The sequence below is a fragment of the Triticum aestivum genome, chromosome 2D (assembly GCF_018294505.1).
Source record: "Triticum aestivum cultivar Chinese Spring chromosome 2D, IWGSC CS RefSeq v2.1, whole genome shotgun sequence".
In the NCBI taxonomy this organism is placed as follows: Eukaryota; Viridiplantae; Streptophyta; class Magnoliopsida; order Poales; family Poaceae; genus Triticum; species Triticum aestivum.
Window position 1 is genome coordinate 376,035,599 of NC_057799.1, and position 72,089 is coordinate 376,107,687.

Genomic DNA, 72,089 nt, shown 5'->3' on the forward strand with positions numbered 1-72,089 from the left:
GCCTCTTTGGTGTGACAATGAAAGTGCCATCAAGATTTCTCTCAACCCGGTGCAACACTTCAAGACGAAGCATATTGAGATTCAGTATCACTTCATCCGGGATCATATTAGGCGAGGGGAGATCGAGCTCAACTATGTCAACACTCATGATAACCTTGCAGATATTTTCACGAAGCCGTTGGATGAAGCAATATTTCGCGAGTTAAGGCATGAGCTAAATATCATTGATTCGAGCAATGTTGCTTGAACACTTGCACTCCCCACCATACTCAACTTGTTATCTTGTTTAGGTGTAGGCATGGACATAGGGGGAGTGTTGTTCACTCAATGAACTCTCCCTCCCCTTATTATGCATAAATTGATCAACTCTTTCACATTAGCCATTCTTGATGGTACTTGTGATTCAAAGATGAGTTTTGGTCATGGGCCCAAGGATAATTCTTCGCGGTGCCATACCAATTGACTCAAACATAGGTGGCTCCGGCCACCGCCCTCTCCTTGGAGAGGTTGTGTCTTGTGGTTGGTTCTCATTTATCTCTTTTCCTTCTCTTTGCCTTGTCTTAGTCTCCTTCTCTTGCCGTTTGTTTTTCGATTCCTTTTTGAGCCAAGCCTCCTTGTCTAGTAGTTGCATCTCGCTGGGCGGTACTACCGCTGGTGGTGCGCGGTACTACCGCTTATGTTGACAAGTGGTACTACCGCCCACCCGAGCGGTACTACCGCTGGGGGGCGGGACCAGGGGGTTATGTCGGGGCAGGGGGAGGTTTCTTCTCCCCCATACCCATTCGCACCACCCCCTCGTTCCTCTTCTTCTCTCCAGCGTCGCCTCGCCGCGGGAAGGCTCCAGCGGGCCGCCGTCTCCAGGCCATCCCTCTCCATTCCCTTTGGTGGAGTCGATCCCCACCTTGTCCTCTTGCCATGGATGCCGGTATTGCCCTCGTTCCTCCTCTCTTTTTGTCTAGTTCTCAGATCTAGCGTCTTTGGGGCAATAGTGGTTGCATCTCTCGATTTTTGGCTAAATCTTGGCTTGAGTAGTTTGGAGAAGGCGTCTAGACTGTGTGGATTAAGTTTTGGTAGGAGTATTTTTGAATTTGGCAGTCCAGTAGTGCCAGATCTGACCACGGCACTAGGAACCGCCGTTTCCCAGTCTTGAGCGGTACTACCACTCCCGCTGGAACGGTACTACCGCTTGCGGGGTACTGCCGCCTATGGCCAGCGGTACTACCGCTGCCTGCCAGATTCCATCATTTTCCTACCACTGTTTGATCCATGTTGTTTTGTTTGGAAGCTTACGCTCTTTCTTTCGTGTTGGTTCTTCTGTTCGTGTGTTTGGTTCCAGGTGATGAACATCCTGAGCAGCAAGTCCGCCGTGTCAACCCCGGACGTGCAACTTCAAAGCGCTACCGCACCTCTGATTCAGCAGGTGCTTCCTCAAGTGCGGCACCTCCGCCTCAACTCCAGAAGAAACCTGCCAACAGGCCGAAGCCAAGGGGAAAGACTGTGACTGAGTTGTCTGCCAAGGAGTTCTGGGAAAGGCATCGCCGCAACCCCTATGCGGAAGACCAAGAACCCAATTTGGTCAATCGCCCGTTCTGGAACCGCTTTCAGTTTGCCATCTACTTTGATGTGATCAAGGCCAAGAAGAATCTCTATGTTGATGTTCGCTCCATCGACACGGATGCCATGGAAAAGGATCCTGAGTACTTTGGTGAAGCTCTTCAGAGGTGTGCTCAACTAAACATTCTCAGAATCATGCAGTTCAACAAGGACTTTGATGCAGATTTGGTGGCTCAATTCTATGCTACTGTCCATCTTGGAACTGATGGGAAGGACTCTGACCTGGATGACAAATGGCAAGTTACTGTCTGTCAAGTGGAAGGCCTTCATGGAGTTACTTGAGGTGGAAGATCGCGGGCTTGAGACTCCTGTCGGCTTTCGCCCTCACCGCAATGTCAACTCCACTCACAAGAAAGCCCTCTGGCCCTACTGCACTGTGAAGGTTCACCCTATGACTAAGAAGGAAACCTATGAGCTGTCTACCTTCCTGGACATCCTTCATCGTGTCTTTCGAGAGACCCTCTTCCCTCACATCGGGAATCTGGATATGGTCCACTCCTATCTCGTGGATATGCTTCTCTTCTGTCAGCATGAGAAGGAAGCAAATACTGGCGAGTCTCTGGACATTTCTCATGTTATGTGGTCTGAACTTCTTATTGCCATTTCTGAGTGCAAGTGCCCGATCTATGGTCCGTTCATCATGCTGCTTATTGAGAAGGCATGGGCACGTGTCTATCCCCAGGTGATGCTGGAAACTGGAGAATTGGTTTCTCATGAGATCAAGCGTCTGAGGAAGAAGGACAATTGGGGCACCCCAGCCCCTAAATCCGGGGTCCATCTACTGCTGCTGACATGGAGATCGAGGACGGGGCTGAGGCCGATGATGACGATGAGGATTATGAGCCTTCTGGGACAGAGCCCTCTTGGGCAAAGAAGCTCAAGCGCAAGATGAAGAAGCTCTTATGCATGGAGTCTCATGGTCAGTACATGACTCATGTGGCTGAGAAGAAGGCCAGGGGGCGTCACAAGGAGCTCATGCGTCAGCTGGGTGCGACCGTTGTCAGTGGGTCTGAGGGCCAGATCACTGAGGAAGAAGAGTGGATTCAGCAGCACTGTCCGTGGACCGATTCCGACACCGAGCAGTTTCCGACTGAGGATGGCAGTGCAGATGACCCTGCCAGGATGTGATGAGAGTGCTCCTCAGTTTGCTTTCACCTGGAGCCGTAGCGTCGCTCTTTGCCCTTTTGGTGTCTCGATGCCAAAGGGGGAGAGAGCTTAGGGATTTGTGCTTTATGGTGTCGTCGTTTCGTCGTTTTCTTTGTAGTGTCGTTGTGTTTTCTCGCCATTTGCTTTGTTTGGTTTTGTGCTAGTGAGACCTAAGTTCCAGACATATGGTGTAAGACATATGCTACCTTATCGTTATCTATGTCTTTCTAGTACTTTGGTATCTTATGAGTGGCTTGTCTATCCTGTCATATTACCTGCTCTCATGTATCCTGTGCTTAGGTTGTTGGACTATAAAATATAGGGGGAGCGTTGATCCTAATGTGTGTGTCTTACATTCCATAGGCACTACTAACTAGGTGCACACATTCAGGGGGAGCCCGTCTATATTTTGTAGTTCTAAGTATCTTTACTTTCATGATATATCCTTGTGCAAATCCCTGGTTGTCATCAATCCACGAAAAAGGGGGTGATTGTTAAGGCATATCTCTCTAGATGTAGTTTTGGTGATTGATGACAACATGTTTGCGGACTAATCGTGTGCTTTGAGCATTTCAGGATTCATCCTTTGGCACGAGACGATTTCTTTCCCCTCGGAGTGTCATTCAAGACGGTGTAGCTCTTTCGCTTCTTTTCTGGTGGACTAGTTTCGTAGGAGTCACCGTACTATCAAGAGGGGGTCCACTTCGGTAAGGCTAGGGTGGAATCAACACGTACACATCCTTTTCACACCCTCTGAGCCCTTCCGCTTCAATGGAGATCTCTTTCCCCTTTCCTTGGGCTTTGTCTGGTCCCAGCGGTAGTACCGCGGTACCCAGCGGTAGTACCGCTTAGGGGTCACAGGCGGCAGTACCGCTCCGCAGCGGTAGTACCGCCGGTGGGTCCTCAGCCGTAGTACCGCTGTGGTACCAGGCTCCTACCGCGTCGACTCGAGTGGTCATTTCTCGTGTCGGATTGTGCGGTACTTTGCAGCGGTAGTAGAGCGGCAGTGCCGCTCATGAGCGGTAGTACTGCCCTACCACCGTGGCAGTACCGCTCGGGTCCGTCTCTCCCCTGGCCTCCAAACTTCTCGGTAGTACCGCCCGGGGGAGCGGTAGTACCGCTGTGCTCAGCGGTAGTGCCGCTGCCACCTGCGGTAGTACCGCCCTCTGCGGGGCTGTTTTGGGGGGTAACGGTTGGATTGTTCCCCCCACTATATTAGGAGGTCTTCTTCCCCAAAGTTGAGCTACCTCTTCCCCCAAAATCTCCATTGTTGCTCCAAGCTCCATTTTCGCCCGATCTCTCTCCCTAGCCAATCAAACTTGTTGATTTGCTCGGGATTGGTTGAGAAGGCCCCGATCTACACTTCCACCAAGAGAAATTTGATTCCCCCTGCTTATCCCTAGCGGATCTTGTTACTCTTGGGTGTTTGAGCACCCTAGACGGTTGAGGTCACCGCGGAGCCATAGTCCATTATGGTGAAGCTTTGTGGTGTCGTTGGGAGCCTCCAATTAAGTTGTGGAGATTGCCCCAACCTTGTTTGTAAAGGTCCGGTCGCCGCCTTCAAGGGCACCAATAGTGGAATCACGGCATCTCGCATTGTGTGAGGGCGTGAGGAGAATACGGTGTCCCTAGTGGCTTCTTGGGGAGCATTGTGCCTCCACACCGCTCCAACGGAGACGTACTTCCCCTCAAAAGGAAGGAACTTCGGTAACACATCCTCGTCTTCACCGGCTCCACTCTTGGTTATCTCGTCCCTTTACTTTCGCAAGCTTACTTGTGTTAAATCCCTTGCTTGCTTGTGTGCTTGTTGTCATTGCATCATATAGGTTGCTCACTTAGTTGGATATCTAGACAACCTACTTTGATGCAAAATTTAAATTGGTAAAGAAAAGCTAAAAATTGTTAGTTGCCTATTCACCCCCCCCCCCCTCTAGTCAATTATATCGATCCTTTCAACATGGAATAGGAAAAAGGGAAGGGAAAAGGAGAAGGAAGGAAGGGGGCGCCCCCCTCCCTAGTCCAATTCAGACCAGGCCATGGGGAGGTGTGCGGCCACCTTTTGAGGCCTTTCTCTCTTTTCCCGTATGGCCCATTAAGGCCCAATACGAATTCCCGTAACTCTCCGGTACTCCGAAAAATACCCGAATCACTCGAAATCTTTCTGATGTCCGAATATAGTCGTCCAATATATTGATCTTTACGTCTCGACCATTTTGAGACTCCTCGTCATGTCCCCGAGCTCATCCGGGACTCCGAACTACCTTCGGTACATCAAATCACATAACTCATAATACAAATCGTCACCGAACGTTAAGCGTGCGGACCCTACGGGTTCGAGAATTATGTAGACATGACCGAGACACATCTCCGGTCAATAACCAATAGCGGAACCTGGATGCTCATATTGGCTCCTACATATTCTACGAAGATCTTTATCGGTCAAACTGCATAACAACATACGTTGTTCCCTTTGTCATCGGTATGTTACTTGCCCGAGATTTGATCGTCGGTATCTCAATACCTAGTTCAATCTCGTTACCGGCAAGTCTCTTTACTCGTTCCGTAATGCATCATCCCGCAACTAACTCATTAGTCACATTGCTTGCAAGGCTTATAGTGATGTGCATTACCGAGAGGGCCCAGAGATACCTCTCTGACAATCGGAGTGACAAATCCTAATCTCGAAATACGCCAACTCAACAAGTACCTTCGGAGACACCTGTAGAGCACCTTTATAATCACCCAGTTACGTTGTGACGTTTGGTAGCACACAAAGTGTTCCTCCGGTAAACGGGAGTTGCATAATCTCATAGTCATAGGAACATGTATAAATCATGAAGAAAGCAATAGCAACATACTAAACGATCAAGTGCTAAGCTAACGGAATGGGTCAAGTCAATCACATCATTCTCCTAATGATGTGATCCCATTAATCAAATGACAACTCATGTCTATGGCTAGGAAACTCAACCATCTTTGATCAACGAGCTAGTCAAGTAGAGGCATACTAGTGACACTATGTTTGTCTATGTATTCACACATGTATCAAGTTTCCGGTTAATACAATTCTAGCATGAATAATAAACATTTATCATGAAATAAGGAAATAAATAATAACTTCATTATTGCCTCTAGGGCATATTTCCTTCAAATGGTAGTCGGCATTGCACTCCACCGCTCCCGGGAGGACAGCGCCCGACCGGCGGACGGATCTGTCTGTCGCGACTCCATAGCGTCGGCTCAACGGGCACTCGGGTCATCTGGGGCTGGCTCCTCGCGGTCCTGGCAGCCGGAACCGCTCTCCTTCCCCATCACCTGTCGGGCAGACTATGAGTCTGACCGGGAACTGGCGGCCCGCCATGAGAAGGAGAGGATAAGGGTCGCTGAGGCCAATTATCGCGGCAGAAATGGTGGCGGCAAGGGCGGCCGCAGAGGAGGAAGCCATCCGTGCCCGCATTATAAAGAAATGGCAGCGTATGAAATGCACGCCCTTGCCCGAGAGCAGAATCAGGTGATCTGTACCATGGCCGGACTGCCACTGAGGGAGGAGAAGGCGGACAATGACGGCGAGGACAGCTCCGGCTCGATTTGTACTACGTCTTCGTCTGGTACTTCCGTGAGAAGGACGGCAAGGGCGCCGAGAAGGGTAAGGGCCGACCGTGGATGAACTCCACCATAGCCAAACATGCAAAATTTTGATAGTTCGATGACATGTTTAGTTAGTAGTGATGGAGTAGCCGGACGATGTGTGTGGATCGACGTAGTTGCATGAGTTTGTATGAATTTGAGATATGATAATCAAGGTGTCCGGATGTGGATTACACTATTTAAGGGTACCCACCAGTGCCCGTGAACACGCCCGTTTGAGGGGCCAGCTTTGCCAAATCCGGCTATAAATGCTCTAAGGAATCGCGATCCATGTCCGAACTTTGAGTGAATAGCAAAAAACTACCACAATCCACATTAGGGTTCTAAAAAACTACCACAAATTTGTTTATGACTGATAACTACCAGAATCAACGTCGGTTGTCTCAAAAAACCCAAATCACCGAGTGCTTTGCAATTGATTGCGATTATGACAGGTCGGGCCCGCACCTAAACAAATCGTCTATTTGACCGTTTACTTTGACCATTACCTTACGTGTGGGCCCCACACGTCAGTGTCTCTTCCTCCTGTTCTTCTCTCCTTTCTGACTTCCTTCTCCTCCCTCCTGCTCTGCCCACGCGGCCGCTCCTTCATGCGGCCATGGCCGCCGGCCATGCTACTGCCCATGCCCCGCCGCCATGTGGCACGTCTGGCCGCCTCCTTCGCACGGCCATGGCCTCCGGCCCTCGCTGCTGCCCACGCCGCCCCCTTCTACGCGACCATAGCCACCGGCCACGCTGCTTCCCATGCTGCCGCCCTATGGCACGCCCGGCCGCCTCCTTCGCGCGGCCATGGCCGCCGGCCCTCACCGCTGCCCACGTCGCCCCCTTCTTGGCAGCCATCTCCGCGCCGAGGCCGGCCACACCACCACCACCTCGAGTCAGCGCCGCCATGGACCGACGCGTCGAGCTGCTCCACCGACGGCCACGCTGCCTCCCGCGACCTACAGCCGGCGAGCCGCCGGCGCGTCGAGCTGCTCCACCGCCTGCCACGCTGCTGTAGCGACCTGGACACTGCAGAGTTGCCGGCGCCATTTGTCATGGCGGATGGGGCTTCTCCTAGGGACCCGGTTGCTTTTTTCAAAAACTTTTAGGGACCCTATTACTTTTGAAAAAAATAAAGGGTTTATTCTGTAAAAAATGAGGCCATATACTTTGAGATTTTTTTTATTAGTGTGTAAGAGACACTGACGTGTGGGGCCCACACGTCAGGTAACGTTCAAAGTAAACGGTCAAACAGATGGTTTGTTTATGTGCGGCCTGGCCTGTCATAATCATGATCAATTGCAAAGCACTCGGTGATTTGACTTTTTTGAGACAGCGGACGCCGATTCTGATAGTTATCCGTCATAAACAAATTTGTGGTAGTTTTGTGGAACCTTAACGCGAATTGTGATAGCTTTATGTTATTCACTCCCGAACTTTCGGGTGTGGCTCAACGAAATACTGTATCTGACACATGTAACATGAAAATCATATACTTGATTGTTCAATCATTATATTTGAAAATACATCGAGGAAAAAAAGTAGCCTGGCACACTGAGCAACGCCTGGATTTCCAACGTTGCCCTACACGAGATCGATTGGCTGACACAAAGACACGACATGACCAGCAGCTGATTTATTCGGAAAGCAAATGCGGAGCCACTACCAATAACGTAGCATAGCAGCAGCGAGCACGTAGACGTGTATGGGCACACTTACGAGGGTAATGAAGCAAAATCAGCTCGCGATACCACTTCACTTCTTGCAGACCAGCCCGGCGCTGCCCTTGCCGCTGCCGCACATGGTGTCGGCCGGCTCGTCGATCATGTCGACCGCCCCGACGCGGACGACGTCCTCTCCGGCGAAGCGCGCCACCTCGCAGTCCGTCCCGAAGATGTCCGACACCTGGTACTTTCCGGCACCCCCCATCACCGGGATCTTGGCGCCCATGTCAACCCCGGCGCTGACGTAGTCCGGGCGGTAGGTCTGGCCGAGCACGCCGTGCACGTCGGCGCTGATGGAGTTGAACTTGAACGCGACGTTGAGGTGCGCGAGGCTGTCGTCGGCGGTGAGGCCGTAGTCGTGGACCCTCGAGTCCTCCTCGGTCACCGGCACCGCGTTGGCGACGATGCGGAACTGGCCGTCGAGGCGCACCACCACGCCGTTGGCCGCGCCGATGCGGAAGACGGACAGCGCAGGCGCGGAGGCCGGGCTCCAGCTGGCGGCCGGCGCCCCGGCCAGCTCGACGGGCACACCATCTAAGGTGATGACGAGGCGGTCGACGGCGTTATCCCAGGTGACCGTCCTCTTGACGCCGAGGTAGAGGCGGTGGCCGCCGAAGCGGATGCCGAGCGCCTGCACCCATGTGAAGTCCCGCGCCGCCTTCACGTTGCGCTTGCCGATGAAGTGCGCGTTGATGTGCAGGTTGGTGTCGGAGAGCAGGCAGAAGTCGGCGTCCCTGCGGCCGTGGAAGAGGAACTTGTTGCCGTCGCCGCCCACGAAGCGCGGGTCGTAGCACTCCGTGCCGGCCAGTTCACACACTGTTGGGTTCCAATGATGCATCAAGCACACGGTCGATCAGTAACTTCAGCTGCGAAATGAATGTAAAAAACATGGACGTGTATGTGTGTGGTGTTCTTACTGCAGACGAGCTTGCAGCTGGGGCAGTGCACGTAGCAGAGGTCGCGGCAGCCGGCGGGGCACCGGCGCACCGGGATCATGCACTGCGGGGCCTGCGACGGGCTGCTCTGGTTGTAGCAGCTCACCACGGTGGGCTGCGCGCCGGGGCTCATGTAGATGGGGACCACGTTGGGGTCGGACAAAATGGGGTTGTCCATCGGCTGGGCACCGACCGTCACGAGGAATGCGGCGGCGCAGGCGAGCAGAGCCACCGCGCACGGGCGCCGGAAAGACGCCATCGATCACTGCTAGTCGGTCTCCGGGTGATCTTTACTGCTAGTTGAGTGAAGCTGTTGCGAGTGCTCGTGATGGTGTGATGGTGCAAGGCGTGGAACGCATTCTTTTATAGCCCGGGATGATCTGACTAAACTTGTGTCGTCGGAACCACGCATGGCTTTTAGTCCCGGCAAGTCAACTGCCGCTCGATAGATGGCTCGGCTAGCTCCCCCGCGCGCCACATGAAACGATTCCACGCTTGCCGTCCCAGCGAACGGTTGATTCAAATCCGGGGCGCTTGGTCTCGATCGTGGTGTCAAGTGTCATCTGCTCTACGTTATGGCTAAGCAGAATCTACGTGTCCAGCCAGGACAAAAATTTATCCTCTTCAGAAAGAAACCAAGATTCAGATATAGCCTGGCCACCAAAAATTGCACAATATATAGAGAAAATCTTCAGTTGAAGAATACTCCTCCATGAGTAGGGTGCATACAATCTTCAGGGTAAAGGCGTAAGGCACGGCCTTAGAGGAACATGGTTAGTGTTCATTTTAAGAGAGCACAAGGTGTCAAGTTGTTATGTTGCTTCAGAAAGTTGCTCCAAGCTACGCTCTAGTTCGCTCTGTCATCGAAGACCACGAGGAGAAGGAGAGTGCAACATTTTTAACGGCCCAGAATGTGCAGACATCTGAGACAGTATGCAAAGACCTAACACAAAAAGTACGCCGTGAAGATGCATACAACCTCTAGATTCCTTGGGAACTAAATTGTGATGCGATGGTCGGTAGAGTTTAAATCCTGGTGCTTACATTTATCCTGAATTTATTTTAGGATTTCCGGTGATAACCGTTCAGTGGGAGAAGACGTTCCCGTCAACTACGAGGCGCCTACGACGACTTCGTAAAATCTCAAGATGACATGCCGGCTCAGTCTCTCAGAGATGCTCATAGGGATAACCGGGTAAGGTGTGCGTGTGTGCGTTCATAGGGTGAGTGTATGCGCGTGTGTATGAGCGTATGCATTTGTATTGTGTTAAAAAAAGTCTATTTCGTTCACAATACTAAGGCCATCTCCGTCGCGGACCCTCAAAACGCCCGCATATGGCCAGACGTGTTGTGCCATCCAACGCGGACTTGTATCGATTCACAGAACGGTCCGTACGCACTTTCTCCCGCAAACCGGAGACAAACGTGGGGGGCTTGCGGGCGTCCGGACCGCTCCCAAGCCCACGTTTGACCGCCCTGGCCCACCCAAACCCCCTCCCTCGTCAGCGCCGCTCCAGAGCGTCAGTGCCGCATTCATGCCCGGCGAGAGCGAACGCGACCTCTCAATGGTGTCGGCATTGAAGCCTCGCGCCGCTTTCCGGTGTAGGCGACTGCTCTGCGTTCAAACGACACGACGGTCGTCCGTCCGTCCGTCTGCCGCCCACATTAATGACACGCAGTTGCCAAGGCTTCTACTCCGACGCCACTCGTCCGTCTCTCTGCTGCCCACCGTTGCTATATAAACTGCCGCCCCAGCCTAGCCTCAGTCATCCGCCTCCGATCCCTTTCTCCTCTCCGCACCACTCCCACCATGGCTTCCTCAATGTCGTGTGTACGACGATCTATTGGTCCGGGAAAGATCCCTTTGCAGTTCGGCCGTGGGAATCGACGAGCACAAAGAGCAAAATTAGCAGTTCACACAAGCAATTTACCCAGATTCGGGCCACCGTGAGGTGTAAAACCCTACCCCTGCTTTGTTGTATTGGATGTGTATGAGCTCAGGTTACAAGGAGCGCGCCTTGCCGGCAAGAGTGCGCGGGAACTGCAGCTACACGTGTAAATGAGCAAAGTGTCGACCTTTTTAAAGGTAGCCATGGACCTCCTTTTATAGATGAAGGGGTCACCACAATGGCAAAATGGTAATTACAACGTGTGAACAGTGGCTACAGTGCCAAATACCTAACTCTGACGGGTTAGGACAAGGGCATTAAATGCATCGTGAGATGTCGTGCCGGTAAAGCACACCAAAGATGTTGTGGTGCTATGTGTCGCGCCCATCTTGCGATGGAGGTGGTGTCTGTGTTGGTGTGGGCGTCTTGGACGTCGTCGCGCCGCCCGTAGGCTGTGCAGCTTCGTTCTTGGACTTGGCAGCAGCTGGAGTCTTGTTTGCCGAGCTCCGGACGACGCCGCTCGCCTGGCTAGGATCACCAGAGCGTCGTGGATGTTGTTCACCGTCTCCGCCCCCTCCGCCATCGCCTGTGTCCGTAGGCGTCGGAAGCTTGGACATAGATGGAGCGCCCGCCGTACGCCCTTCTTCTTGGGCGCCATGAGCGGTGAAGATGATGAAGCTGACGTGTAGACTGCTAACTCAGGTTCGCGCAAGCAATTCCCCTACCTGGCGCGCCAAAGATGTCGTGCGTCTAGCTACCTCATATTATCTTGACACGCCTTCAGGACGGGTGTCATTAAAGTTGATCCTTCGGCGGTGAGCTGATACATGCCCAGACAGAGCTCACCAAACCGCCTGCCCGCTCGACACCTACTTGACAGGCGACTGGCGTGTCACTGAGGTGGAGCGGTGGAACAGTAGTGGGAGTCTGCCGGCACGTAGTTTGCTGGGTCTTCGCTTGCCGGTATGTAGCTTGCCAGCAACCAAGGCTTTGATCTTCAGTACTAACTTGGTACTTCTTGATGACCTACCTTGAGGTCTTCTTTATGGTTTTGTTAACCAAGTCTTGAGTCTTGTTTGCGGCTGTCCTTCGGCAAGCCCTGCCGTCGGGAAGGCTACTACTGCATGTGCACAAGTTCGAGGTACTAAAGCACCCCTACTTTAGTACACCGACGCTCACACTCACAAACTCTCTGGGACGGGCTGACGCCAGAGCAGAAGAAGGAGATGGCCGCCATTGCCGCCGGCTGGCTAGCTGACAGGCAGCCAGAGGACCACGACGTCCCAATGGAGGAAGCGGTCAATGACAAGATGGCGCCACCATCCTCGTCCGCACCACCCTCGTCAGTGCATTGCACCATGACCATCGGTGAGACCCGTGCCCATTATATGGACATGGGCCGGGGGGAGAGCAGTTTCGGGAGGCGCAGGCCGTTGGAGCCTACAACCACCAGCTTCTCCAAGAGCACCGTCAGGCGTAGGAGTAGCTTGCCGCTAGTAGGGCTATCACGCCGGGCGCAGATCTGGCGGAGCAGGTGATAATCCCCAAGTTTAGGGAATCATCGTAGCAATTCCCAAAGGTGGAAGTGATAAGTATGGAGTGTCGAACCCACAAGGAGCTAAAGGTAAGATCAATATTCTCTCAAGTCCTATCTGCCACTGATACGACTCTACGTACACCGAACGTTTGCTTCCAACTAGAAACGAGAAATAAAACTACGTTGTGGGTATGAAGAGGATAACTTTGCATGGTATCGGAGAGCTAAAATATAAAAGTAGGATATATTACTAAATATTGTAAATAGCGAGTGTGGAATAATGATGGGTCGGTGTGCGGAATTATCCTAGGCAATCGTTAACAAGACCAGTAGCCGTCATTGCAATTTCATATGAGGGAGAGGCATAAGCTAACATACTTTCTCTTCTTGGATCATATGCACTTATGATTGGAACTCTAGCAAGCATCCGCAACTACTAAAGATCATTAAGGTAAAACCCAACCATAGCATTAACATATCAAGTCCCCTTTATCCCATACGCAACAACCCCCTTACTCGGGTTTATGCTTCTGTCACTCAAGCAACCCACTATAAGCGAATCATGAACGTATTGCAACACCCTACAGCGGGAATCCCTCACGCTTGCGCGACACGGAGAGCACAATAGGACAACACCAAAATAAAACATACAACTCATACCGATCTAGATCATCAATGAACCCAAAGACAAAGGATATCTACTCAAAACATCATAGGATGGCAACACATCATTGGATCATAATATGTGGCATAAAGCACCATGTTCAAGTAGGGATTACAGCGGGGTGCGGGAGAGTGGACCGCGTAAAATAGATGAGGATGGTGATGTTGATGAAGACGATCATCACGGCGATGATTCCCCTCCCGATGGCACTCTGACACCAGTGAGAGAGAGGAGGAGAGGTTCTCTCCCTTGTGCTTCCTCCTCCATGGCCTCCCCCCTGGATGGGGAGAGGTTCTCCCTCTGGATCTTGGCATTCATGGAGATGATGGCCCCTCCGGGATCCTCCTCCATGGCCACCGGTGATGATGGCCCCCTCCGGCAGGGTGCTAGAGAAGGCCTAGATTGATTTCTCATGGCTACAGAGGTTTGCGGCGGCGGAACTTCTGATCTAGGTTATTTTCTGGAGGTTTGGGTATTTATAGGAGAGGTTGGCGTCAAGAACAAGTCAAGGGGCCCACGGGAAGTCCACGAGGCACAGGGGTGCGCCCCAGGGGGTGAGCGCGCCCTCCACCCTCGTGGGGCCCACGGGCCTCCCCTCCGGCAACTCTTTGTTTTAGTATTTTTTATATTTTCTAGAAAAATTCTCAGTTGATTTTCATCGTATTCCGAGAACTTTTATTTCTGCACAAAAACAACACCACGGTAGTTCTGCTGAGAACAACGTCAGTCCGGGTTAGTTCTAATCAAATCATACCAAAATCAAATAAAACTATTGTAAACATGGCATGAATACTTCATAAATTATAGATACATTGGAGACGTATCAGCATCCCCAAGCTTAATTCCTGCTCGTCCTCGAGTAGGTAAATGATAAAAGAAATAATTTATGAAGTGTGAATGCTAGCAAGTACATAAGTTTGATCAATGATAGTTTCAATCACTTTTTCTAGCATCATTATATATCATAACAGTAGCTCAACTCATGAAATTCTCATGATCAAGTAACAAGCTATTCACATGTTAAAGTATAGATCATAAACTTTCTTGAAAACTAACAAACCGTGCTCTTAGTCATCAAACAATTGCAATTCATCTTATTTTCGGGAAGGGTCTATGTAAGAGCTTTGATTCAGCAAACTCTACATACTCAACTATCATTTAATCTTTCACAATTGCTAACACTCATGTGATATTTATGGGTTCAAAGTTTGAATCGGACACAGAGAAAGATAGGGGCTTATAGTTTCGCCTCCCAACCTTTTACCTCAAGGGTAATGTCAACAATAATAATTTATGAAAACCTACATCCAAGTGGATATATATATATATATCCGGATCGCTCCAACACAAAGTGCTTGCCAAAGGAAAAAGTGTAAAAAGGAAAGGTGACGATCACCTTGACTCTTGTATAAGGGTAGAAGATAAAAGTAAAAGAGAGGCCCTTCGCAGAGGGAAGCAGAGGTTGTCATGCGCTTTTATGGTTGGATGCACAAAATCTTAAAGCAAAAGAACGTCACTTTATATTGCCGCTTGTGATAAAGACCTTTATTATGCAGTCCGTCACTTTTATTTCTTCCCTATCACGAGTTCGTATAAAGCTTATTTTCTTCGCACTAATAGATCATACTGTTGGAAATATGCCCTAGAGGCAATAATAAATGGTTATTATTATATTTCCTTGTTCATGATAATTGTCTATTGTTCATGCTATAATTGTGTTATCCGGAAATCGTAATACATGTGTGAATACATAGACCTCAACATGTCCCTAGTGAGCCTCTAGTTGACTAGCTCGTTGATCAATAGATGGTTACGGTTTCCTGACCATGGACATTGGATGTCGTTGATAACGGGATCACATCATTAGGAGAATAATGTGATGGACAAGACCCAATCCTAAGCATAGCACAAGATCGTGTAGTTCGTTTTGCTAGAGCTTTTCTAATGTCAAGTATCGTTTCCTTAGACCATGAGATTGTGCAACTCCCGGATACCGTAGGAATGCTTTGGGTGTATCAAACGTCACAACATAACTGGATGACTATAAAGGTGCACTACAGGTGTCTCTGAAAGTGTCTGTTGGGTTGGCACGAATCGAGACTGGGATTTGTCACTCCGTGTGATGGGGAGTTATCTCTGGGCCCACTCGGTAATGCATCATCATAATGAGCTCAATGTGACTAAGAAGTTAGCCACGGGATCATGTGTTACGTAACGAGTAAAGAGACTTGCCGGTAACGAGATTGAACGGGGTATGGGGATACCGACGATCGAATCTCGGGCAAGTAACATACTGATAGACAAAGGGAATTGAATACGGGATTGATTGAATCCCCGACATCGTGGTTCATCCGATGAGATCATCATGGAACATGTGGGAGCCAACATGGGTATCCAGATCCCGCTGTTGGTTATTGGCCGGAGAACGTCTCGGTCATGTCTGCATGGTTCCCGAACCCATAGGGTCTACACACTTAAGGTTCGGTGACGCTAGAGTTGTTATGGGAAATAGTATGTGGTTACCGAAGGTTGTTCGGAGTCCCGGATGAGATCCGGACGTGACGAGGAACTCCGGAATGGTCCGGAGGTGAAGATCGATATATTGGACGAAGGGTATTGGAGTCCGGAATTGTTTCGGGGGTACCGGGTGACGACCAGCGTGTCCGAAAGGGGTTTCGGAGGCTCCGACAAGCGTTGGGGGGCCTTATGGGCCAAGGGGAGGGGGCACATCAGCCCACTAAGGGGTTGTGCGCCCCTCCCACCCCATCTCACATAACGTGGAGAGGTGGGGGCGCCTCCCCTAGGGCAGCCACCCCTCCCAGCTTGGGGGGCAAGTTTCCTAGGGGTGGGGGCGCCCAAACCCATCTAGGGTTTCCCCTGTGGCCGCCGACCCTCCCCTAGGGAAACCCTAGGGCGCCTCCTCCTCCCCCCTTCCCCCTATATATAGTGAGGGAGAGAGAGGGCAGCCGCACCCCCTTCCCTGGCGCAACCCTCTCCTCCTCCAACTCCTCCCCCTCCTCCGTAGTGCTTAGCGAAGCTCTGCCGGAGAACCACGAGCTCCATCGCCACCATGACGTCGTGCTGCTGGAGTTCTCCCTCAACTTCTCCTCTCCCCTTGCTGGATCAAGAAGGAGGAGACGTCCCCGGGTTGTACGTGTGTTGCACGCGGAGGCGCCGTCCGTTCGGCGCTAGATCGGATCTTCTGCGATTTGAATCGCCGCGAGTACGACTCCATCAACCACGTTCTTGTAATGCTTCCGCTTAGCGATCTTCAAGGGTATGAAGATGCACTCCTTCTCTCTCGTTGCTAGCATCTCCTATATTGATCTTGGTGACACGTAGGAAAATTTTGAATTATTACTACGTTCCCCAACAGTGGCATCATGAGCTAGGTCTATGCGTAGATACTATGCATGAGTAGAACACAAAGTAGTTGTGGGCGATGATTTGTTCAATTTGCTTACCGTTACTAGTCTTATCTTGATTCAGCGGCATTGTGGGATGAAGCGGCCCGGACCGACCTTACACGTACGCTTACGTGAGACAGGTTCCACCGACTGACATGCACTAGTTGCATAAGGTGGCTAGCGGGTGTCTGTCTCTCCCACTTTAGTCAGATCGGATTCGATGAAGAGGGTCCTTATGAAGGGTAAATAGCAATTGGCATATCACCGTTGTGGCTTTTGCGTAGGTAAGAAACGTTCTTGCTAGAAACCCATAGCAGCCACGTAAAACATGCAACAACAATTATAGGACGTCTAACTTGTTTTTGCAGGGTATTCTATGTGATGTGATATGGCCAAAAGGATGTGATGAATTATATATATGTGATGTATGAGATGGATCATGTTCTTGTAATAGGAATCACGACTTGCATGTCGATGAATATGACAACCGGCAGGAGCCATAGGAGTTGTCTTAATTTATTGTATGATCTGCGTGTCAATGAAAAACGCCATGTAATTACTTTACTTTATTGCTAACCGTTAGCCATAGTAGTAGAAGTAATAGTTGGCGAGACAACTTCATGAAGACACGATGATGGAGATCATGGTGTCATGCCGGTGACGAAGGTGATCATGCCGCGCCTCGAAGATGGAGATCAAAGGCGCAAGATGATATTGGCCATATCATGTCACTTTATGATTTGCATGTGATGCTTGTCATGTTTACATCTTATTTGCTTAGAACGACGGTAACATAAATAAGATGATCCCTCACTAGAATTTCAAGAGATGTGTTCCCCCTAACTGTGCACCGTTGCGAAGGTTCGTTGTTTCGAAGCACCACGTGATGATCGGGTGTGATAGATTCTAACGTTCGCATACAACGGGTGTAAGCCAGATTTACACATGCAAAACACTTAGGTTGACTTGACGAGCCTAGCATGTACAGACATGGCCTCGGAACACAAGAGACCGAAAGGTCGAACATGAGTCGTATAGTAGATACGATCAACATGGAGATGTTCACCGTTGATGACTAGTCTGTCTCACGTGATGATCGGACACGGCCTAGTCGACTCGGATCATGTATATCTGAGTGGGAGTTCATTGAATAATTTGATTAGATGAACTTAATTATCATGAACATAGTCTAAATTGTCTTTGCAAATTATGTTGTAGATTAATAGCTCGCGCTTTAGCTCCCTGTTTTAATACGTTCCTAGAGAAAGACTAAGTTGAAAGATAATGTAAGCAATTGTGCGGACTAGGGCCGTAGTCTGAGGATTGTCCTCACAGCTACACAGCAGGCTTCTGTCCTTGATGCACCGCTCGGTGTGCCAACCCCTCTGGCGTCGTATGTGGATGTTGTGAACATCTGGCAGACACGTCTTGATGACTACCTGATAGTTTAGTGCACCATGATTTACGGCTTAGAGTCGGGGCTCTAAAGGCGTTTTGAACGCCATGGAACATATGAGATGTTCCAAGAGCTAAAAGTGGTATTTTAGGCTCATGCCCGTGTTGAGAGGTTTGAGACCTCTGACAAGATCTTTGCCTACAAGATGGAGGAGAATAGCTCAGCCAATGAGCATGTGCTCAGAATGTCTGGGTACTTCAATCGCTTGAATCAAGTGGGAGTTAATCTTCCAGATAAGAGAAGTGATTGACGGAGTTCTCCAGTCACTATCACCAAGCTAACTAGAGCTTCGTGATGAACTATAACATGCAAGGGAAGTTGATCCCGAAGCTGTTCGTCGTGCTTAAGGCCGTAAAGGTAGAAGTCAAGAAGGAGCATCAAGTGTTGATGGTTAACAAGACCACTAGTTTCAAAGAAGGGCAAGGGAAAGAAGGGAAACTTCATGAATGGCAAGCCAGTTGCCGCTCTAGTGAAGAAACCCAAGAACCCAAACCCAAGACGAAGTGCTTCTATTAGGGGAACGGTCACTGGTAGCGGAACTGCCTCAAATACTTGGTAGATAAGAAGGCTGGCAACTTCAACAAAAGTATATTTGATATATGTGTTATTGATGTGTACCTTACTAGTACTCCTAGTAGCACATGGGTATTAAATGCCGGTTCCGTTGCTAATATTGGTAACTCAAAACAAAAGCTACGGAATAAACGGAGACTAGCTAAGGGCGAGGTGACGATATGTGTTGGAAGTGTTTCCAAGGATGATATGATCACCATCGCACGCTCCCTCTACCTTCGGGATTAATGTTGAACCCAGATAAATGTTGTTTACATTGGTGTCTACGTTGAGCATGAACATGATTAGATCATGTTTATTGCAATACAGTTATTCATTTAAGACAGAGAATAATGGTTATTCTGTTTACATGAATAATACCTTCTATGGTCATGCACCCAATGTGAATGGTTTATTGAATCTCGGTCGTAGTGTTACACATGTTCATAACATTGATGCCAAAAGATGTAGAGTTCATAATGATAGTACCACTTTCTTGTGGCACTATCGCTTAGGTCATATTGGTGTAAAGCGCATGAAGAACTCCATGCTAATGGACTTTTGGAGTCACTTGATTTTGAATCACCTGACATATGCGAATCATGCCTCATAGGCACGATGACTAAAACCCCGTTCTTTGGAACAATGGAACGGGCAAATGACTTGTTGGAAATCATACATGCTAATGTGTGCGGTCCGATGAGTGTTGAGGCGTGCGGTGGATATCGTTATTTTCTCACCTTCACCAATGAATTGAGTAGATATGGGTATATTTACTTAATGAAGCATAAGTCTGAAACGTTTGAAAAGTTCAAGCAATTTCAGAGTGAAGTTGAGAATCATCATAACAAGAAGATCAAGTTCCTATGATCTGATCAAGGGGAGAGTATCTGAGTTATGAGTTTGGCAATCACTAAAGACAAGGTGGAATCGTTTCACAGTTGACGCCACCTGGAACACCATAGCGTAATGGTGTGTCCGAGTGTCGTAGTCGCACCCTATTGGATATGGTGCGATCTATGATGTGTCTTACTGATCTACCACTATCATTTTGGGCTTATGCATTAGAGAAAATTACCACTTTAAATAGGGCACCATCTAAGTCCGTGGAGATACACCGTATGAACTATGGTTTGGCAAGAAACCTAAGTTGTTGTTTCTTAAGGTTTGGGGCTACGATGCTTATGTCGATAGGCTTCGGCTAGAAAAGCTCGAACCCAAAGCAGAAAATTGTGTCTTCATAGAATACCCAAACAAGACGATTGGGTATACCTTCTATCTCAGATCTGAGGGCAAAGTGTTTGTCACTAGGAACAGGTCCTTTCTCGAGAAAGAGTTTCTCTCGAAAGAATTGAGTGGGAGGAAGATAGAACTTGATGAGGTTGTTGAACCTTTACTTCAACCAGAGAGTAGCGCAACACAGAAAAATGTTTCTGTGGCACCTACCTCAGTTGAAGAGAAAGCTAATGATGATGATCATGGAGCTTCAGATCAAGTTACTATCGAACCTCATAGGTCGACAAGGGTGTGTACAACTTCTGAGTGGTAACCCTGTCTTAAAGGTCATGTTGTTGGACAACGATGAACCTATGAGCTATGGAGAAGCGATGGTGGGCCCGGATTCCAACAAATGGCTGGAAGCCATGAAATCCGAGATAGGATCCATGTATGAGAACAAAGTATGGACTTTGGTGGACTTGCCCGATGATCGGCAAGCCATTGAGAATAAATGGATCTTTAAGAAGAAGACAGATGCTGATGGTAATGTCACCATTTATGAAGCTCGACTTGTCTCAAAGAAGTTTCCGACAAGTTCAAGGAGTTGACTGTGATGAGACTTTCTCAATCATAGCGATGCTAAAGTCTATTAGAATTATGTTAGCAGTTGCTGCATTTTCATTTACGAAATCTGGCAGATGGATGTCAAAACAAAGTTTCCTTGACGGTTTCCATGAGGAAAGGTTGTATGTGATACAACCAGAAGGTTTTGTCGATCCTAAGGATGCTAAAAGGTATGCAAACTCCAGCGGTCCTTCTATGGACTGGAGCAAGCATCTCGGAGTTGGAACATACGCTTTGATGAGGTGATCAAAGCATTTGGGTTTATACAAAGTTTGCAAGAAATTGAGTGGGAGCACTACAACATTTTGATAAATATATGTGGATGACATATTGTTGATCAGAAATGATGTACAATTTCTGGAAAGCATAAAGGGTTGTTTGAATGGAGTTTTTCAAAGGAAGACCTGGGTAAAACTGCTTACATGTTGGGTATCAAGATCTATAGAGATAGATCAAGACGCCTGATAAGACTTTCACAGAGCACATACCTTGACATGATCTTGAAGGAGTTCAAGATGGATCAGTCAAAGAAGGAGTTCTTGCCTAAGTTGTAAGGTGTGAAGTTAAGACTTGAAGCTAGACCACGGCAGAAGAAAGAGAAAGGACGAAAGTCATCCCCCATGCCTTAGCCATAGGCTCTATACGATATGCCATGTTGTGTACCGCAATGTGCCTTGCCACGTGTCTGGCAAGGGGGTATAAGAATGATCCAGGAGTGGATCATTGGACAACGGTCAAAATTGTCCTTGGGAATAAGGAAATGTTTTCTCGATTATGGAAGTGATGAAGAGTTTGGCGTAAAGAGTTACGTCGATGCAAGCTTTAACACCTATCCGGATGACTCTGAGTAGCAAACTGGATACGTGTAGTGGAGCAACCATTTGGAATAGCTCCAAGTGGAGCATAGTAGCAACATCTACAATATGAAATAGAGATTTGCGAAGGACACACGGATCTGAATGTTGCAGACCCGTTGACTAAAACCTCTCTCGTAAGCATAACATGATCAAACCCTAGAACTTATTGAGTGTTAATCACATGATGATGTGAACTAGATTATTGACTCTAGTAAACTCCTGGGTTTTAATCACATGGCGATGTGAACTAGATTATTGACTCTAGTAAACTCTTGGGTGTTAGTCACATGGCGATGTGAACTATGAGGGTTGATCACATGGCGATGTGAACTAGATTATTGACTCTAGTGCAAGTGGGAGACTGTTGGAAATATGCCCTAGAGGCAATAATAAAATGGTTATTATTATATTTCCTTGCTCATGATAATTTTCTATTGTTCATGCTATAATTGTGTTATCCGAAAATTGTAATACATGTGTGAATACATAGACCTCAACATGTCCCTAGTGAGCGCTAGTTGACTAGCTCGTTGATCAATAGATGGTTACGGTTTCCTGACCATGGACATTGGATGTCGTTGATAACAGGATCACATCATTAGGAGAATGATGTGATGGACAAGACCCAATCCTAAGCATAGCACAAGATCGTGTAGTTCGTTTTGCTAGAGCTGTTCTAATGTCAGGTATCATTTCCTTAGACCATGAGATTGTGCAACTCCCGGATACCGTAGGAATGCTTTGGGTGTATCAAACGTCACAATGTAACTGGGTGACTATAAAGGTGCACTACAGGTGTCTCTGAAAGTGTCTGTTGGGTTGGCACGAATCGAGACTGGGATTTGTCACTCCGTGTGACGGAGAGGTATCTCTGGGCCCACTCGGTAATGCATCATCATAATGAGCTCAATGTGACTAAGAAGTTAGCCACGTGATCATGTGTTACGTAACGAGCAGGGTCGGCCCTGAGGGGGGGCAGAGGGGGCGGCCGCCCCGGGCCCCCCAAAGTCTAGGGCCCCCCACCCAGCTAGCATGCACGTACGCAAGGCCCAGGGATGCAGGGCAACGCATGCACAAAAGGCCTGTACGCGTTGTCCTCCGATGCATGTAGCTAGCCCACGGAGCCGCTGATTCCTCGTCTCGTCGGTCGATCTGCTAGCGTGTACGCGTTGCCCTTGCTCGGATTTCCTTCTAATCGTGACGATGTTCCCTATTCATCTATTCCTCGATATATTATTCCTAAAAAAGAATCTATTCCAAGATCTCGCATGCTCATGGCCGAACCGAACAAACCGGAGGCAGCCGTCGTTCCTTGTTTCCCTTCCTCTCACGGCAAGCCGGCGATGGGGATGGATGAGGGAGCGACGTTGATGCTGGATTTCAAAGGTGGTGGCCCGTGCAGTTCTATCTGACGACAGCCATGGTGGCAGCTGGAGATCTGACGTTCCAGATGCAGGTCACAATTTGCGCGCCGGCGAATTGCGCCGCTCTCCGGTCGCCAGGTGATGCAAATCGTCAAGCGCCTCCTATCTCACGTCAGTCTAAATCGCATCATGGCCATTGCCTGATCAGGTGGTCAACGCTGCTCCGATCAATCCGAGGTAACATCAGACTATCTACTTCCTACATCTATATTGCTAATTGAGTAATTTATTTATGTTCACATCCATGATACATAGATTGCAGTGTTTAAGCTTTTGACGTAATTTAATTTTTCGTTTTTAGCAGTGCGTATTATCATGTCGACTAGAATATATGCATCCACTGAAAAGAGAAAAAAAATGAAATAAGAAGTTTAAGGAGGATCGATCGGCCCCATCATAAAGTGAAATTTTATGATTGATTGTTTGAAATGGTTGAAAGGTAATATGTATACATTATTTGATAAGAATGTTGCTTTTGGTGCATTTAAGCGATAATATATATACTCCTATAATGTTTATGTGAAGGGGCCCCGACTTTTGGTTTCGCCCCGGGCCCCTGAAATCTCAGGACCGACCCTGGTAACGAGTAAAGAGACTTGCCGGTAACGAGATTGAACGAGGTATGGGGATACCGACGATCGAATCTCGGGCAAGTAACATACTGATAGACAAAGGGAATTGAATACGGGATTGATTGAATCCCCGACATCGTGGTTCATCCGATGAGATCATCGTGGAACATGTAGGAGCCAACATGGGTATCCAGATCCCGCTGTTGGTTATTGGCCGGAGAACGTCTCGGTCATGTCTGCATGGCTCCCGAACCCGTAGGGTCTACACACTTAAGGTTCGGTGACGCTAGAGTTGTTATGGGAAATAGTATGTGGTTACCGAAGGTTGTTCGGAGTCCCGGATGAGATCCCGGACGTGACGAGGAACTCCGAAATGGTCCGGAGGTGAAGATCGATATATTGGACGAAGGGTATTGGAGTCCGAAATTGTTCCGGGGGTACCGGGTGACGACCAACGTGTCCGAAAGGGGTTTCGGAGGCCCCGGCAAGCGTTGGGGGGCCTTATGGGCCAAGGGGAGGGGGCACATCAGCCCAGTAAGGGGCAGTGCGCCCCTCCCACCCCATCTCACGTAATGTGGAGAGGTGGGGGTGCCTCCCCTAGGGCAGCCACCCCTCCCAGCTTGGGGGGCAAGTTTCCTAGGGGTGGGGGCGCCCAAACCCATCTAGGGTTTCCCCTGTGGCCGCCGACCCTCCCCTAGGGAAACCCTAGGGCGCCTCCTCCTCCCCCCTTCCCCCTATATATAGTGAGGGAGAGAGAGGGCAGCCGCACCCCCTTCCCTGGCGCAACCCTCTCCTCCTCCAACTCCTCCTCCTCCTCCGTAGTGCTTAGCGAAGCTCTGCCGGAGAACCACGAGCTCCATCGCCACCATGCCGTCGTGCTGCTGGAGTTCTTCCTCAACTTCTCCTCTCCCCTTGCTGGATCAAGAAGGAGGAGACGTCCCCGGGCTGTACGTGTGTTGAACGCGGAGGCGCCGTTCGTTCGGCGCTAGATCGGATCTTTTGCGACTTGAATCGCCGCGAGTACGACTCCATCAACCGCGTTCTTGTAACGCTTCCGCTTAGCGATCTTCAAGGGTATGAAGATGCACTCCATCTCTCTCGTTGCTAGCATCTCCTAGATTGATCTTGGTGACACGTAGGAAAATTTTGAATTATTACTACGTTCCCCAACACATACATATTTAAGGAGCAATTTTTATTGCATGCACCGATGACAACTTACTTGAAGGATCTTACTCAATCCATAGGTAGGTATGGTGGACTCTATGGCAAAACTGGTTTAAGGAATGTTTGGAAGCACAAGTAGTATCTCTACTTGGTGCAAAGAATTTTGCTAGCACGAGAGGGAAAGACAAGCTCAACATGTTGGATGATCCAAGACAATATAACGTTTCGGATATAGGAAAACATAACTCCTTGTCCAACATCAACTTTTTAGTATGTCATATTTTAATGAGTGCTCACAATTACAAAAGATGTCCAAGATAGTATATTTATATGTGAAATCTCTCTTCCTTCAATATTCTTTCATGAATTGTTCAAGTGACCAATTCTGCGTTTGCTAACTTTCAATAAGTTTACTACCTATACTTATTATGTGTGAAGTCATTACTCCCCATGTTATAAGCATAGGAAATGTATATAAATTCATATTTATGATATTCAATTCATTCAACCATTTACTCATAGGATATACGTGAAGCGCGTGAGTAAATGACAAACTACTCCAAAAGATATAAGTGAAGAACACTGAGTAGTCAAATAATTAAGTAGCCATGGGAGGTTCTTTTTCATTCAAGATTTCAGATTCAATGATTTTAGTCAAACAGCAAGTAAAATTGAAAATACGCTCCAACCAAAACACATATCATGTGACGAATAAAAATATAGCTCCGAGTAAGGTATACCGATAGTTTTTGAAGATGAAAAAGGGGATGCCTTCCGGGGCATCCCCAAGCTTAGGCGCTTGAGTCTTTCTTGAATATTACCTTGGGGTGCCTTGGGCATCCCCAAGCTTAGGGTCTTTCCACTCCTTATTCTCCTCATATCGATATCTCACCCAAAACTTGAAAACTTCAATCACACAAAACTTAACGGAACTTCGTGAGATAGGTTAGTATGATAAAGAGTAAACCATTCACTTTGGTACTGTCAAAGACAAGTTTCATAATTGTTCTCACACAATGCCTATTGTACCATATCATTTCTACAATTTATATTGAGAAATATAAGCCATACAAACTAAAAAACAAGCAAACTATGCAATGAAAACAAAATCTGTCAGAAATAGAACAGTCTATAATGATCTGAACAGCAACCATACTTCTTCTACTCCAAAAATTATGAAATAAATTGGTGGACGTGAGGTATTTGTCTATTATCTTCTACAAAAATAATCAACTCAAAAGCACTCTTCTCTAAAAAATGACAGCTAATCTCGTGAGCGCAAAGTTTCTATTTTTTACAGCAAGATTACATTAACTTTCACCCAAGTCTTCCCAAAGGTCTTACTTTTCACTTTATTGAAACAAAAGCTATAAAACATGATTACTACAGTAGCTCAATCATGTAAACACACAAAAACAGTAAGGGTAAATATTGGGTTGTCTCCCAACAAGCGCTTTTCTTTAATGCCTTTTAGATAGGCATGATGATTTCAATGATGCTCACATAAAAGATAAGAATTGAAATATAAAGAGAGCATCATGAAGAATATGACTAGCACATTTAAATCTAACCCACTTCCTATGCCTAGGGATTTTGTGAGCACATAATTTATAGGAACAAGAATCAACTAGTATAGGAAGGAAAAACAAGTATAACTACAAAACTTTAAGCACATAGAGAGGAAACTTGATATTATTGCAACTCCTACAAGCATGTATTCCTCCCTCATAATAATTTTCAGTAGCATCATGAATGAGTTCAACAATATAACCATCACATAAAGCATTCTTTTCATGATTTACAAGCATAGAAATTTTACTACTCTCCACATAAACAAAATTCTTCTCATTCGGAATAGTGGGAGCAAACTCAACAAAATAACTGTCATGTGAGGCATAATCCAATTGAAAATTAAAATCATGATGACAAGTTTCATGGTTAACATTATTCTTTGTAGCATACATGTCATCACAATAATCATCATAGATAGCAACTTTGTTCTCATAATCAATTGGAACCTCTTCCGAAATAGTGGAATCATTACTAACTAAAGTCGACACTCTTCCAAATCCGCTTTAGATGATAGTATTATTCATACTCCAAAAGATATAAGTGAAGTTCATGGAGCATTCTATAATTAATATAGACTAACCAATATCCAAGCTCAAAATATATAAGTGAAGCACACGAAGTATTCTATAAAACCATACTCAAAAGATTTAAGTGAAGCGCAAAGAGCATTCCATAAGGTCAGACTCAAAAGATATAAGTGAAGCTCATGAATCATTCTATAAATCGATGAAGGAATATCTCATACTAGCATGGTTCTTAAAGAAAAAGAAAAACACAAAGGGCACAAATCATGTGAACAAAACAAAAACCGAGGTATACCGATAATTGTTGAAGAAGAAAGATGGGATGCCAACCGGGGCATCCCCAAGCTTAGATGCTTGAGTATCCTTGAAATATTTACTTGGGGTGCCTTGGGAATCCCCAAGCTTGAACTCTTGCCTCTCTTTAATCTTCTCATATTGATAGCTCCTCGATCTTAGAACACTTCATCCACACAAAACTTTAACAAAAACTTTGTGAGATCTGTTAGTATAATAAAGCAAATCACTACCTTTAGGTACTGTTGCAAACTTATTCCAATTTCATATTAGAACTATATCTACTGTATTCCAACTTCACCATGGTTCATACCCCCCGATACTACCCATAGATTCATCAAAATTAGCGAACAACACATAGAAAACGGAATTTGCCAAAAACAGGACAGTCTGTAGTAATCTGGAAATTTATTATACTTTTGTAAATCCAAAAATTCTAAAAATATATATGAAAATTTAAACAAATTGTACAGAACTAACATGCAAAAAGTTTCAGACCTATTTGACTTTCCAGTAAAAAATATAAATTCACGCGCTACAACCAAAGTTTCTGTTTTTTACTGCACATAGTAAACAAGCAATCTAATCATCCTAAAACCAAAGCTTGGCACATTATTTTTATAATATAATGGATATATACAAGGGATAATTATTTTCAGAGAATCTTCCATGAAATTTTTTACATTGTTTCCATGAGCATGAACACAAGTGTTCAAGGTCGACCCTCACTTCTCCAATGCATAACCTTCCAATCACTTCTCTTATTGAAAAACTTATTAGGCATGAGAGGCAAGTAATTTTTTTGTATTTTCATTCTTTTAACTTTTTTTATGTTTCACCCACAACTAAAAAGAAACAAAAAGGAAAAAAAATCTACTTAGTGAAGAAAGCAAACAAGCATACACGAAAATATCAACCCCACGCTATTGTTCCCCGGCAACGGCGCTAGAAAAGAGCTTGATAATCCCCAAGTGCAGGGAATCATCATAGCAATTCCCAAAGGTGGAAGTGATAAGTATGGAGTGTTGAACCCACAAGGAGCTAAAGGTAATATCAATATTCTCTCAAGTCCTATCTGCCACTGATACGACTCTGCATACACCGAACGTTTGCTTCCAACAAGAAACGAGAAATAAAACTACGTTGTGGGTACGAAGAGGATAACTTTGCATGGTATCGGAGAGCTAAAATATAAACGTAGGATATATTACTAAATATTATAATTAGCGAGTGTGAAATAATGATGGGTCGGTGTGCGGAATTATCCTAGGCAATCGTTAACAAGACCGGTAGTCGTCATTGCAATTTCATATGAGGGAGAGGCATAAGCTAACATACTTTCTCTTCTTGAATCATATGCACTTATGATTGGAACTTTAGCAAGCATCCGCAACTACTAAAGATCATTAAGGTAAAACCAACCATAGCATTAACATATCAAGTCCCCTTTATCCCATACGCAACAACCCCCTTACTCGGGTTTATGCTTCTGTCACTCAAGCAACCCACTATAAGCGAATCATGAACGTATTGCAACACCCTACAACGGCAATTCCTCACGCTTGCGCGACACGGAGGGCACAATAGAACAACACCAAAATAAAACATACAACTCATACCGATCTAGATCATTAATCAACCCAAAGACAAAGGATATCTACTCAAAACATCATAGGATGGCAACACATCATTGGATCATAATATGTAGCATAAAGCACCATGTTCAAGTAGGGATTACAGCGGGGTGCGGGAGAGTGGACCGCGTAAAATAGATGAGGATGGTGATGATGATGGTGATGTAGATGAAGACGATCACCGCGGCGATGATTCCCCTCCCGATGGCACTCCGGCGCCACCGAGAGAGAGGAGGGGAGGTTCTCCCCATTGTGCTTCCTTCTCCATGGCCTCCCCCCTGGATGGGGAGAGGTTCTTCCTCTAGATCTTGGCCTTCATGGAGATGATGGCCCCTCCGAGATCCTCCTCTATGGCCTTCGGTGATGATGGCCCCCTTCGGCACGGTGCTAGAGAGGGCCTAGATTGATTTCTCGTGGCTACAGAGGCTTGTGGCGGCGGAACTTCCGATCTATGTTATTTTCTGGAGGTTTGGGTATTTATAGGAGAGGTTGGCATCAAGAAAGTCAGGGGGCCCCACGGGAAGTCCACGAGGCACAGGGGCGCGCCCCGGGGGTGGGCGCGCCCTCCACCCTCATGGGGCCCACGGGCCTCCCCTCCGGTAACTCTTCGTTCCAGTATTTTTTATATTTTTCAGAAAAATTCTCCGTTGATTTTCATCGTATTCCGAGAAATTTTATTTCTGCACAAAAACAACACCACGGTAGTTCTGCTGAAAACAACGTCAGTCCGGATTAGTTTTAATCAAATACCAAATTATATAAAACTATTGTAAACATGGCATGAATACTTCATAAATTATAGATACGTTGGAGACGTATCAGTAGGCTGCGCTACACGAGTCCTACAACTCCGCCCGCGAGATCCGCCTCGCCCGCTGGCGGTACCGCCAGCATCAGGCGGAAAACTGGAGACCGCCAACAAGGAGTTCGACGAGGCGGCAGACGAGGTGTGGGGTAAGACCGACGACGAGCCAGAGGACAAAGTCGGTTCCGCCGAGGCCGCGCCCCGCCGCCATGACCACGAGTCGGACAACTTCACTTCCCGGGTCTCCGGAGGCGGAGGTGGAGAACGCCGAGGAGGAATTGGAAGGCGAAATTTCAGTTCTCGGGGCTTATGGCCAAACACGGGGAACGGGCACCGACGATCATAGATTCGGTGTGTTAATTATACCTCCAAAGCTGGACGAGCACCACTTAGTTCATGTGTGTCCAAAATGTAATGAAACCCTTCATGTTTATATGAAATCCGGATGTGTTTGACCAAATTCCGTCCGTTAGTTCACATTATTGTCCAAATGTATGCCGGCAATATTGGATGGCGGCCTCCCGCATCCGTGTCTGCGGACGGATGCGGAGAAAACTTGCAGGTCGCCGTGCCCTAAACCCTATCCTACGGTACACATAGCAGCTTCTACAGTACCACTATCCGAATTGAGTGCATCGGCCAATTTACTCCACTGAGAACGGAAACAATCCAGACTGTCCGTATATGTGCACAAGAGAGGGGAGGAGTTCCATATCACCATTTCAAATGGTATGTTCCAGGGTTTACAGGCCAAGTATTTCCATATTTTTAATCAAAAGTGCAGCTGTGGCGAAACCACTGTTAGCAAACACAGTAGTAGTTGCTTTGGAGGTAGAACACCAAACAAAGAAAGAGTGGATGACATTGCCATTAACACAGCATTAGTTACAACGTTTTGCAAGTCGGAAAAATATGCGCTAACGTACTAAAAGAACCACCTCTTCTTAACTGCAGGTGTTGTGCCTTCGCCTGGAGGACTTGGGCTCTCTCTTTTTGCCATCCCACTGTTCAGCGCCTCCAACCTTTTCCTGCAGAAAAAAAGCAACATAAATAAATAAATAAAAAGACAAGTTGGACACATAAAAAATAGAATAATTAAGTTCATTTTGCCCTTGAAATACTGAGAATTTTATTCGGACTAAACATCGAAACAGTTTCCTAATCGCTAATGATATTATGGTATGCAGAACCTGCAATGTTACAAGAGGCCTACGGTATGCTACATTACCCTTGCAAATAATCAAATTGCAAGAGAAAACAAAGGTGACACACACAAAAAAATAATAATTCCACTGCAGATATAGACTATGGAGTCAATTGAGATATGATTTGTATTAGTTTGTTGGATACTAACTTTTGAAATCCTCCCCTTCGCAATAGTGAGCAGAGGAAGCCAGAAGGAAAGAGATACAGACCAACAACTACACTGTCAAGTGTCAAGTTTACTTTTAAGGAGACAACAGCGAAGCAGAACTCCCCTTTTGACAGCAGCATGAAAACATAATAGATAGTTTACCAATGAATATTCTATCTCCTGAACTGCAAAACTAGAAAATTTTCGTCCTTGGCTACAATGCAAATGAGAAATGTAATAAGGGTATGTTTGTTTATAGCCAACATGCACCTTACCAATTTTTTGGTTATGACCAAAACTTTGGTCTTGGTTTGGATGGTTGCCAATATTTTGGCATGCCAATGGCTCCTTACCAACTATACTTCATATTTTTAGCAAAGTTGGCCAACTCACGTGCACACAAAACCTTGACCAATATTTTGGCTAGCCAAATATTTGGTGGAGCAAACCAAGGCTCCAAGCAAACACACACTTTTTTTTTAATGTTTTCGTTCTACTACTTAAACAATTACCTTGTATCGCCGAGCTGTCCATGCAAGCTCCATCGTTGGCGAAATCCTTCCATACCCGGAAGACCACTAGCAAGAATCATGCGCCTAAAATAGAAGTACACGATCAGATTGGAGCAAAGCTAAGAAACTGAGTAAATAATTATGTGAATAAATCGCCCAATGCTTCCTTTTGTCCAGGTAACAAACAAAATAAATGTATCTTGGGAACAACAAAGTGGTCTTTAAAAAGCTGTAAATCTTTAGTACTGCCCTGAAGAGTGGTCACGAGGTAATCCAGAAGTACCTTCCTTTTGGAGTACTAGTGCTGCTCATAAGCAGTGGAACACGAGAAATGGGCGAGGCCTAACAAACTACTGCCGGCAGAACCAAGCGCTATAACTAAATAATATGGGAGCACTGATGTGTACATTGAAAATCTTTTGCATGAACTTTCATAGAAAATTATAACCCTTTTGTTCTCACCAAGCTCTAGCTTCTAGGTAGTCAAGTAGAACACCATGGCCTAAATTACAATGTTAGGCACATGACTGCTAAGCAATTAACCCCACGCTACCAGGTACTACAGAGTCTGACTCCCTCAGTCCATCCCTCTCTCTCATCACGACCAAGCAGTAGGTACAACATCCCAGGCATGAAGATAACAAATATTTATTCAGTGTTAACACCAAATGACTTCAACAGAAGAATTTTAAACTAAAATAACCTTAGCTGCTGAGGAATCACAATCAATGGAGGCAAGCTTAGACAACCAAGTAAGTATAGGTTATTACACCGTTCAGTACTTATGGGCACTATCATGGCAATAGTGTGTAAAAGTGTACAAACTGACCCTTTTGCGATAATGAAATGAGAAAACAAGATGTAATATGAAGACTGGATGCTTGTAAAGCTTTTAAAATCATTATCCACTTCAAATAGTTGAGATACGAAGGAGGTTGGATGAGAAATCTGCCTACATTGCTCGACGCCCTTAAGGCCTCCTTTGGTTCATAGGATAGGAATATCATAGGAATAGGAAAATCATAGGAAGTGAGATGATATGCATCTCAATTCCATAAGCAAAGAGATGTCATTTGATGCACAGGATAGGAATTTTTCCATTGAGTCTAGGCTAATGTTCTTTTTCCTTTGAAATGTGAAGGATTGGTTCTTATTCTACATATGAATAGGAATCCATTCCTACAAACCAAAGGCTCCAAAGAAATTTTTCCTACAAGATTCCTATTCTCTAGAATTCCTACAAAATTCCTGTAAACCAAAGAAGGCCCAAGTCTTAAACTAGTTGCTGATGCAGATTGGCAAGTATCCCTGAGGGTAACGAGAATTTGATGTATGTACAGTTTACCACAGTTCATAAAATTTTAAAGGAAAAATAAACCTTGAAGGTAATCTACGAAGTTGAACAGAAGTGTATTAACCCGTTTCACATCTATAGGAATGTATCTACGATATAGAGCAGCAGCACTAAGGCTACCTTTCGAGCAGTGTGAGTTCTGATTGGAGTTGAGTGACTCTTTCCTTTGCATCTTCGAGGGGCATCGAGAAACCTAATTTATATTCACTATCCTGCAGTCGTTCCCTTATTTCCTTATCCTGTAAAAATAAGTCAGAAAAAGGCACAGCTGGTTAAACAGGAGCCTTTGGTTTTGTCGTTTTCTAGAGAATAGTTTTAATATAACTGACCCTTTTCTCAGCACATTGTTTGTATAGCACAATCTCATCTTGACAAAATGGCTCAATATCATTGATTTGCAAGCCTGGACAGCAGAAATAGGATTCATTTTCTCCATACTTGTTTACATATGGAAAACGACAAAACATATAGAGATGTCAGAGTAAACAGTTACTCACATAGGAAAAGATTCTTCAGGATACCATCACAAAGCTCAACACCTTCAAGGACATGGGATGCAATCTCTTTCGGTACGACAGGGGAAGGTGGCCCACGCATAAGATCATCACCGACGAGAATGGTCTCTTCCATCGTTTCTTGTCGATCGACTGTTGACAAAAATAGGCATTCCCCACAAAAGAAGAAAATGAAAAATAGGCAGGAGCACAAGTAGTAGCAAACTGAAGAAATGAGAATCTAATTCTCTCACAAATAAGCGCAAGTGCATCCTTTTATTACTCACAGATTTTCAATCTTTCCCTTTGTTATTGTTTCTAGAAATGAAAAACGCCATTCAATGTGCTGAGACAAAATGTGGAAGCAGTTCACGTTTCTTTTCTCGTTGGCAATGAAGCATTATTCGGATGCAGCTATAACACTAACGTCCCTGGATTTGTGGTTCCTACCTCCAAGATCAACTAGGCTGACCTCAAAGATAAACATGCCACAAGGGCGCCAATCAAGAAATCATCCCAGGCCTACTAAACATATTACTAAATTCTCATTCGTATTAAACCCGATCCACCACTAAAACTGACACGAGTTATGTACGGCGAGTAACAATAACATAAAGTAATGGGTGGGAGAGGCAGTACGCGCATACCATCCATGGTGACCTAGCAACTTTTCACACCGGCCAGAAGCCTGAAGCAGCTAATGCTGACCAACTTCCTGCAGCCAACCAAGAGGAAAAAGGAACGGTTAGGCTTGTTTCACTCTGCGGGGAAGGAAAGCGAAGCAGCAGATATGCCTACCAGCTCCAGCGGTTGCTGGTGAAATAGATCAGAGACGGTGGCGTCGTCGGCTGAGGGGTCCCCTGTCGGAGTTGGCCGTCCGCCTCAAGCACCCTGACTCAAGCGCCACTCTCACCCAGCCTTGTACGTCGCCGCGAGCTCCCACTGCACAGACCAATCAGCACCCACAGCCACCATTCCATCAAACACCTCACGTGCACGAACACACATGTCCCAAATTAGGGAAAAACCATCGCAGCCAAACCAGGGGAAATTGGAGAGGACACTCACCGCCTTGCCGCCCTCCGCTCACCACCGGCTGGAATGTCCGGCGCGGACCTCGTCCGATGGGTGGGTCCGCCCGTCGTCGTGGCAACCAACTGCGCCGGAGGCCAAAGGGGAGGAACAAGAGGAACAGGGGGGTTTATGCCTCAGTAACACTCGTGGGCTTTCTCATTGAAACACGGAGTAACGGTTGCTGGGCCTAGTAAACGACTCAAAAGCCTATAAAGCTGTAACTGGGCCGAATATTTTAGTAGACGAGGTAGCAGCACACAAGCCCATTACTACTTCTCTACTACCAAGGGGGGTCGATCAACTGAGATCAACGGCTGGGACGCCAGGGCGGGAGCTAGGGCAGGAGCTAAATGGCACACGGACGGCTCAGATTGCAGTGCGACCTGGCCTTGGTCTATATAAATATGTAGCCCCGCCGCAACCACGGAGCCCCTTACTCGCAGAAACCCTAGCAGATCGCTCGAGCCCTCCGCCGCCGCCGCGACTTCAGCTCTCTCCTTCCTTCTCCGATCCAAGTAACGTCTCGTTCATTCTCTTGCGCTTCTGTACTTCCGTCCGTCGATATGATCTTACAGCAATGCAAATCTGATAGTTGCTAGTGTTGTTCGTATCCTGCACTCCGTTAGATGTTGATGAAATGGGATTTTAGTTCGGCCAAGTGCTAAGAAGTCACGGTTGTTCTTGTTGCGGACAGGTTTTTAGATGTACCCTGTCACGAGGCTCTGGTTTCAGTAAAACATCTTGGTATAGTTGCTGCAAGTTAGCTATTCGGTTTCGTAGATCCAAAAATGAATGGACGCGATGCTAAGATTTCACTGCCATAGAAATATGTACTACGTGGTTCTTACTGGAATGTAGATCGCTTTCATTGTCCACGTGAAAGGATTTGCCCTTATTTGTCTTGATTTGAAAGAGAAGCTAATGAGATTTGATGTAGATTATAGTTCGTATTCATAACTGATGCTTTGTTAATTAGGCTCTTAGTTGATTGTGACTTTTGTTTCTGTCAGATATTCGATGTATTTACAGTTATTTAGTTGGCCGTAATGTGGAGGTCACACTGGCTTATTTTGTTACTTCGCTATTTGTCCAGGATGAAGTTCATTGCTGCCTATCTGCTTGCTTACCTCTCTGGCAACGCCAGCCCCTCTGCAGAGGACCTGACATCCATTCTTGAGTCAGGTAATTTTGTCTTACTCGGTGGCCTACATTAGTTTTGGTCCTGCTGTTTTCTTCTACTGCCAAAGACATCTTTGGATCCTACAGTTGATGCTATCAGTTATTATTATCATTATGTGTTTAGCAATAGTTACCTACACTTGAAATGTGGCTTACCAATAGCAACCTCTGCCTTAAGTTCTACTGATATAGTGTAGAATATGCTTAGTTTTGTCACAAGGGATGTAATGTGTTCTTTGTTTTCTATTGTTAGCTTCTAATCTTACCTGTACGCTATGTTGCAGTTGGTTGTGAAATTGACAATGAGAAGATGGAACTCATGCTGTCCCAAGTGAAGGGCAAGGACATCACCGAGCTCTTGGCTGCTGGTAGGGAGAAGTTTGCTGCGGTTCCATCTGGTGGTGGTGGTGTGGCTGTTTCAGCTGCTGCCCCTGCTGCTGGAGGTGCTGCTGCCCCTGCAGCTGAGTCAAAGAAAGAAGAGAAGGTCGTGGAGAAGGAAGAGAGTGATGATGTAAGATCACCACTCCCACCTTTCCCCTTGTTAGGACCTTCTATCATCTCTATATTAACTGGCCTTGCAGCTCATGAACTTGGACATCATCATTTTTTATGTGTTTTCATTCATTTTTTATGATAATGTTCTAACTGTTTGTGTGTGCGCTTCAACTTGCAGGACATGGGCTTCAGTCTGTTCGACTAAGTTGTGGGGCATCTTGTGTCTGAAGTATCTATCCTTGGCCAGGAAACTAGAGTCAATGATGTTTTAGCCTTTATTTAGCTGAGTTGTGAAACGCTGGCAAGACAATGTTTTGATATGTAATTCAGCCCCTGGTTGCTGGTTGATTTACTGGTGAACCATACCTTTGCTATCCAATTTTGGTGCTTTAACAATGTTTTGATATGTTCTGCCTGTTCCATGTATCCTCAATCGCTGCCTCATTTTTCTGCTAGTCTTTTGGTGAACCTCTCTTTGTAAATTGGCACATCGTTGAGTGGTAAGTGCCATGGTTGTTACAGCGCAACAAATCTCATTCCGACTGTACATGGTCACTTGGTGATTTGGTTACTGAGGTGTTTGATTGTAGGAAGCTCCTTCCCTTACCGTCTATTGCGGAGTAGGCCTGGTGATTTGGTTACTGAGGTGTTTGATTGTAGGAAGCTCCTTCCCTTGCCGTGGTCGCAGAGTAGGACCAATGGCTCCTTCGCGCGTCAAGGACGATAAGCTGCCACACAAAATGTCGTGAGTCATGACGTGCACCTTGACATTCGATTGTGTGTGTCTGTCAGTCCTAATTTCGTGCGGCTATACTCACATTTGTAATCGTTCGTGAATGTAGGATTATCGGTCGGGGTTTTACACGATGTTTTTAAGCTGTCAAATTGTCAAATTGTGATTGGGCTAAGGGGAGGTTGGAGCCCCACCAACCCAAAATCAGGGGGACATCCATGAGAATCGATCGCACAATGATTGGACCGTCCGACATCCATGAGAATCGATCGGTTCGTGATAAATTTGTAGTTACAAACACGTGCGATGACTCCCTGCACGAAATTAAGACTGACGGACGCAGCTCACGATGAGATGCTAGACGTGCCGATCAACCTGAAAATCAGGGGGACATGTTTAAATCAGGAGGACATGTTTAGTTAGTGAGGAAGGAGCCTGTAGAAGTTTGTAAGACTCCGCGCGTCTAGCATTGGTCGCACAATGATTGGACTGTCCGACATCCATGAGAATCGATCGGTTCGTAATAAATTTGTAGTTTATCTCATCGTGTGTTTTTCTCTTCCAACACTGCTCACGCGCGTTTCTGCTGGTGGAGTTTTGTTCAAGGAGGCCCGTATTTTTGTGGGTTTAGATTTTTCTCACTTGTAATTTCTTTCTACTCTCAAACATGTAAGGGCATCCTACAGTTGGACTGGGCAAATTTGGCCCCTCAAACATTCGCGGATGCGTTCGATCAGTGTTCAGCGTGTCTGTTTTGACTCCTTATTTGTTCGTCCACGTAGTCATGTCCTTCCTTTTTTTTCCTATATGTCAAGGCACATGCATGTGATTGAAGAAGAGAGAGAAAGAAAAGAAATAATAAAAGAAAAATATGCTTTGTGGTGGGCCAAATCTTATGTGACGGACGCAGGATCAATGACCGGACACGACCGGGCACTCCTCATACTCATCTCAGACATAAGGGCAATATGAGGGGTGTCAGACAACCCACGCATTTATGGAGGCTTTGAGGGGTCCGATTGGGTCAGCTTTTTTCTTCTCTCTCTCATGTCCGATCAGTGGTCCTGCGTCTGCCTGCTCAATTTGGAGAGTTCGGCTGTAGATGCTTGTAGTCAAGTAGGCCTGGGGGGAGGGGGTGATTAGACTACTTAACCAAATAAAAACCTAGTCTTTTTCCAATTTTAGTTCTTGGCAAGTTTTAGCAATTCTCACAAGTCGAGCAACACGCTACACATGCAAGTCTAGATAGTAGGCATCAGAAAGTAAAGACTTTTCATATGAATGCAACGGAGGAGTCGGAGAAAACCAAACGCAATGAAGACAATTTGCGTGGTTCCGATAGGTGGTGCTATCGTGCGTGCACGTTGATGGAGACTTCAACCCACGAAGTGTCGGCTGCGTGAGTCCACGGAGGGCTCCACCCATGAAGGGTCCACAAAGAAACAACCTTGTCTATGCCATCATGGCTTCCGTCCACGAAGGACTAGCCTCACTCGGGGTAGATCTTCAAGAAGCAGGTGATCTCCTTGCCCTTACAAACTCCTTGGTTCTGTTGGAAATATGCCCTAGAGGCAATAATAAAGTTGTTATTATCATATTTCCTTGTTCTTGATAAGTGTTTATTCTCCATGCTTTAATTGTATTGACGGGAGACTTAAATACATGTATGGATACATAAACAAACACCGTGTCCCTAGTGAACCTCTACTAAAATAGCTCGTTGATTTAAAGACAATTAAGATTTTCTAACCATGAACATGAGTTGTCATCTAATAAAGAGATCATATATTTAGGAGAATGATGTGATGAACATACCCAATCATAAGCTTAGCATCTGATCGTGTCACTAAGTTCAAATTGCCATAGCTTTCTTAATGTAAAGTATCTATTCCTTGGACCATGAGATCATGCCACTCGCTAATACCGGAAGAATGCTTTGTGGGTATCAAATGTCACTTTGTATGTGGGTGATTATAAAGGTGCTATTCAGGTATTTCGGAAGGTACTGGTGATATGGATCGAGACTGGGATTTGTCACTCCATGTTCGGAGAGATATCTCTAGGCCCTCTCGGTAATAAAACATCCTAAGTAGCTTTCAAGCATGTGACTAATGTGTTTAGTCACAGGGATATTGTATTATAGAACGATTAAAGAGAACTTGCCAGGTAACGAGATTGAATTAGGTATGGTGATACCAACGATCGAATTCCGTGCAAGTAAAATATCGCGAGACAAAGGGAATGGAATACATGATTGTTTCAATCCTCAACATTGTGGTTTAAACCGATAAAGATCTTCGTTGAATATGTGGGATCCATTATGGGCATCCAGGTCTCGCTATTGATTATTGATGGGAGAAGTTGTCTCGGTTCTCGAACCCGTAGGGTCACACACGTAACGTTCGGTAATGCTAGGGTAGTAATGAGATATTCATAATGGTGAGACCAAAGATAGTTCAGAGTCTCAGATAGGATCCGGGATATCACGAGGAGCTTCGGAATGGTCCAGAGATAAAGTTTCATGTAAGGAAAGTGGTGTTCAGGGTTCCAGAAAATGTTCAGGATTTTTTGGTATTGTACCGGGAAGGTTCTTGAAGGTTCTGGAGTGGGGCTCACCTGCATGGAGGGACCCACATGGACATGGGTAGTGGGGCACCAAGATCCCCCCTAAAAGAAATAGGATTATATCCCGAAGGAATAAGATCAAGATCCCTAAAAAGGGGATCACGATCGGCGGGGAAGGAAAGGAGGGGATTTTCTCCCCCACTCCCTAGTGCGCAACCCTTAGGGGCTTGGAGGAGGGGACAAGCCTCCCCCCACGCCTATATAAAGGGGGGGAGTGATACATCTCCAACGTATCTATAATTTTTGATTGTTTCATGCTATTATATTATCTATTTTGGATGTTTTATGTGCATTAATATGCTATTTTATATTATTTTTGGGACTAACCTATTAACCCAGAACCCAGTGCAGTTTCTGTTTTTTTTCCTTGTTTTTGAGTTTGGCAGAAAAGGAATATCAAACGGAGTCCAAACGGAATAAAACTTTACGATGATTTTTCTTGGACCAGAAGACACACGTAGGACTTGGAGACCAAGGAAAAGGAGTCCCGAAGCGACGGCAAGGGTGCAGGGCACGCACCATGGGGGTGTGCCCCTGCCTTGTGGGTCCCTCGGAGCTCGTCTAACCCTATTCTTCGCCTATAAATTCCCAAATATTCCCAAGACACCAGAAGCGTCCATGAAAAAATACTTTTCCTCTGTTCCCATGAGATCCCATATTCGGGCCTTTTCCGGCGATCTGCCAGAGGGGGATTCGATCACGGAGGGCATCTACATCAACCCTATTTCCCTTCCGATGAAGCATGAGTAGTTTACCTCAAAACTACGGGCCCATAGCTAGTAGCTAGATGGCTTCTTCTCTCTCTATGATCTTCAATACCAAGTTCTCCTCGATGTTATTGGAGTTCTATCCGATGTATTCTTTTGCGATGTGTTTGTCGAGATCCGATGAATTGTGGATTTATGATCAGATTATCTATGAATATTATTTGAATCTTCTCTGAATTCTTATATGCATGATTTGATATCTTTTGTATTTCTCTTCGAATTATTGGTTTGGTTTGGCCAACTAGATTGGTATTTCTTGCAATGGGAGAGGTGCTTAGTTTTGGGTTCAATCTTGCAGTGTCCTCACCCAGTGACAAAGTAGGGGTAGCGAGGCACGTATTTGTATTGTTTTCATCAAGGATAAAAAGGTGGGGGTTTCATCATATTGCTTGAGTTTATCCCTTTGCATCATGCCATCTTACTTAATGCGTTACTCTGTTCTCTTGAACTTAATACTCTAGATGCAGGCAGGAGTCGGCCGATGTGTGGAGTAATAGTAGTAGATGCAGAATCGCTTCGGTCTACTTGACACGGACGTGATGCCTATATGCATAATCATTGCCTTGGATATCGTCATAACTTTGCGCTTTTTCTATCAATTGCTCGACAGTAATTTGTTCACCCACCGTATTATTTGCCTTCAAGAGAGAAGCCTCTAGTGAAACCTATGGTCCCCGGGTCTATTTTCCCTTATATATTTTCAGATCTATAAACCAAAAAAACCAAAAAAATATCTTGCTGCAATTTATTTACTTTTATTTTGTTTTACGTTTTAGTTATCTTTTATATCTATCTCTATCAGATCTCACCATTGCAATCGACTGTGAAGGGATTGACAACCCCTTTATCGCGTTGGGTGCAAGTGTTTGATTGTTTGTGTAGGTGCATAAATTGGAGGCTTGCTTGTGCCTCCAACTGGATTGATACCTTGGTTCTCTAACTGAGGGAAATACTTATCTCTACTTTGCTGCATCACCCTTTCCTCTTCAAGGAAAAAACCAACGTAAGCTCAAGAAGTAGCAGGAAGAATTTCTGGCGCCGTTGCCGGGGAGGTTCTACATCAAGCCTACCAAGTACCCATCATAGACTCTCATCTCTTGTATTACATTATTTGCCATTTGCCTCTCGTTTTCCTCTCCCTCACTTCTAAAACTATTTTTAGAAAAATACAAAAAGATTTGCCTTTTTATTCGCCCTTCTTTCATTCGTCTTTTCGTTTGTTTTTGTTTGCTTGTGTGCTAGATTGATTTGTTGCCGCCATGTCTGAATCAGGGGGGGGTATCATTGAAAATTTTGAGGACCTTGCTAGTATAAATCTCGAGGAAAAACTTGGATCTTGTTCTTTAGATCATGAAAGTGAAAAACCTCCTAATTATAAAGTAAAAACTTTTCATGTGGGAGACGGTAATATTATTGGGAAAAGTGTTATTCAGGAATTCTTTGATTGTATGGGAACTACGCCTATTAATAAAAGATCTATTCTTCTCGATACAAATTGTTATGCGGATGCCATTGTCATGCTTATTGAGAAATTAGAAAGAAAATTTGTGCATATCCATCCTGCTTTGCAAAAGGTGTTTTATGAACTTACCGATATTAATCATCCTAAAGCTAAAAAGATTGCAACTATCATCCTTATGCGGGAATTTGATTTTATAATACAAGAGGCTAGGGAAATTTTTGCTTTCTATAATAAAGATGTTGAACATCCTCCGATTGAAGAAATTCTCCATGGTAAAGAAACTTTGCGTAGTTTGGAATCTAGAGATTATCAATCTTACAGTGACAATCTTAGGAGGAGAGTTCCCTACTCGGAATTCACACAAACCTTGTATCTCGAGACTTATGATAAATTTGACTGGATAACAAGGGGAATTTATGTAGGATTTAATGGTGATTGGTTAGAAAATATGACTAGGGAACCCGTTAAAAATGAGATACGTGTTTTATATGATGATATATACGGTAATGATCCGGATTACGGGTTTATGAATATCAAAATCACTAATCAAAGTCCTTTTCATGAATTAAGTTCACCTACTAGAAGGGAAATAAAAGAAAGGACAGATTTACTGAGAAAAGTTTTGGAAGATTTGATTAAGAAAGAGTTGCATACCAAAGATGACAATACCTAGATCTATTGCATTATGCCTAGCTAGGGGCATTAAACAATAGCGCTTGTTGGGAGGCAACCCAATTTTATTTTTATGTTTTTTGTTTTGCTTCTGTTATTGAATAAAATACACATTATTACCTATGTTGTAATTGTGTTTTGGTGTTTTAATTAGTGTTTGAGCCAACTAAGACCTTTGGGATGGCTTACGGTGATAGTTGATTTGATCTTGCTGAAAAACAGAAACTTTTGCGCCTAGTAAAACAATTTTGAAAAATCACAGAAACGTGATTTTGATCTGAATGTTTTACACAAGATTGACATACAAATTGCCCACGCTTTCCTAATTTTTTATAATTATTGGAGTTACAGAAGTATTCGAAGTTTACAGATTACAACAAACTGTTCTGTTTTTGACAAATTCTGTGGGTAGTATAGGGGGGTATGAACCATGTAGAAGTTGGAATACAATAGATATTACACCAATATAAATAAAAAATGAGTTCACAACAGTACCAAAAGTGGTGATTTATTTTCTTATACTAACGGATCTCATGAGTTTTCTGTTGAGTTTTGTGTCATGAAGTTTTCAAGTTTTGGGTAAAGATTTGATGGACTATGGAATAAGAAGTGGCAAGAGCCTAAGATTGGGGATGCCCAAGGCACTCCAAGGTAATATTCAAGGACAACCAAGAGCCTAAGCTTGGGGATGCCCCAGAAGGCATCCCCTCTTTCGTCTTCAATCCATCGATAAATTTACTTGAGGCTATATTTTTATTCACCACATGATATGTGTTTTGCTTGGAGCGTCTTGTATGATATGAGTCTTTGCTTTTTAGGTTGCCACCATCATCCTTGCTGTACACACCTTTTGAGAGGGACATGCTTAAATCGTGAATTTATTAGAATACTCTATGTGCTTCACTTATATCTTTTGAGCTAGGCAATATGCTCTAGTACTTCACTTATATCTTTTTATTTTATTTTATAGAAATTCTTGAACTCTCTTTCTTCACTTATATTATTTTTAGAGTCTCTAAACAGCATGGTAATTTGCTTAGGTTATGAATTTAGTCCTAATATGATGGGCATCCAAGAGGGATATAATAAAAACTTTCATATAAAGTGCATTGAATACTATGAGAAGTTTGATTCCTTATGATTATTTTAGATATAAAAATGGTGATATTAGAGTCATGCTAGTGAGTAATTGTGGATGGTAGAAATACTTGTGTTAAATATTGTGATTCCCGTAGCATGCACGTATGGTGAACCGTTATGTGAAGAAGTCGGGGCATGATTTATTTATTGATTGTCTTCCTTATGAGTGGCGGTCGGGGACGAGCGATGGTCTTTTCCTACCAATCTATCCCCCTAGGAGCATGCGTGTAGTACTTTTGATAGTTAATAGACTTTTGCAATAAGTATGTGAGTTCTTTATGACTAATGTTGAGTCCATGGATTATACGCACTCTCACCCTTCCACCTTTGCTAGCCTCTCTAGTACCGCGCAATTCTCGCCGATGCATTACACCCACCATATACCTTCCTCAAAACAGCCACCATACCTACCTATTATGGCATTTCCATAGCCATTCTGAGATATATTGCCATGCAACTTCCACCGTTCCGTTTTATTATGACACACACTATCATTGTCATATTGCTTTGCATGATCGTAAGAAAGCTAGCATGATGTTTTTATGGCTTGTCTGTTTTTTAATGTCATTTGCTACGCTAGATCATTGCACATCCCGGTACACCGCCGGAGGCATTCATATCGAGTCATATTTTGTTCTAAGTATCGAGTTGTAATTCTTGAGTTGTAAGTAAATAAAAGTGTGATGATCATCATTATTAGAGCATTGTCCCATGTGAGGAAAAGATGATGGAAACTATGATTCCCTCACAAGTTGGGATGACTCTCCGGACTTTATGAAAAATAAAAGAGGCCAAAGAAGCCCAAATAAAAAAGTAGAGGCCAAAGAAGCCCACCAAAAAGGAATAATAATAATAATAATAATAATGAGAGAAAAGAGAGAAGGGACAATGTTACTATCCTTTTTCCACACTTGTGCTTCAAAGTAGAACCATGATCTTCATGATAGAGAGTATCCTATATTGTCACTTTCATATACTAGTGGGAATTTTTCATTATAGAACTTGGCTTGTATATTCCAATGATGGGCTTCCTCAAATTGCCCTAGGTCTTCGTGAGCAAGCGAGTTGGATGCACACCCACTTAGTTTCTTTTGAGCTTTCATACACTTATAGCTCTAGTGCATCCGTTGCATGGCAATCCCTACTCACTCACATTGATATCTATTGATGGGCATCTCCATAGCCCGTTGATACGCCTAGTTGATGTGAGACTATCTCCTTCTTTTTGTCTTCTCCACAACCACCATATTCTATTCCACCTATAGTGCTATATCCATGGCTCACGCTCATGTATTGCGTGAAAGTTGAAAAAGTTTGAGAACATGAAAAGTATGAAACAATTGCTTGGCTTGTCATCGGGGTTGTGCATGATTTAATACTTTGTGTGATGAAGATGGAGCATAGCCAGACTATATGATTTTGTAGGGATAACTTTCTTTGGCCATGTTATTTTGAGAAGACATGATTGCTTCATTAGTATGGTTGAAGTATTATTGTTTTTATGTCAATATTAAAATTTTGTTTTGAATCTTATGGATCTGAATATTCATGCCACAATAAATAAAATTACATGGATAAATATGTTAGGTAGCATTCCACATCAAAAATTCTGTTTTTATCATTTACCTACTCGAGGAGGAGCAGGAATTAAGCTTGGGATGCTTGATACGTCTCTAACGTATCTATATTTTTTATTGTTCCATGCTATTATATTATCTGTTTTGGATGTTTTATATGCATTAATATGCTATTTTATATATTTTTGGGACTAACCTATTAGCCCAGAGCCCAGTGCCAGTTTCTGTTTTTTCCCTTGTTTTTGAGTTTCGCAGAAAAGGAATATCAAACGGAGTCCAAACGGAATAAAAATGTATGATGATTGTCCTTGGACCAGAAGACACACGTAGGACTTGGAGACCAAGGAAAAGGAGCCCCGAAGTGACAGCAAGGGTGCAGGGCGCGCCCCCTGCCTTGTGGGTCCCTCGGAGCTCCTCTAACCCTATTCTTCGGCCTATAAATTCCCAAATATTTCCAAACCACCAGAAGCGTCCACAAAAAATACTTTTCTACTGCCGCAAGCCTCCGTTCCCGTGAGATCCCATCTTGGGGCCTTTTCCGGCGATCTGTCGGAGAGGGATTTGATCACGGAGGGCATCTACATCAACCGTACTGCCCTTCCGATGAAGCGTGAGTAGTTTACCTCAGACCTACGGGCCCATAGCTAGTAGCTAGATGGCTTATTCTCTCTCTATGATCTTCAATACCAAGTTCTCCTCGATGTTCTTGGAGTTCTATCCGATGTAATATTCATTTGCGGTGTGTTTGTCGAGATCCGATGAATTGTGGATTTATGACCAGATTATCTATGAATATTATTTGAATCTTCTCTGAATTCTTATATGCATGATTTGATATCTTTTGTATTTCTCTTCGAATTATCAGTTTGGTTTGGCCAACAAGATTGGTATTTCTTGCAATGGGAGAGGTGCTTAGTTTTGGGTTCAATCTTGCGGTGTCCTTACCTAGTGACAAAGTAGGGGTAGCGAGGCACGTATTTCTATTGTTGCCATCAAGGATAAAAAGATGGGGGTTTCATCATATTGCTTGAGTTTATCCCTCTACATCATGTCATCTTACTTAATGCGTTACTCTGTTCTCTTGAACTTAATACTCTAGATGCAGGCAGGAGTCGGTCGATGTGTGGAGTAATAGTAGTAGATGCAGAATCGTTTCGGTCTACTTGACACGGACGTGATGCCTATATGCATAATCATTGCCTTGGATATCGTCATAACTTTGCACTTTTCTATCAATTGCTCGACATTAATTTGTTCACCCACCATATTACTTGCCTTCAAGAAAGAAGCCTATAGTGAAACCTGTGGCCCCCATGTCTATTTTCCCTTATATATTTTCAGATCTATAAACCAAAAACCCAAAAATATCTTGCTACAATTTATTTACTTTTATTTTGTTTTATGTTTTAGTTATCTTTTATATCTATCTCTATCAGATCTCACCATTGCAATTGACCATGAAGGGATTGACAACCCCTTTATCGTGTTGGGTGCAAGTGTTTGATTGTTTGTGTAGGTGCATAGATTGGAGACTTGTTTGTGCCTCCTACTGGATTGATACCTTGGTTCTCTAACTGAGGGAAATACTTATCTCTGCTTTGCTGCATCACCCTTTCCTCTTCAAGGGAAAAACAAACACAAGCTCAAGAAGTAGCAGGGAGGCACAAGGGAGTAGGAACCCATCCAACTTTTGGCGCCTCCCCTCCCGTTACACCTACCTCTCCGCAACCGCTTGGCGAAGCCCTGCCGGAGTTCCACCATAACTCCACCACCACGCCATCGTGCTGCTGGACTAGATCCCATCTACCTCTCCCTCTCACTTGCTGGATCAAGAAGAAGGAGACGTCATTGAGCCGTACACGTGCATACCTCGGAGGTGTCGTTTTTGCGGTGCTGGATCGGATTTGATCGCCAAAAAAGTACGACTACGCCAACCATGTTGATTAGAATGTTTGTGCTCTCGGTCTACAAGGGTATGTAGACTCACTCCCACTCGTTTCTAGCATCTAGTAGATTAGACCTTGGATGAATTCATTATCTCGTAGAATTTTTTTGTTTCCATGCAACGATCCCCAACAGTGGCATCAAAGCCCCGTCTATGCATAGATGCTTTGCATGAGTAGAACACAATTTTGTTGTGGGCATTGATGTTCATGTTGCTACCCTCCCTTGTTAATTTTGATTTGGTGGCATAGTGGGATGAAGCGGCCCAGACCAACTTTACTTGTCCACGTAGAAGAGAACGGTTCCGCGATTGACATGTAACTTGTATTGCATAAAGCGACTGGCAGATATCCGACTCTCCCGCTATAGTTAAAATCTGATTTGACAACGATGGTCCTGAAAAGGTTAAAAGGCAACTTGTATATCACCGTTGTAGCTTTGCGTAGGTAAGAATGATTCTTATATGTTGCCCTTAGAATAGCCATGTAAAAGTATGCAAGAACAAAGTGAGGACATCTAACTTGTTTTTGCAGGGCATGTGATGTGGTATGGCCAAGATATGATATGATATATGTGATGTACAAGATGATCATGTTTTGTAATATTTCACGACTTGCATGTCGTTGAGTACATCTACCGGGAAGAGCCATATGGTTGTCTTAATATATTGTATGACATGCGTGTCAATAAGTAAACATCATGTAATTGCTTTAGTTTATCGCTATGAGTTGGCAATAGTTGTAGAAGCAATAGTTGGTGGAGACAACCATATGATGGCACCAGGGACCTAGGTGCCATGCTGGTGGTGATGGAGATCATGCCGGTGCTTTGGAGATGGTGATCAAAGGCATAAGAAGAAAACGAGCATATCATGTCACATATTGCTTGCATGTGATGTTTGTCTTTTTATGCATCTTACTGTTAAAAAACTCTTGCGATTCAGCGATTTATCGCTACTCATGGGGTGACCGTTAAGATTATGCCTTATCTTCACTATTTATCGTTTGGATCGATTTATCACTCTAACAAGCGATTTATCAGGAATATACCGATAAATTAGGCCCATTCCTAACATTATGTTTGCAAAAAGTATGTTTATTTGTGTTTTGTGGACCTTGTTATGCAATATGTACTATTGTCCTATTTTGTTTGTCATTATACGAGGATTCAAAGGCTAGGAATCATGGTAACACGTCTATCCAATATTGTTTTGGTGTTGAATATAGCCATATTTTAGTGTTGGGAACCCGGGATTTGCAAAAAAATGGTTGATTAATACTCGACCGATAAAATCGATTAATCCCGATTTCGATTAATCTCTAATCTCCAGCTGACCGAGACGCTAACGATAAGCGATATCCTCAACATTAGTTTGCTTAGATCGCGACAGTAGCATTATAAGATGACCCCTCACACTAAATATCAAGACAAAAGTGTTCTCCTATAGTATGCACCGTTGAGAAATTAAGTGCGTCATTTTGAAGCACTTCGTGATGATCAGGTGTGATAAATTCTACGTTCACATACAACGGGTGTAAACCAATTTTACACATGTAGAAATACTTTGGTTAACTTGACGAGCCTGGCATGTACATACATGGTCTCAGAACACATCGAACCGAAGGTTAAACATGAGTCATATGGATGATATGATCAATATGTTGATGTTCACCATTGAAACTACCCCATCTCATGTTGATGATCGGACTTGGGTTAGTGGATTTGGACCATGTATCACTAAACAACTTGAGGGATGTTTATTTAAGAGGGAGTTCATTAGTAATTTGATTAATTTAAACTAATTATCATGAACATAATCTAAATCTCTTTGCAAATATGTTGTAGATCAATGGCTTGCGTTATAGCTCCGCTCAATTTCAACACGTTCCTAAAGAAAGAAAAACTAAAAGATGACGGAATAAACTTTGCGGACTGGCTCTGTAATCTAAGGATTATCCTCACTACTACACAGAAGGCTTATGTCCTTGATGCCCATCTCGGTGCGCCACGCCTCCCGACACGTCTATATAATGTTGTGAACGTCTGGCGGACATAGGCTGATGACTACTCGATAGTTCAATGCGTCATGTTGTACGTCGAAGAATCAAGGCTCAAAAAACGTTTTGAGCACAACGGGGCATATGAGATGATTGAGGAGACCAAAATGGCATTTCAGGCTCACGCCCGTGTTGAGAGGTATGATGCCTCAGACAAATTCTTTAGATGTAACATGAGCATTAGCGAGCACATACTCAAAATGTCTAGGTACGCTGATACGTCTCCGTCGTTTCTACTTTTCCAAACACTTTTGCCCTTGTTTTGGACTCTAACTTGCATGATTTGAATGGAACTAACCCGGACTGACGCTGTTTTCAGCAGAATTGCCATGGTGTTATTTTTGTGCAGAAACAAAAGTTCTCAGAATGACCTGAAACTTCACGGAGATTATTTTTGGAAAATATAAAAAATATTGGCAAAAGAATCAAGGCCAGGGGTCCCACACCCTTTCCACGAGGGTGGGGGCGCGCCCCTGCCTCGTGGGCCCCCTGGAGCTCCACCGACCTCAACTCCAACTCCATATATTCGTGTTCGGGGTGAAAAAATCAGAGAGAAAGATTCATCGCGTTTTACGATACGGAGCCGCCGCCAAGCCCTAAACACTCTCGGGGGGGCTGATCTGGAGTCCGTTCGGGGCTCCAGAGAGGGGAATCCGTCACCATCGTCATCATCAACCATCCTCCATCACCAATTTCATGATGCTCACCGCCATGCGTGAGTAATTCCATCGTAGGCTTGCTGGACGGTGATGGGTTGGATGAGATTTATCATGTAATCGAGTTAGTTTTGTTAGGGTTTGATCCCTAGTATCCACTATGTTCTGAGATTGATGTTGCTATGACTTTGCTATGCTTAATGCTTGTCACTAGGGCCCGAGTGCCATCATTTCAGATCTGAACCTATTATGTTTTCATGAATATATGTGAGTTCTTGATCCTATCTTGCAAGTCTATAGTCACCTACTATGTATTATGATCCGGCAACCCCGAAGTGACAATAATCGGGACCACTCCCGGTGATGACCGTAATTTGAGGAGTTCATGTATTCACTATGTGTTAATGCTTTGGTCCGGTACTCTATTAAAAAGAGGCCTTAATATCCCTTAGTTTCCATTAGGACCCCGCTGCCACGGGAGGGTAGGACAAAAGATGTCATGCAAGTTCTTTTCCATAAGCACATATGACTATATTCGGAATACATGCCTACATTATATTGATGAATTGGAGCTAGTTCTGTGTCACCCTATGTTATGATTGTTACATGATAAACCGCATCCGACATAATTCTCCATCACCGATCCAATGCCTACGAGTTTTTCACATATTGTTCTATGCTTATTTACTTTTCCGTTGCTACTGTTACAATCACTACAAAACCCAAAAATATTACTTTTGCTGCTGTTACCGTTACTTCCATATTACTTTGCTGCAGGTACTAAATTATCCAGGTGTGGTTGAATTGAAAACTCAACTGCTAATACTTGAGAATATTCTTTGGCTCCCCATGTGTCGAATCAATAAATTTGGGTTGAATACTCTACCCTCGAAAACTGTTGCGATCCCCTATACTTGTGGGTTATCAAGACTATTTTCTGGCGCCGTTGTCGGGGAGCATAGCTCTATTCTTTGAGTTACTTGGGATTTATATCTGCTGGTCACTATGAAGAACTTGTAAGACGATAAAACAAAAATTTATCCCTCAACTACGAGGGGAGGTAAGGAACTGCCATCTAGCTCTCAACTTGATTCACCTTCTGTTTTGAGTAAGCTTGCGACACCTAAACCTGCTTCTGCTATTAATTTTGATATGTCGCATGTTATTGATGATGCCACTTCTGCTATGCATGATACTTATGATGAAACTACTTCTATGCTTGATACTACTGCGCCACTTGGTGAATTTCTTGACGAACAACTTGCTAGGGCTAGAGAGAATGAAATTATTGAAACTGATAATATTGACGAAAGTGATGATGAAGATTCTCCCCCTAAATATGAATTGCCTGTTGTGCCTGAGGGCTATGTTATGGATGAAGAAACTGCTAGAGACTTTCTTGCTTGCAATGATAGAAGTGATCTTAAGAAATTATTAGCTAAGCTTAAACAAAAAACTTTGAATGCTAGAATGAAATATGATCCTGCTTATGCTACTTCACCTATCTTTGTTACTGATAAGGATTATGAATTCTCTGTTGATCCTGATATAATTACTTTGGTTGAATCTGATCCTTTTTATGGCTATGAATCTGAAACTGTTGTGGCACATCTCACTAAATTAAATGATATAGCCACCCTGTTCACTAATGATGAGAGAACTCGCTACTTCTATATCCTTAAAATATTTTCGTTCTCATTAAAGGGTGATGCTAAGATATGGTTTAATTCTCTTGATCCTGGTTGTGTGTGTAGTCCCCAGGATATGATTTATTACTTCTCTGCTAAATATTTCCCTGCTCATAAGAAACAAGCTGCTTTAAGGGATATATACAACTTTGTGCAAACTGAAGAAGAGAGTCTCCCACAAGCTTGGGGGAGGCTTCTCCAATTACTTAATGCTTTGCCTAATCATCCTCTTAAGAAAAATGAAATACTTGATATCTTTTATAATGGACTAACTGATGCTTCCAGAGACCACATGGATAGTCGTGCTGGTTCTGTTTTCTGGGAAAGAACACCAGATGAAGCTGAAATTCTATTGAATAATATGTTGACAAATGAAAATAATTGGACACTTCCTGAACCAACTCCTAAGCCAACTCCAAAGAAGAGGGGTGTTCTATTTCTCAGTCCTGAAGATATGCAAGAAGCAAAGAAATCTATGAAAGAAATGGGTATTAAAGCTGAAGATGTTAAGAATTTACCTCCTATTGAAGAAATACATGGTCTTAATTTACCGCCTGTTGAAGAAATATATGATCCTAATCCATTACCTATTGAAGAAACTCATGGTCTTGATAACCCGACACAGGTAGTAAAGGTAAATTCTCTCTATAGATATGATAAAGTTGAAATCCCTCCTACTAAGTTTGCTAGCCAATGTTTGGATGAGTTTGATAACTTTATGGTTAAGCAAGAAGATTTTAATGCTTATTTTGGTAGACAATTAAAACAAAATGCTTATATGATTGAACACTTGAGTGATTATATGTCTAAAGTTAAAGGTGAACTTAAACTCATTAGTAAACATGCTTCTATGGTTACCACTCAAGTAGAACAAGTACTTAAAGCTCAAAATGATTTGCTCAATGAATTAAATAGTAAGAATAATGATTTTGCTGTTCGAGTGGCTACTAGAACTGGTAGAATGACTCAGGAACCTTTGTATCCTGAAGGCCACCCTAAGAGAATTGAGCAGGATTCTCAGAGAAATAATATTGATGCACCTAGTCCTTCTAAAAAGAAGAAAAATAAAAAATGATAGGACTTTGCATGCTTCTAGTGAACCTATTCCTGAACCACCTGAGAATCCAAATGATATTTCTATTTCTGATGCTGAAACACAATCTGGTAATGAACATGAACCTAGTGATAATGTTAATGATGATGTTCATGTTGATGCTCAACCTAGTAATGATAATGATGTAGAAATTGAACCCGCTGTTGATCTTGATAACCCACAATCAAAGAATCAACGTTATGATAAAAGAGACTTTGTTGCTAGGAAGCATGGTAAAGAAAGGGAGCCGTGGGTTCAGAAACCCATGCCTTTTCCTCCCAAACCATCCAAGAAAAAGGATGATGAGTATTTTGAGCGCTTTGCTGAAATGATTAGACCTATCTTTTTGCGTATGCGATTAATTGATATGCTCAAAATGAATCCTTATGCCAAGTATAGGAAAGAAATTGTTACTAATAAAAGAAAGATACCGGAAGCTAAAATTTCCAACATGCTTGCTAATTATACTTTTAAGGGTGGAATACCTAAGAAACTTGGAGATCCAGGAGTACCCACTATACCATGCTCCATTAAAAGAAATTATGTTAGAACTGCTTTATGTGATCTTGGAGCCGGTGTTAGTGTTATGCCTCTCTCTTTATATCGTAGACTTGATTTGAATAAGTTGACACCTACTGAAATATATTTGCAAATGGTTGATAAATCAACTGCTATACCTGTCGGTATTTGTGAGGATGTGCCTGTTGTGGTCGCGAACGTTACTATTTTAACGGACTTTGTTATTCTTGATATTCCCGAGGACGATAGTATGTCTATTATTTTTGGAAGACCTTTTTTGAATACTGCAGGGGCTATTATTGATTGCAACAAAGGCAATGTCACTTTTCATGTTAATGGTAATGAGCATACGGTACACTTTCCGAGGAAACAACCTCAAGTCCACAGTATCAATGCTATTGGAAAAATTCCATCGATTATCATTGGAGGTTTTGAATTTCCTCTTCATACTGTCAAAAAGAGATATGATATTCTTATTATTGGGGATGTGCATATCCCCGTTGAGGTAACATAGTGTTATTCGAAATTTCTCCGGTTCCATGTTATTCGGAATGAGTTTGTTAACAAGACTTGATTAACCTTGTTAGTGGATTCCTTTTGATGAGCATGAGATGGATGAAGTTAGAAAGCACAACCTTCTGTACTCTCTCTTTACTTTCTGTTATTTAGTTCAAATAAAGTAAAATTAGTATTTTCTGTCAGTTTTGTGAATTATCCGTGCAATATAAAAATACCCCAAAAATAAAAGTTCTCCAAATGCCCTGAAATTGAAATATGATTTTTTCTGGAATATTTGAGAATATTTGGCACTGAGAACACAGCAGGGGGAGCGAGCACCTGTGAACGAGGGTCCAGGGCGCGCCCACCCCCTGGGCGCGCCCCCTGCCTCGTGGGCCCATGGTGGCTCCCCTCCACTTATTCTAGCGACCACACACTCCTTCTTCCTCCCAAAAAAATCACCAACCAGCTCAAGCACGAGTTCTAGCTCATTTTGCTGCGATTTTCGATCTCCTTGCTCAAAGCACCTCTCACAAAACTGCTTTGGGGGATTGTTCCTTGGTATGTGACTCCTCCATTGGTCCAATTAGTTTTTGTTCTAGTGCTTTATTCATTGCAAATTTGTGCTGCCTAGGTGACCATGTTCTTGAGCTTGCATGTCAAATTTATATGGTTTCAAGTAGTTCTAATGCACGATATGAGCTCTAAGCACTTGTATGAGCTGTTGCTATCAATTTTGTTGAGTTTGCTTCGCTTTTATTTGAAGTTACTAAAAATTTCAGAAATTTTCAGAAAATGATAAAGAGATTTTTGAGGGGCTCATCGAGCCAAAGCTCGAAGGAAAACAAAGTGAAGAAGAAGAGAGGCCCAAATATAATCTGCCTCGTACCACGGAGGTTCGGCCGTGTGAATGGCCTTGTGATGATTTCTTGAGAGCAGCCGGGATTTATGATGATTTTTATGAATTGGCTGAGAATGCAGGCCTCACCGACTTCCTCCACGACCAAAGCGAACAGTATCTCTTACTCACCAATACCTTTGTGCAAAATTTTCATTTCCATTCTAGGAGGTCACCACCTACAGTGGATTTTCATTTATATGATGAGTATAAGGAGATGACCCTTCATGAATTCTGTAGATTTTGCAAGTTACCTTTTCCGGGTATCATAGAGGAACCACATAGTAACGATGTGGAGGGGTTTATTGATACAATTGTTGTAGGGGAAACGAGGAAGGTTTCCGACGCACGAAAATCACTAGCATACATTTTCCTGTTCTATGTTACTTTGCTATATTTGCTAGTAGATGCATAATTGGTCGCGGAAACTGTGGAAACTTGAGTGTCCCTGATATTATTATTTTGTTTCATGCCTTGTTTCGTGATGATACATTTAGTATGGGCGCCATTGTTGTGATAACCCACAAGTATAGGGGATCAATTGTAGCCTCTTTCGATAAGTAAGAGTGTCGAACCCAACGAGGAGCTAAAGGTAGAACAAATATTCCCTCAAGTTCTATCGACCACTGATACAACTCTACGCACGCTTAACGTTCGCTTTACCTAGAACAAGTATCAAACTAGAAGTACTTTGTAGGTGTTTTTGGATAGGTTTGCAAGATAATAAAGAGAGCGTAAATAAAAACTAGGGGCGGTTTAGATGAGGACACAACTAAGTTAGTAGAGAGATTTTTGTCACGAGAAAGTTATTTGTCCCTAGGCAATCGATAACTAGACCGGTAATCATTATTGCAATTTTATTTGAGGGAGAGGCATAAGCTAACATACTTTCTCTACTTGGATCATATGCACTTATGATTGGAACTCTAGCAAGCATCCGCAACTACTAAAGATCATTAAGGTAAAACCCAACCATAGCATTAAAGCATCAAGTCCTCTTTATCCCATACGCAACAACCCCCTTACTCGGGTTTGTGTTTCAGTCACTCACGCAACCCACTATAAGCGAATCATGAACGTATTGCAACACCCTACAGCGGGGATCCCTCACACTTGCGCAACATGGAGAGCACCATAGGACAGCACCAATAATAAAACATGCAACTCAAACCAATCTTGATCATCAAATAACCCATAGGACAAAACAGATCTACTCAAACATCATAGGATAGCCATACATCATTGGGAAATAATATATAGCGTTGAGCACCATGTTTAAGTAGAGAGTACAGCGGGTAAAAGAGGGGTTACACCGCTGCATAGAGGGGGGAAGAGTTGGTGATGATGGCGGTGAAGTTGTTGGTGAAGATTGCGGTGATGATGATGGCCCCCGGTGGCACTCCGGCGCCACCGGAAGCGAGGGAGAGAGAGCCCCCCTCCTTCTTCTTCTTCTTCTTCTTCCTTGACCTCCTCCCTATATGGGAGAAGGGTTTCCCCTCTAGTTCTTGGTCTCCATGGCATGGGAGGGGCGAGAGCCCCTCCGAGATTGGATCTGTCTCTCTCTGTTTTCTGTGTTCTCTTATTCTGCCCTTTCACCGTTTCGTATATATATGGAGATCCGTAACTCCGATTGGATTGAAACCTTCGCTGAGATTTTTTTTCCGAAAATTAGCTTTCTTGCGGCCGAAGTAGAGCAGCAACCGCCTTACGGGGGGCCCACAAGGGGGGCAGGCGTGCCCCCTGCCTCGTTCCCCCCTCGGGCACCGTCTCGCGTTGATTCTTCCTCCCATATTCTCCAAATATTCCAAAAATATTCTCCGTCTGTTTTTATCCCGTTTGGATTCCGTTTGATATGGGGTTTCTGCGAAACATAAAACATGCAATAAACAGGAACTGGCACTGGGCACTAGATCAATATGTTAGTCCCAAAAATAGTATAAAAAGTTTCCAAAAGTATATGAAAGTTGTATAATATTGGCATGGAGCAATAAAAAATTATAGATATGACGGAGACGTATCAGCATCCCCAAGCTTAATTCCTGCTCGTCCTCGAGTAGATAAATGATAAAAAAGATAATTTTTGATGTGGAATGCTACCTAGCATAATCTTGATCATGTATCTAATCATGGAATGAATATTAAGACATGAGTGATTCAAAGCAATAGTCTATCATTTGACATTAAGACAATAATACTTCAAGCCTACTAATAAAGCAATCATGTCTTTTAAAAATAACATGGCCAAAGAAAGTTATCCCTACAAAATCATATAGTCTGGCTATGGTCCATCTTCACCACACAAAATATTCAAATCATGCACAACCCCGATGACAAGCCAAGCAGTTGTTTCATACTTTTGACGTTCTCAAACCTTTGAACTTTCACGCAATACATGAGCGTGAGCCATGGACATAGCACTATAGGTGGAATAGAATGGTGGTTGTGGAGAAGACAAAAAGGAGAAGATAGTCTCACATCAACTAGGCGTATCAACGGGCTATGGAGATGCCCATCAATAGATATCAATGTGAGTGAGTAGGGATTGCCATGCAACGTATGCACTAAGAGCTATAAGTGTATGAAAGCTCAGACTGAAAACTAAGTGGGTGTGCATCCAACTTGCTTGCTCATGAAGACCTCGGGCGTTTGAGGAAGCCCATCATCGGAATATACAAGCCAATTTCTATAATGAAAACTCCCACTAGTATATGAAAGTGATAACTCAAGAGACTCTCTATATGAAGAACATGGTGCTACTCTAAAGCACAAGTGTGGTAAAATGATAGTAACATTGCCCCTTCTCTCTTTTTCTCTCATTTTTTATTTTCTCTCATTTTTTTATTTTTTTATTTTTTGGTGGGCTTCTTTGGCCTCTTTTTTATTTGGGCTTCTTTAGCCTCTTTTTTTTGTAAAGTTCGAAGTCTCATCCCGACTTGTGGGGGAATCATAGTCTCAATCATCCTTTCCTCACTGGGGCAATGCACTAATAATGATGATCATCACACTTTTTATTTACTTACAACTCAATATTACAACTCGATACTAGAACAAAGATATGACTCTATATGAATGCCTCCGGCGGTGTCTCGGGATGTGCAATGATCTAGCGTAGCAAAGATATCAACGGACAAGCCATGAAAATATCATGCTAGCTATCTTACGATCATGCAAAGCAATATGACAATGAATGCTCGAGTCATGTATATGATGATGATGGAAGTTGCATGGCAATATATCTCGGAATGGCTATGGAAATGCCATGATAGGTAGGTATGGTGGCTGTTTTGAGGAAGGTATATGGTGGGTTTATGGTACCGGCGAAAGTTGCACGGTACTAGAGAGGCTAGCAATGGTGGAAGGGTGAGAGTGCGTATAATCCATGGACTCAACATTAGTCATAAAGAACTCACATACTTATTGCAAAAATCTATTAGTCATCCAAACAAAGTACTACGCGCATGCTCCTATGGGGATAGATTGGTAGGAAAAGACCATCGCTCGTCCCCGACCGCCACTCATAAGGAAGACAATCAATAAATAAATCATGCTCCGACTTCATCACTTAACGGTTCATCATACGTGCATGCTACGGGAATCACAAACTTCAACACAAGTATTTCTACAATCCACAACTACCCACTAGCATCACTCTAATATCACCATATTTATATCGCAAAACTATTGCAAGGAATCAAACATATCATATTCAGTGATCTACAAGTTTTATGTAGGATTTTATGACTAACCATGTGAATGACCAATTCCTGTCAACTCTCTAAATAGATATAAGTGAAGCAAGAGAGTTTAATTCTTTCTACAAAAGATATGCCCACGCTCTAACAAATATAAGTGAAGCAAAAGAGCATTCTACAAATGGCGGTTTTCTATGTAAAGAGAAACAGGCAATCCAAACTTCAAATGATATAAGTGAAGCACATGAAGCATTCTATAAAGCCATACTCAAAGAATATAAGTGAAGTGCAAAGAGCATTCTACAAATCAACCAAGGACTATATCATACCAGCATGGTGCATAAAAGAAAAATGAAAACTAAAGCAAAAGACGCTCCAAGATTTGCACATATCGCATGAACGAAACGAATCCGAAAACATACCGATACTTGTTGAAGAAAGAGGGGATGCCTTCCGGGGCATCCCCAAGCTTAGACGCTTGAGTCTCCTTGAATATTTACTTGGGGTGCCTTGGGTATCCCCAAGCTTGATCTCTTGCCTCTCCTCCTTATCCTCATATCGAAACATCCTCGATCTTCGAACACTTCATCCACACAAAGCTTCAACAGAAAACTTGGTAAGATCCGTTCGTATAATAAAGCAAATCACTACTCTAAGTACTGTTGCAAACCAATTCATATTTTGTTTTTGCATTGTGTCTACTGTAATGTAACTTTTTCATGGCTTAATCCACTGATATAAATCGATAGTTTCATCAAAACAAGCAAACTATGCATCAAAAACAGAATCTGTCTAAAACAGAATAGTCTGTAATAATATGAACATTCACCATACTTATTATACTTGAAAAATTATACCAAAATTAGTAAAATAAACAATTTTTAAATCAAGATAGTGCAAAAAGAATCAGAACCATTTGACCTTCCAGTAAAAAATGTAAAATCGCGCACTACAGCCCAAGTTTCTGTCATGCACCGTACAAACCAACAAGCATTGTAAACATCCTAAAGGCAAACCTTGGCACATTATTTTTATAATACAATGGAATTGTACAAGGGGATAATTATTTTTGTTGAAAAGTTTCTGTAATCAGGATTCACAAAGTTTCCGTGAGCATGAACAAAGTTCAAGGCTAGCTCCCACTTCAACAATGCTCGTCTTTCTCACTTTCGCTTTTCTTTTTGAAAAGTTTCGGGTTCCCCTCTTTATTTTTTTGTTTTTAAACTATATAAAAGCACTCAACAGAAATAAATGACTCTCTAAAACTTCCGGGTTGTCTCCCTGGCAGCGCTTTCTTTAAAACCATTAAGCTAGGCATATAGTGCTCAAGTAGTGAATCCACCCGGATCCCAAGGTATATCAAAGCCAATTTTAATTAGCAATGATTTGGCATTTAGTAGTGAGCACAAGGCAATGATACGTCTCCAACGTATCTATAATTTTTTATTGTTCCATGCTATATTATATTATGTTTTGGACATTAATGGCTTTATTATACACTTTTATATTATTTTTGGGACTAACCTATTAACCGGAGGCCTAGCCCAGAATTGCTGTTTTTTTGCCTATTTCAGAGTTTCACAGAAAAAGAATATCAAACGGAGTCCAAACGGAATGAAACCTTCGGGAACGTGATTTTTGGAACGAACGTGATCGAGATGACTTGGACCCTACGTCAAGACATCAACCAGGAAGGCACGAGGTAGGGGGTGCGCCTACCCCCCAGGCGCGCCCTCCACCCTCGTGGGCCCCACGTTGCTCCACCGACGTACTTCTTCCTCCTATATATACCAACGTTCCCCCAAACTACCAGATACGGAGCCAAAAACCTAATTCCACCGCCGCAACCTTCTGTACCCGTGAGATCCCATCTTGGGGCCTTTTCCGGAGCTCCGCCGGAGGGGGCATCGATCACGGAGGGCTTCTACATCAACACCATAGCGTCTCCGATGATGTGTGAGTAGTTTACCTCGGACCTTTGGGTCCATAGTTATTAGCTAGATGGCTTCTTCTCTCTCTTTGGATCTCAATACAAAGTTCTCCACGATTCTCGTGGAGATCTATTCGATGTAATCTTCTTTTGCGGTGTGTTTGTTGAGACCGATGAATTGTGGGTTTATGATCAAGTTTATCTATGAACAATATTTGAATCTTCTCTGAATTCTTTTATGTATGATTGGTTATCTTTGCAAGTCTCTTCGAATTATCAGTTTGGTTTGGCCTACTAGATTGATCTTTCTTGCAATGGGAGAAGTGCTTAGCTTTGGGTTCAATCTTGTGGTGTCCTTTCCCAGTGACAGTAGGGGCAGCAAGGCATGTATTGTATTGTTGCCATCGAGGATAACAAGATGGGGTTTATATCATATTGCATGAGTTTATCCCTCTACATCATGTCATCTTACTTAAAGCATTACTCTGTTCTTTTGAACTTAATACTCTAGATGCATGCTGGATAGCGGTCGATGTGTGGAGTAATAGTAGTAGATGCAGGCAGGAGTCGGTCTACTTGTCGCAGACGTGGTGCCTATATACATGATCATACCTAGATATTCTCCTAACTATGCTCAATTCTGTCAATTGCTCAACAGTAATTTGTTCACCCACCGTAATACTTATGCTCTCGAGAGAAGCCACTAGTGAAACCTATGGCCCCGGGTCTATTTTCCATCATATTAATCTTCCAACACTTAGCTATTTTCATTGCCTTTTATTTTACTTTGCATCTTTATTATAAAAATACCAAAAATATTATCTTATCATATCTATCAGATCTCACTCTCGTAAGTGACCGTGAAGGGATTGACAACCCCTTTATTGTGTTGGTTGCGAGGATTTATTTGTTTGTGTAGGTGCGAGGTACTCGTGTGTGGCCTCCTACTGGATTAATACCTTGGTTCTCAAAAACTGAGGGAAATACTTACGCTGCTTTACTGCATCACCCTTTCCTCTTCAAGGGAAAACCAACGCAGTGCTCAAGAGGTAGCAAGAAGGATTTCTGGCGCAGTTGTCTGGGAGGCTTACGCCAAGTCAAGTCAAGATTTGATCTCCCGTCAACGAGCCATTTCTGGCGCCGTTGCCGGGGAGTCTACGCAAAAGTCAACATACCAAGTACCCATCACAAACCCTTATCTCCCGCATTACATTATTTGCCATTTGCCTCTCGTTTTCCTCTCCCCCACTTCACCCTTGCTGTTTTATTCGCCCTCTCTTTTTTGTGTGCCTCTTTTTCGCTTGCTTGTCACTATGGCTCTACCTAGATCTAGTGATCTTTACCTTAAAAGGTTAGAAGATATCGAAAGCAACGTCGGGAGTTTTATGGTTTTACAATTTGAGCATAATAATTTCTTTAGGAACGAGCTTAAGGAACAAAAAAGCTTTATGGGTTACATGAATAAAGAGCTCGATGATATGTCTAAAGAATTTTACAGTTTGAAATCTCAGATTGCTCATCTAGAGAAGTTAATAGCTGAAGTTTCGAATAAGCAGGCCACCTTAGTCAATAAGATGGCCGCTAAGCCCGAAAATTTCTATGAAAATAAAGATGAAGATCTAAAAGTTATTGATGTGTCCCCTATTAAATCTTTGTTTTGCAATATGAATCTTGATAATGATGGGACTGAATATGATCCACCTTTACCTAGAAGGCGTTCCAAAAATTCGGAGTTTTTAGATCTTGATGCAAAAATTGGTAAAAGTGGGATTAAAGAGATCAAAGCTCTTGATATTAATGAACCCACTATTTTGGATTTCATGGAATTTAATTATGATAATTGCTCTTTGATAGATTGTATTTCCTTGTTGCAATCCGTGCTAAATTCTCCACATGCTTATAGTCAACATAAAGCTTTTACTAAACATATCGTTGATGCTTTGATGCAATCTTATGAAGAAAAACTTGAGTTGGAAGTTTCTATCCCTAGAAAACATTATGATGAGTGGGAACCTACTATTAAATTAAAATTAAAGATCATGAATGCTATGCTTTGTGTGATTTTGGTGCTAGTGTTTCCACGATTCCAAAAACTTTGTGTGATTTGCTAGGTTTCCGTGATTTTGATGATTGCTCTCTAAACTTGCACCTTGCGGATTCCACCATTAAGAAACCTATGGGAAGAATTAATGATGTTCTTTGTAGCGACCAGACCTCAAATGGCCTGTGCTGCTGTGCACCAGTGTCATCCCTGGATCAGTAATGCTGACACGCACAGTACAAATGGAGGATTTATAACAGAGTAGCAATCACACACTTATTACATCGAATATCTCTGAAGAGATTAAGTATGATAAACATGGCTTAAGGCCATCTAATAACGATAACAGCGGAAGACTTGGAAGATAAGTGAGTCCATCAACTCCAGCGGCATCACTGAGTATAAGACCACGACCTAAGGCACCTTACTCGTCGTCTGAAAAGTCTGCAACATGAAACGTTGCAGCCCGAAACGGGTCAGCACATAGAATATGCTGGCAAAGCAACACATAGAGAACAATGAACAATGATAAGGCTATACTATATGCATATATGGCTGGTGGAAAGGCTCTATGGTTAATGTTTTTGCGAAAAGCCAATTTTATCCTACTGCAAAGGAATAAATTTTATTTAACTATCATGGTGGTTGAAACATTGAGAAGGTACCTCCAACTCAATCCCAATTAAGTAACATCATTAACCCAACAAAATTAATTATAAGTATCACGGTGATGAGATTCAAATGATAATCCAGATACTAGATACTCAAGTTGTCCATAACCGGGGACACGGCTAATCATGATCAGTTTGTACACTCTGCAGAGGTTTGTGCACTTTTCCCCACAAGACTCGATTGCCTCCGCTTGATTCTCGCACTACATGTTGTTTGAGAAACGGATGACCGAGACACAGTCTTTCAGAAACAGTCACTCTCTACTCTGGATGGACCGGTACACCTACTTTCCCCTACATCTGCTAGTCCACCTCTTCAAGAGATCCTGTAACCTACTCAGCTATGCTAGAGCCCATAATAGCTTGCGGCTGCACACGGAAGTTTCTAGCATGAATAATCTTATGATCCCTTTGAGCCTGGGTGGCGGACCTTATACATACAGACAACACTGGGTTCTCCAGGTGCCTCAATCCACCCAGATGTGAGTTTTAGTTGCCACCTTAAGTTGAACCATTAATTAACATCTCACATCTGTCATGAATATCTCTCAAACCCAATCCACGTCTACGAGCATAGCATGGCATATAATAGCAACGTAGAAGTAACTCCCAAGGGTTTGATATAGAAACAGGTAATAGGTACTACCTCAACTACTTCCCAATACCCACAGTTTAATTAGATCCTAATCATGCAATGTGTTTGAGGAATAGATCTAATGCAATAAAAACTGGGTATGAACGGGGTATGATCAAAGTGTTACTTGCCTTGCTGATGATCCGCAAAACCTAGCGAGTCGAAGTAACAAGCGGCACACTCCGGGTACTCTATCGCAAACAAACAAGCATACAATCAGTACTCAACTAATGCACAGGTAAAACTCGAATGAAAGATCCAACCAGAAAGTTCAACTTAAGAACTCCGGTTTGCAAAAAGAATCAACTCGAAAGAAGCAACGAAAGTCAAACGGCGAAAGAAAGAAACTTCGTTTGCTAATCTGGATCTAGGTCAAATTTTACTGTAGCAAAAACTTGTTTGAGTAGGTTAAACGGAAAGAGAATTTCGAGACGAAACTCTAGGCGCTTGAATCACCTGATTCCGATAAACGAGAGAAAAGTTAAAAAGATTCGAAAATTCGATCGGAAATCGAATCTGAGAAAATAACGAGAAAATCCGACGAAAAAGAAAAACGGACGAACGGTTAAATAACGGACGTTCGTTAACAGAGAAAAACCGATGAACGCGTTCGTTAAAACGAACGGTTCGGTGAACGCTCGCGAAATAAGAAAACCGAAAAAAACCGATCTAGGGTTTTTTTTAAAACAAAAGGTTTTTTTTTTACAGAAAACCGGTCAACACGAGACGACCGGCGGCAGCAGTACCTCGGCGGGGGCTCCGGCGGGCGGGGCTCGGCGGCGAGGGGTGCGGGGCTCCGGCGGCGAGGGGTGCGGGCTCGGGCGCTCCCGACGGCGAGCGACGAGGCAACGGCGGGCTCCTCCGGCGGCGGTGATGAGGAAAACGGAGGGGGGGTATTTATGAGGGGGGGGGTGCGGGCGGCTTGGGGAAGGGGCTACCGAGGCGGCGACGGCTCCCGTGGCGAGCTCGGACTCCGGCAGCGTCGCGTCGTGGGGAGAGAGGAGAGGGGCGACGGGCGGGCCGTCGGCTGGGCTCGACCCAGTCGGCGCGGGCGCGTTTGTTTTTGTTCTTTTTTTTTTAAAGTTCCACGGAAAAAATTGCGTAGAAAAATAAATAAAATCAGAAAAATATGAAATAAATTTTCCCCGTCTAGTTAGAAAATCTAGAATAGGGTGAACATTTTTTAAAATCAAAAATAAATACTTTGAAAACATGCATATTTTTAAATGCAATAAAAATTGCAAATAAAATCCAAATAAATTCCAAATAATGATTTTTAACATTTTTCCTCCAGTATTTCAATGTTTTGGAGAAGTCATATTTTCTCCTCTCGTTTATTTAATATGAAATATTTTTCCGGAGAGAAAAATAATTAAAAGTCCAAATCCACGTTTGAAAAATCAAATAAGAAAATTCGAGAAAATCCCCACTCTCTCCGAGGGTCCTTGAGTTGCTTAGGATTTATCGAGGATTTGTCAAAATGCAACAAAACATGATATGCAAATGATGATCTATGTATAACATTCCAAATTGAAAATTTGGGATGTTACAAACCTACCCCCCTTAAGATGAATCTCGCCCTCGAGATTCGGGTTGGCTAGAGAACAGGTGGGAGTGGTTTTTCCGTAGATCTTCCTCTCGCTCCCAGGTGGCCTCATCTTCTGTGTGGTGACTCCACTGGACTTTGCAAAACTTGATAACCTTGCTGCGGGTAACTCGGCTGGCATACTCGAGAATCTTAACTGGCTTCTCCTCATAAGTCAAATCACTTTCCAACTGAATCGCTTCCAGTGGCACAGTATCTCTCAGTGGTATCTCAGCCATCTCTGCGTGGCACTTCTTCAACTGCGAAACGTGAAATACATCATGAACTTCAGACAATCCTTCGGGCAATTCCAGCTTATAGGCAACTTCTCCCATACGTTCCAACACTCTGTATGGTCCGATAAAACGGGGCGCTAACTTTCCCTTAACTCCAAAGCGCTTTACTCCTCGAAGTGGTGATACTCGAAGATACACTCTGTCTCCGACTTCGTGAACTGTCTCCTTGCGTTTAGAATCAGCATAACTCTTCTGCCTGGACTGGGCTACCTTGAGCCTATCGCGAATCATCCTCACTTTCTGTTCAGACTCCTTAATCAAATCTGGTCCAAACAACTATCGATCTCCAACTTCGTCCCATAACAACGGTGTTCTACACCTCCTTCCGTACAAAGCTTCGAAAGGGGCCATCTTCAAACTGGTTTGATAACTGTTGTTATACGAAAACTCCGCATATGGCAAATTGTCGTCCCAACTAGATCCATAATCTAGTGCACATGCTCTCAACATGTCCTCCAAAATCTGGTTGACTCTCTCGGTCTGTCCATCTGTCTGTGGGTGAAATGTTGTACTAAATTCCAGTCTGGTTCCCAATGTTTCATGTAGCTGCTTCCAAAACTTCGAGGTAAATTGGGTTCCTCTGTCGGATACAATGGTCCTCGGAACTCCATGCAAACATACTATCCTGATCATGTATATCTTCGCCAACTTAGCACTGGTGTAAGTGGTCTTTACTGGAATAAAATGAGCCACTTTCGTCAAACGGTCGACTACAACCCATATCGAGTCATAGCCTGAACGAGTCCTGGGTAATCCTGTGATAAAATCCATGCCTATTTTATCCCACTTCCATTCGGGTATCGGCAATGGCTGTAGCAATCCTGCTGGCTTCTGATGCTCTGCCTTCACTCTCTGACATACATCACAAACTGCTACAAACTCCGCAATATCCTTCTTCATTTCGGGTCCACCAGAAAGTATTCTTCAAATCCAAATACATCTTGGTATTCCCTGGGTGAATCGAGTACGGTGAATCATGGGCTTCTTGCAAAATCAACTTCCTGATCTCCGGATCATTTGGCACATATACGCGGTCCTCGAACCATAAGGTATCGTGCTCATCCTCACGAAATCCCTTGGCTTTTCCTTTGCTCATCTTCTCCTTTATCTCTTCAACCTCCTTGTCTGCCTTTTGAGCTTCTCTGATCTTTTCCATCAAGGTAGACTGAATCTCCAATGTCGCTAAATAGCCTCTAGGGACTATCTCCAAACATAGCTCGCGTAGGTCCTCGGCTAACTCCTGAGGTAACTCTCCTGTCATGAGGGTGTTGACATGACTCTTGCGGCTCAACGCGTCTGCTACTATGTTAGCCTTTCCGGGGTGATAATGCAATCTCATATCGTAGTCTTTGATGAGCTCCAACCATCTCCTCTGTCTGAGATTTAACTCCTTCTGCGTGAAAATGTACTTCAAACTCTTGTGATCCGTGTACACTTCACAATGGTTTCCAATGAGAAAATGTCTCCATGTCTTCAATGCATGCACCACGGCTGCTAATTCCAAATCATGCGTAGCATAATTCTTCTCATGGGGTTTAAGTTGTCGTGAAGCATACGAAACAACTCTTCCTTCCTGCATAAGCACTGCTCCAAGTCCTCGACGAGAAGCGTCGCAATAAACTTCGTAGTCCTTGCGTTGATCTGGCAAAATCAACACTGGTGATGTAACCAATCGTTTCTTCAACTCCCTTCCAACTTTGCGGAGCCAATCATCTGCAACAATCGGCTCGGTGCTACTGGAAAACTCCGGCGGGTTTAGCCTTAAGAAACGGGCTAAGTGGTCAACAGGTGGTGGTGGCGGTGGGTTGTTGTTGCCTTGGTTCTGAACTAACACTTGCATCAGGGCATTCTATTGCTGAATCAACTGGGTGATCTCTGGCGGGAAAACAAAACCGGTGTCGCGTCTCGGAGGCATCTGATAGGTTTTAGAAAAGATGAGATTTAAGAATAGAATGAGGTCTAGAGAGAAAACACTACCCATATGCTCATGAGACAAATTCAATCAATATCACTCAATCAATCCAAACAAGGCAAAACAATCGATCTATCTAGCGTTACAAAGTGCTTGAACTATACTACTAAATGGGGGAAAACTACTACTGATATGGTAGTCTACTAAAAATTCTGATCCGTTGAAGACTCCATGATGTCTGCTCCAGCTTCATCAATCCATTCCTCTTCACTTGGTTCCGAGTCGGTGTCGTCGATGATGATGTAGTTACCCGGAAAAGTGCATTCGTCGACTTCTGCTTTTGGCACTGGATTTCCCACGAATGCTCCAATCTTATTCTCCAGGTCGTCAATCTTCCCTACTAGTGCGTTGATTTCCTCCAAATAATCTTCGCGGGTAGCCTTGAGTTCTTCTTGGAGTTCCTTGATCTTCGTGAATGCCTTCTTCAGTTCTTCCTTGTCCGTGCATATCTCGTTCTCCCGGCGTCGAATATGTTGGTTCTGCTCCTGGATGAAAGCTGCAATTGATCCATCCTTCTTGGTCTTGATCATCTCCCATTGTGTGTCTCGACGTCCACAAATATGATAAATTGTATCCTTAAGCTCCTGGTGATAGACTTCTCCAATGCGTCCCATGGCGATGTGTGCGGCCATGCTCTTCCCTAAACTCCAAGTTGGTGCTTCGAAAACCAATCTCATGGCACTAAACATCCTTCCTGGAATGATAACTTGAATCTTCCAGCTCTCCTCTTCAGGTAATGTAGCGTTGTAGGTTCCGGTGACGCTTGGTATTCCTATGTTCAAGTACTTGGTGACTTCCTTCAAGTGTCGTCCAAACGGCGTGTCTTCATCTGGTTGCATGAACTTGCTCCTTGCATTCGCCATTCCTAAAAGAGTAGAAAGTGGAGAGGAGTCAGAAATGAGAAGAGAGAAGTTTTCTAGGGCTTAAGCTTAGTGGTCGTGTCCTACAGTCAGCGTGTGCTCTGATACCAACTTCGTAGCGACCAGACCTCAAATGGCCTGTGCTGCTGTGCACCAGTGTCATCCCTGGATCAGTAATGCTGACACGCACAGTACAAATGGAGGATTTATAACAGAGTAGCAATCACACACTTATTACATCGAATATCTCCGAAGAGATTAAGTATGATAAACATGGCTTAAGGCCATCTAATAACGATAACAACGGAAGACTTGGAAGATAAGTGAGTCCATCAACTCCAGCGGCATCACTGAGTATAAGACCACGACCTAAGGCACCTTACTCGTCGTCTGAAAAGTCTGCAACATGAAACGTTGCAGCCCGAAACGGGTCAGCACATAGAATATGCTGGCAAAGCAACACATAGAGAACAATGAACAATGATAAGGCTATACTATATGCATATATGGCTGGTGGAAAGGCTCTATGGTTAATGTTTTTGCGAAAAGCCAATTTTATCCTACTGCAAAGGAATAAATTTTATTTAACTATCATGGTGGTTGAAAAACATTGAGAAGGTACCTCCAACTCAATCCCAATTAAGTAACATCATTAACCCAACAAAATTAATTATAAGTATCACAGTGATGAGATTCAAATGATAATCCAGATACTAGATACTCAAGTTGTCCATAACCGGGGACACGGCTAATCATGATCGGTTTGTACACTCTGCAGAGGTTTGTGCACTTTTCCCCACAAGACTCGATCGCCTCCGCTTGATTCTCGCACTGCATGTTGTTTGAGAAACGGATGACCGAGACACAGTCTTTCAGAAACAGTCACTCTCTACTCTGGATGGACCGGTACACCTACTTTCCCCTACATCTGCTAGTCCACCTCTTCAAGAGATCCTGTAACCTACTCAGCTGTGCTAGAGCCCATAATAGCTTGCGGCTGCACACGAAAGTTTCTAGCATGAATAATCTTATGATCCCTTTGAGCCTGGGTGGCGGACCTTATACATACAGACAACACTGGGTTCTCCAGGTGCCTCAATCCACCCAGATGTGAGTTTTAGTTGCCACCTTAAGTTTAACCATTAATTAACATCTCACATCTGTCATGAATATCTCTCAAACCCAATCCACGTCTACGAGCATAGCACGGCATATAATAGCAACGTAGAAGTAACTCCCAAGAGTTTGATATAGTAAAGCAGGTAATAGGTACTACCTCAACTACTTCCCAATACCCACAGTTTAATTAGATCCTAATCATGCAATGTGTTTGAGGAATAGATCTAATGCAATAAAAACTGGGTATGAACGGGGTATGATCAAAGTGTTACTTGCCTTGCTGATGATCCGCAAAACCTAGCGAGTCGAAGTAACAAGCGGCACACTCCGGGTACTCTATCGCAAACAAACAAGCATACAATCAGTACTCAACTAATGCACAGGTAAAACTCGAATGAAAGATCCAACCAGAAAGTTCAACTTAAGAACTCCGGTTTGCAAAAAGAATCAACTCCAAAGAAGCAACGAAAGTCAAACGGCGAAAGAAAGAAACTTCGTTTGCTAATCTGGATCTAGGTCAAATTTTACTGTAGCAAAACTTGTTTGAGTAGGTTAAACGGAAAGAGAATTTCGAGACGAAACTCTAGGCGCTTGAATCACCTGATTCCGATAAACGAGCGAAAAGTTAAACAGATTCGAAAATTCGATCGGAAATCGAATCTGAGAAAATAACGAGAAAATCCGACGAAAAAGAAAAATGGATGAACGGTTAAATAACGGACGTTCGTTAACAGAGAAAAACCGATGAACGCGTTCGTTAAAACGAACGGTTCGGTGAACGCTCGCGAAATAAGAAAACCAAAAAAAAACCGATCTAGGGTTTTTTTTACAGAAAACCGGTCAACACGAGACGACCGGCGGCAGCAGTACCTCGGCGGGGGCTCCGGCGAGGGGCTCCGGCGGGCGGGGCTCGGCGGCGAGGGGTGTGGGGCTGGGGGGGGGGGGCTCCGGCGGCGAGGGGTGCGGGCTCGGGCGCTCCCGGCGGCGAGCGACGAGGCAACGGCGGGCGGCGGCGGCGGCTAGATGCGGCGACGGCGGCGGGCTCCTCCGGCGGCGGTGATGAGGAAAACGGAAGGGGGGTATTTATGAGGGGGGGGGTGCGGGCGGCTTGGGGAAGGGGCTACCGAGGCGGCGGCGGCTCCCGTGGCGAGCTCGGACTCCGGCGGCATCGCGTCGTGGGGAGAGAGGAGAGGGGCGACGGGCGGGCCGTCGGCTGGGCTCGGCCCAGTCGGCGCGGGCGCGTTTGTTTTTTTTCTTTTTTTTAAAGTTTCGTGGAAAAAATTGCGTAGAAAAATAAATAAAATCAGAAAAATATGAAATAAATTTTCCGTCTAGTTAGAAAATCTAGAATAGGGTGAACATTTTTAAAATCAAAAATAAATACTTTGAAAACATGCATATTTTTAAATGCAATAAAAATTGCAAATAAAATCCAAATAATGATTTTTAACATTTTTCCTCCATTATTTCAATGTTTTGGAGAAGTCATATTTTCTCCTCTCGTTTATTTAATATGAAATATTTTTTCGGAGAGAAAAATAATTAAAAATCCAAATCCTCGTTTGAAAAATCAAATAAGAAAATTCGAGAAAATCCCCAACTCTCTCCGAGGGTCCTTGAGTTGCTTAGGATTTATCGAGGATTTGTCAAAATGCAACAAAACATGATATGCAAATGATGATCTATGTATAACATTCCAAATTGAAAATTTGGGATGTTACATTCTTATTATTGAAAATAGGAATTATGTGCCCGTAGATTTTATTGTTCTTGATATAGATTGCAATCCTTCATGTCCTATTATTCTTGGTAGACCTTTCCTTAGAACGATTGGTGCAATTATTGATATGAAGGAAGGGAATATTAGATTCCAATTTCCGTTAAGGAAAGGCATGGAACACTTCCCTAGAAAGAAAATAAAATTACCTTATGAATCTATTATGAGAGCCACTTATGGATTGCCTACCAAAGATGGCAATACTTAGATCTATCCTTGCTTTTATGCCTAGCTAGGGGCGTTAAACGATAGCGCTTGTTGGGAGGCAACCTAATTTTATTTTTAGTTTTTGCTTTTTGCTTCTGTTTAGGAATAAATATTTGATCTAGCCTTTGGTTAGATGTTTTTTATGTTTTAATTAGTGTTTGTGCCAAGTTTAACCTATAGGATCTTCTTGGATGATAGTTATTTGATCTTGCTGAAAATTCCAGAAACTTTCTGTTCACGAAAATAATTGTTAAAAATCACCAGAACGTGATAAAATATTGATTCCAATTGCTTCTGATCAATAAACAAATTATCTAGGTCGTCCTATTTTGTCTGAATTTTGGAGTTCCAGAAGTTTGCGTTCGTTACAGGTTACTACAGACTGTTCTGTTTTTGACAGATTCTGTTTTTCGTGTGTTGTTTGCTTATTTTGATGAATCTATGGCTAGTAAAATAGTTTATAAACCATAGAGAAGTTTGAATACAGTAGGTTTAACACCAATATAAATAAATAATGAGTTCATTACAGTACCTTGAAGTGGTGTTTTGTTTTCTTTCGCTAACGGAGCTCACGAGATTTTCTGTTAAGTTTTGTGTTGTGAAGTTTTCAAGTTTTGGGTAAAAGATTTCACGGATTATGGAACAAGGAGTGGCAAGAGCCTAAGCTTTGGGATGCCCATGGCACCCCAAGATAATCTAAGTACACCAAAAAGCCAAATCTTGGGGATGCCCCGGAAGGCATCCCCTCTTTCGTCTACTTCCATCGGTAACTTTACTTGGAGCTATATTTTTATTCACCACATGATATGTGTTTTGCTTGGAGCGTCTTGTATGATTTGAGTCTTTGCTTTTTAGTTTACCACAATCATCTTTGTTGTACACACATTTTGAGAGAGACACACATGATTCGGAATTTATTAGAATACTCTATGCGCTTCACTTATATCTTTTGAGCTATATAGTTTTTGCTCTAGTGCTTCACTTATATCTTTTAGAGCACGGCGGTGGTTTTGTTTTATAGAATCTATTATTCTCTCATGCTTCACTTATATTATTTTGAGAATCTTAAATAGCATGGTAATTTGCTTAAATTGGGAAATTAATCCTAATATGTTAGGTATTCAAGACTAGTAAAAAACTTTCTTATTAGTGTTCTGAATGCTAAGAGAAGTTTGATGCTTGATGATTGTTTTGAGATATGGAGGTAGTGATATTAAAGTTGTGCTAGTTGAGTAGTTGTGAATTTGAGAAATACTTGTGTTGAAGTGT

General features: G+C 43.7%; 3 protein-coding genes across 3 annotated transcripts; 1 reads left to right on the forward strand and 2 right to left on the reverse strand.

Annotated features, from left to right (window-relative positions):
* Positions 1-7,872: 7,872 nt before the first annotated feature.
* On the reverse strand, positions 7,873-9,370 carry LOC123049361 (uncharacterized). The gene is made up of 2 exons (XM_044472286.1): positions 9,032-9,370; positions 7,873-8,930 (listed from the first exon to the last, which is right to left on the reverse strand). The coding sequence occupies exons 1-2, from the start codon at positions 9,306-9,308 to the stop codon at positions 8,146-8,148; spliced, it is 1,062 nt and encodes a 353-aa protein (XP_044328221.1). The 5' UTR covers positions 9,309-9,370; the 3' UTR covers positions 7,873-8,145.
* A 20,575-nt stretch (positions 9,371-29,945) lies between these two features.
* Positions 29,946-34,194, reverse strand: LOC123053232 (uncharacterized). Its single transcript, XM_044476679.1, has 8 exons — positions 34,028-34,194; positions 33,758-33,901; positions 33,607-33,674; positions 32,963-33,112; positions 32,795-32,868; positions 32,586-32,704; positions 31,112-31,195; positions 29,946-30,273 (listed from the first exon to the last, which is right to left on the reverse strand). Exons 3-8 carry the CDS (start codon positions 33,611-33,613, stop codon positions 30,171-30,173), a joined length of 537 nt encoding a protein of 178 aa, XP_044332614.1. The 5' UTR covers positions 33,614-33,674; positions 33,758-33,901; positions 34,028-34,194; the 3' UTR covers positions 29,946-30,170.
* Positions 34,195-34,402: 208 nt separating this feature from the next.
* LOC542900 (60S acidic ribosomal protein P2A) lies at positions 34,403-36,113 on the forward strand. Its single transcript, XM_044476680.1, has 4 exons — positions 34,403-34,548; positions 35,127-35,215; positions 35,497-35,723; positions 35,886-36,113. The coding sequence occupies exons 2-4, from the start codon at positions 35,128-35,130 to the stop codon at positions 35,910-35,912; spliced, it is 342 nt and encodes a 113-aa protein (XP_044332615.1). The 5' UTR covers positions 34,403-34,548; position 35,127; the 3' UTR covers positions 35,913-36,113.
* The last annotated feature ends 35,976 nt before the right edge of the window (positions 36,114-72,089 follow it).

Excerpts from the sequence above, each read along its gene's own strand:
- LOC542900 (XM_044476680.1), top strand. The coding sequence starts at position 35,128 with ATGAAGTTCATTGCTGCCTATCTGCTTGCTTACCTCTCTGGCAACGCC. Across the intron at positions 35,216-35,496 it reads GACATCCATTCTTGAGTCAG|TTGGTTGTGAAATTGACAAT; the intron begins GTAATTTTGTCT and ends GCTATGTTGCAG. Across the intron at positions 35,724-35,885 it reads AGAAGGAAGAGAGTGATGAT|GACATGGGCTTCAGTCTGTT; the intron begins GTAAGATCACCA and ends TTCAACTTGCAG.
- LOC123049361 (XM_044472286.1), bottom strand. The coding sequence starts at position 9,308 with ATGGCGTCTTTCCGGCGCCCGTGCGCGGTGGCTCTGCTCGCCTGCGCC. Across the intron at positions 8,931-9,031 it reads CAGCTGCAAGCTCGTCTGCA|TGTGTGAACTGGCCGGCACG; the intron begins GTAAGAACACCA and ends GGAACCCAACAG.
- LOC123053232 (XM_044476679.1), bottom strand. Across the intron at positions 32,869-32,962 it reads CCTGAAGAATCTTTTCCTAT|GCTTGCAAATCAATGATATT; the intron begins GTGAGTAACTGT and ends TCTGCTGTCCAG. Across the intron at positions 30,274-31,111 it reads GGACAGCTCGGCGATACAAG|GAAAAGGTTGGAGGCGCTGA; the intron begins GTAATTGTTTAA and ends TTTTTTCTGCAG.